The 59,617-nt window shown below is 41.9% G+C and overlaps 1 protein-coding gene across 1 annotated transcript; it reads right to left on the reverse strand.

Annotated features, from left to right (window-relative positions):
• Positions 1-15,818: 15,818 nt before the first annotated feature.
• On the reverse strand, positions 15,819-33,790 carry COLEC10 (collectin subfamily member 10). The gene is made up of 6 exons (XM_054385452.1): positions 33,646-33,790; positions 22,200-22,271; positions 21,091-21,162; positions 18,995-19,048; positions 17,608-17,703; positions 15,819-16,210 (listed from the first exon to the last, which is right to left on the reverse strand). The coding sequence occupies exons 1-6, from the start codon at positions 33,788-33,790 to the stop codon at positions 15,819-15,821; spliced, it is 831 nt and encodes a 276-aa protein (XP_054241427.1).
• Between the last annotated feature and the right edge of the window lie 25,827 nt (positions 33,791-59,617).

Genomic DNA, 59,617 nt, shown 5'->3' on the forward strand with positions numbered 1-59,617 from the left:
CGCTTTGTTCCGGGCGAGGCTGTGCCCAGTGCTGGGGTGGGCTGGAGGGTGCTGCGCTTTGGCCTCCCGAGTCCCTGGAGGAGCCGCGCCGCGTCCCGCCGATAGCTTTCGGCTTCCCCGGGGCGCGGTGAGTATTTGCGCTGGAGCGCAGCGCTTCTCGTTCACAAGTCCTGAGTCAGAGCCAGCACAGATTCAGGGCGTTGTTTCCTAATGCCAGTTTGCAAAAGGTTGTTAATTATTTTCTGGTTAGAGATATTCGATGGTTCAAAATGACGAAGTTGCACCATTTTTTTTTTTTTTTTAAACCTGAGGAACCTACCAGGTTGCCCATTCAAAATACTAAAAATATTATATTTTTTTTTCCTTTTCATTCAAGTTTATTAAACCATGCAGAGTTACTTAAAAGTAATAGAAAAAGTTTGATGTGAAAGTTTTGGGTAGGTGAAGATCTAAAAGGATATGCATTCATGAGACCACTTAAAATGCATTTTCACAGAATCACAGAATGTTAGGGCTTGGAAGAGATCATCAGGTTCAACCCCATTGTCAAATCAGGATCACCTAGGGCAGGCCACACAGGAACATGTCGATTTCTGGAGACTCCACAACCTCTCTGGGCAGCCTGTTCCAGTGCTCCATCACCCTCACTGTAAAGAAGTTTCTCCTCATGTTCTCATACGTCTTAGTACAAATATTTCACCCAAATGAGGGATCTGGCATCACCCAGCTTTTTATTTGTTTTTATTTCTCCTTATATGGCTTAGGATGGAGTGTCTTGTCAGTGAGGTGACAAAACACTCACCTAGTGTTAACCCAGGCAGTGTTTCATGGTGGTTAGCCTCAATGTATGCATCTGTGATGTTAGATTACATTTTAAGAAGGTTTCATGCAAGTGTCTGCAGCTGCTCCAGATGCTGAACCAGCTAAGGTGTTACTGTTGTATTCTTTTTTTTTTTTTTTTTTTTGAGATGCATGATGTTTCTCAGTTGTGCGTTCATGCACAGGAAATGCCTTAGCCTGAGATGCCTGTCTTCCTCACCTCAATCCAAACTCTTATGTGGGGAGCAGTTGGCTCCTTTAAACATAACTTATCCATGCTTCCAGCATACCTAGTACATAAATAGGGTTGGGACACTTCTAAAATGCAGTAATAGCCACTTAGCTCTGAAATCATGGCTTATGAAGGATGAAGAAATAATTTGTATTATTTTTTGTGCTCTCTCCCCATCCCAACAACCTTTATAGCTCGATGCTTCTTGCACTCTTAAGAAGTGGGAGTTACGGGATTGCATCTCCATTAGGCTAAGGAAGACACTGAGCCTGGCCTTCCTCTTTTCTGAGTACTATACCCCATTGGTTATCAGGTAAGATAATATTCCTCCTTTAGACCATTTATAAAAGCGAATTTTGTGATCCATCTGTTTATCTTCAGGGAAGTGCTCCAGGCCTTGGAGGCATGTGTCTACAGGTCCTTGTCTGAATGTGTTTTGGATTGAGACTTGTGCCTGTTTAGGTGTAGGTGGTTTGTTCTTGGGGTTGCATTCTGGAGACCATATGTCCAATTAATTTCACAGTCTGGCCCTAAATCTGTTGAGACTGCACTGTAAAGGGAGAAATCTGAGTGGGTGGAAAACTGGGTTGATCAGTTTATGATTTGGAACCAGAAATGTGATTATCCATATCTTATACAGAGGAAGTACAAATAACACTTGCTCGTAACATTTCCAGTTTTATTATTCAGCCACAGAATTAATTTCTGTGAACTCCAGCGGTAGTGAATTTTACTGATGATTACGTAACATGTGCAGTCATTTTTTTCTTGCCTGTAAATACCATTCATTCTAACCTGCATATTCATTTTTAGCACAGATTTCCTTGAATTTGAATAGTTTTTCACTACAAAGTCCAAATGTCACTGTTTGATGTAGATACACACCATAGATTTGTGGCTGTACTTTTTTTCCTAAATCCTAATCATTTAAATGCAAGTAGCTGTTTAAATTGATGTTATTGTGTTTGAGCAGGGTATGCTACAATGACATATATACTGATTCATGCACTGTTTGGGTCTTTAAAAATCTGAGTTCTTTAAGAGTTTAGTAATGGGATTGCCTATTTAGGTTTCCATGGCAAAAAATCATGTTTGTGTCAGACTGCTTTTAATAGCATTTTTATGTAATTAATTGCATCTTGGCGTGTTACATCTTGGCTGCTTTGAGTGTACCAGTCAACAGGAAGCAGAATTACATTGATTCATTGTACCTAGGAAGGTCTGTCTGTACAACCAAAAGGTCTAAAAACTTCTCTTAAATAACTGTTACATAAAGTCCAGACTCTTTCCCCTTTGTGTTCTCATGCTTATGGTAGCCTAACATTAAAGTTGATATTGTCACAGAAGTATAAAACCATTTGTCATTTTTAGATGATAAAAAATATTGGTGATTTAAGTTCCAAATTTAGTGATGTATGTTGTGCATATCTTTAATTCATATATAGAAATCAAAGTGTCTGGTTAGAATCATAGAATCAGTCGGGGTTGGAAGGGACCACAAGGATCATCTAGTTGCAACACCCCTGCCGTGGGCAGGGGCACCTCACACTAGATCAGGCTGGTCAGAGCCTCATCCAGCCTGGCCTTAAACACCTCCAGGGATGGGGCCTCAACCACCTCCCTGGACAACCCATTCCAGGCTCTCACCACTCTCATGGTGAAGAACTTCTTCCTTATGTCCAGCCTGAATCTACCTACTTCCAGCTTTACTCCATTCCCCCTAGTCCTGTCACTACCTGATATCCTAAAAAGTCCCTCCCCAGCTTGCTGGGGATACTGGAATCATAGAATCAACCAGGTTGGAAAAGACCTCAGAGATCATCAATCCAACCTATCACCCAGCACCTCATGACTAACTAAACCATGGCTTCAAGTGCCACGTCCAATCTTTTTTGAACACCTCCAGGGATGGTGACTCCACCACCTCCCTGGGCAGCACATTCCAATGGCAGATCACTCTTTCTGTGAAGAACTTTCTCCTCACCTCCAGCCTAAACTTCCCCTGGTGCAGCTTGAGACTTGTTCTGGTGCTGGTTGCCTGGGAGAAGAGATCAACCCCCACCAGTCTACAACCTCCTTTCAGGTAGCTGTAGAGAGCAATAAGGTCTCCCCTGAGCCTCCTCTTCTCCAGGCTGAACACCCCCAGCTCCCTCAGCCTCTCCTCACAGGGCTGTGCTCAAGACCTCTCCCCAGCCTCATTGCCCTTCTCTAGACACGCTCAAGCGTCTCAATATCCTTCTTAAATTGAGGAGCCCAGAACTGGACACAGTACTCAAGGTGTGGCCTAACCAGAGCTGAGTACAGGGGCAGAATGACTTCCCTGCTCCTGCTGGCCACACTATTTCCAATACAGGCCAGGATGCCGTTGGCCTTCTTGGCCACCTGGGCACACCTCTGGCTCATGTTCAGCTGCTGTCAACCAGTACCCCCACATCCCTCTCTACCTGGCTGCTCTCCAGCTACTCCGACCCCAGCCTGTAGCACTGCATGGGGTTGTTGTAGCCAAAGTGCAGTATCCAGCACTTGGACTTGTTAAATACCATCATGTTGAACTCTGCCCATCTGTCCAGCCTGGCAAGGTCCCTCTGCAGAGCCCTTGTGGATGGCCACAATAAGGTCACTTCAGAGCCTTTTCCTCTCTAGACTGAACAGCCCCAACTCGCTCAGTCTGTCCTCATAGGAGAGGAGCTCCAGCCCTCTGATCATCCTCATGGCCCTTCTCTGGACACCTTCCAGCATTGTCCATATGCCTCTTGTAATAGAGGCTCCAGAACTGTACGCAGCACTCCAGGTGGGGTCTCACCAGAGCAAAGTAGAGGGAAAGAATCATCTCCCTCGACCTGCTGGCCACACTTCTCCTGATGCAGCCCAGGATCTGGTTGGCTCTCTGGGCTGCAAGTGCACACTGACAGCTCATGTTTAGCTTCTCATCCACCAGCACCCCCAAGTCCCTCTCCTCAGGGCTGCTTTCCAGCCAGTCACTGCCCAGCCTGGATTTGTGCTTGGGATTGCCTCGACCCAGATGCAGGACCCTGCACTTGGTCTTGTTGAACCTCATGAGGTTGGCTTGTGCCCACCTCTCCAGCCTGTCAAGGTCCCTCTGGGTGGATCCCTTTCCTCCAGTGTGTCAGCCACACCACACAGCTTGGTGTCATCAGCAAACTTGCTGAGGGTGCACTCAATGCCACTGTCCATGTCACCAAGCAAGACTGGTCCCAGGACTGATCCCTGAGGGACTCCGCTTGTCCCTGGCCTCCACTGGGACATGGAGCCATTGACAGCCACTCTTTGGGTGTGGCCATCAAGCCAGTTCTCTATCCATCTAGTGGTCCACCCATCAAACCCATGTTCTGGTGCTCTAATTCTCTCCCTCCCCCAAGTGGCCAACCATTAGAAAAAGACATTACATTTTTAAAATCTCTGGCTGAATATTAACCATCACATTTAAGCTTTAGGGATTAGAAAAGATAAATTAATATTTTGAAAAAACCCCGCAGACATACATCATGCCAAATGTGAAATGAGCAAGGTTCAGACTACCTTTTGTGAGGTATGGCATGACACTTCTGCAAGAGCTGTGTATTTTGAAGGATACTGGAGTAATAGGTGAAAGTAGTGTCAATATGGGAATTCAAGGTTCTTGACACCTTATCTGAGTGTGTTATCAGAATCAACTCTGGTGCTGGAAGCAGATGTAACTCTGCTAGTCTCATGTTGATGTGTGCATGAGGGTCATCTGCCAGTATGGCCAAAGGTGTGGAAAGTTTAAATCCAATAAATGACAGCCTCGTGGCTCAGTTTACATGCAGGCAGATTTGCATAAACAGATCTCTCTGAGCTAGAGTGGAACTGATCAAGGGTTTTCTGATAGTATAAGGACCTGCTTCTTTCTTCCAGTCACTTTTTGATCTTTAGGACGCCCTCTGTGTTTCTTTTAGATTTGAAAAGCTAGGTTTTCTTCCTAAGAAAGAATGCAGACCCTCTTAATCTTATAGTTGTATATCAAAAATATAGAGCTCACATTTAATTGTATAAAATGCAGACTATTTTGTTTATGGATGAATTCATTTAATTTGCTCCTGGAAATTTCGCACAGGATACTGTTCTCATATTGGTGCAAAGTCAGGAGTCATTCCCCTTTAGCCAGTGAAATTAAACTGGTTTGCATGAGATGAATGATAAGGAATGATAAGGAAACCCTTTAGTGTCATTTGTATAGTGTGTTTGCTCAGTGGTAACAGAACTTCAGTGTGATGGTTGGACAAGTGCATATTATGAATTAGTGTGCAAATACTACCACATAGTTGAGGTATCGTGGGAGGCAGCGTGACAGGTCCTAAGAGTGCCAACATTTAATTTGTTTGACTTGGTGGCACTGATTTCCATAGTGCTGTAGTATGATATGCTGTCAAAGGGCCAATTCTCCTTTCATTTACACTGAGAAATTCCTCTTAGATGTTTGAGGGTGCAGAAAGCGTAAAAATGTGAAATCTCATCGCAGCAGAGAGGAGGATCCTGAACTCCTATGGAGCGGGAAGCTGGGGTGGGTGGATAAAGAGGGGCACGAGAGAGCAGAGCAAAGTTTCCGAGCAGGAAAATGTTTCAAGATATCAATGTGATACTGTTGGCACAGGTGAGCCAGCAATAAAAAATGGGTTTCATGGATTGTCCCCAGCAGGGTATGGGAAAGTTTAGGAGGTGCAAACTGGAGCATAACGTTCTGGTAGATGAGGGATGACTAAATGGCACTGGTTGTTTAAAACAGAACTGCCCAGGGAAAGCAGTAGACAACTTCACAGCAACAGTGCTTCAAAGTTTTCTCTCCTCTGTCCTCATCCTGCTCCATAATGTAAAAGAGGAACAGTTCAGCTGGTGGCAGAGGAACCTGAATTCAGCAGCATGTGCTAAGTACTGCTGATGCAGGATGCAGCACAGTGCTGTTCCATTAATACTGCCAGTACCTTGGGGCTCTTCTCTCTTTGTCATCAGTCACAGATTGATGTACTAATCTTTAATCATAACATGTTGGCCTCCAATCTTACCTGTCATTACTCAGGAGTATGTATCTATTATTTTGATGAAGTATTAGCGCTGACATGGAGTCACTTTTCTTGCTCAGTTGCAGTTTGTTTGCTTTTTGGGGACTGCTTGTTTTATTGAGCAAATTCTTGGCTAAAAGTCCAATAGGAGGCAAAGGATAATTAAGCAAAAGACAATGGTGGCTTCAGTTTGTGATGAATGAATTCAGGAAGCAAGAAGACATATGAAAAAGCTCTGTAATGTTTTGAAATGGCTTTAAAAGGCTGCTACAAAAGGAATGAACCTATAGATTTGAAAGCTCTCTGAGTTTATTCAGTTGCAATAAAAAGGATTTATCATGGTGTTAGAATGTATACACATAATTAGGCCTTATCTGATGACCCTTAGTAGGATGGTAAAGAGCTATTTGAATGTTTAAGGTTACAGATAAAAGGATGTTATTATGATTTTTCTTTTAGATTAGAAATGCTGATGCAACCTCCAGAAGCCTTCACATGATCTGAGCCATGTGTGAGGTGTCCCTGCTGGGGTTTAGAACTAGATCCTTGAGGTCCCTTCCAACCCTAAGAATTCTATGCTTCTATGATTCTGCACCTCTAGACGGTGTGTGCTGCTGTGCTCATGTTAAGAGAAAAATCAATCGTGGTGACCTGTTTTGCTGAAAGAATATTGATTCAATTATGAAATTCAAATTGTTCATAAAGAGGTGTTTGAATGTTTTTGTGTATAGGTGATTTTAAGGAAATTAGTAGCTGAAGTGCATTTTCGTGACCGAAGCTTGCCGTGGTTTACATCCTGGTCTCAACAGAGATTAATGGGTCACAACATATCAGCATTTGTCTCATTTTGTTACTTAGAGTAAACACAAATACATGTTCTGTAACCTTGAACTTTAGATTATAATTTGCATGTTAACTCTTCTGGGGAAGTGGCTGGAGGAATCTCAGTTGCAAAGGCAATGAGCTGACAGGTATTTATAATCAGGGAATTACTGTGCATCTGTTTCTTCTATCTCAACTGCTCAGTTCCTGCTGAACCCAGCCTCAGGTTCTTTCACAATGCTTTGCTTAAGCATTCGATCAAGTAGGTTTTGATTCATAAGAAAGCAAACAGGTTTGAGATTTTTTTTCCTTTCTTTCATAAATCCTAAACCAGTAAAACTGCATTCCTGTTAGCTTGGCATCCTTCAGGAAGAAGTATATATTACACACAGTACCTGTGCAATTTTGAGATAGAAAACAATCTGTGGTTCTACCAGCATCCTTTAACTTATGAATCATTAAGGAAGGTGAAGTGGTTTGTGCTGTCCTCACACTGAGATGTGCTCTGCTAAGATGTGTTTAGACTATGAAAAATAAGTTAAAGACCAACTGTATCACTTTCCCTTTGTGATTTTCAATATGACAACCACAGAATTTACTGGCAAAGATAATGTTCATTAATATTTTTATTCACTCACAGCTGCTAATAGTTTCTTGTGTTCATTAGTGTCTGACATTGTGCTTTGTTTCCTGACATCTTCCCACTTCATGTACATGTTCCTTGTATATAGTGAATGTTTTCTTCCTCCACAGTAAATAACTCCTCACAGTGGACTTGCACATTGTTCTCAGAGATGCTGGATAAGGGACAACAAATTAGCTACCAAGAAAATGTTGTAATTTATTTGCAAGGCAGTAATTAAAAAATAAAGCAATTATACTCAAAACAGCAGCCTCCACACACCTTTAAACAAAATCACTTTTCTACTACTGAATCTGATTCTGAATGGGATCCTATGTTCACATATTTTTCTGAGTCTTTACAGTCTGTCACAATGCATTTCAAATACTTGCCTTGCCACTTCTGCCTACCAGTGATTTTGTGGAGCTATTTAAGTAGTTAAAATTTAAATCCACAGGTATTTGGAGGAAGGATGACTGCCTGGTCAGAAAACACAGCTCATTAATTTTACATAATAGCAAGAGAATAAATAGGTCAGTGTTCTGTGCTTTATTTTACCAATAGGATAGTCTAATTGCTGTGTAGTTAGAGTTTACAGGGTACTTCAAAGATATAATTTGTTGTTCAGGACTAATGTTGCATCCTACATCTAGCTGTACTTGGAAAGAAATAATTAAACCTCACGTGAAGTCATTTTGGGTTTCTGGTGCACAGTGAAAGAAACAAGAGTGGGATTCAGCTAACCAACTGCCTCTGTATTTCTGGCCTACCTGGCTACAGCCCCCCCCCACAAACAAAAAAACCCCAGCCACATTTGAGGAACAGTTTGTTTCATACTACAGTAAGTGTCTGAAAATGGATCATATGAATCACATGTGTCTGCTTCTCAACTGCAGAGCAAATTTTTGATGTCTGGGCCTGATGTGGACATCTACCTTGCAGGTAACTAAAGTTAGGTGAGAGGATGAAACTACTTCAATGTTTTCTACAGTGATTTGGAAGTAAATGTAAAGGCTGCTTAAAATGGGTGAGATAAAAGCCTGAGCTGGTTGGTTGAAGGGACTGCTGACTCAATGTAACTTCCAGAGGCTGTGCATGCCATGTGCACACATACTCAGTTCCAAACATGTTTCACATAGTGAATGAAAAATGTTATGCTCTTTTCTTTGCTCTCAAAGTCTGTGTTTTCCTTCCTGTCAAAGTCTAGCAGAGTAAGTTCCTAGAGCAAACCCATGCAGGCCTGAAGCTGTATCAGCCTGCCTTAACTTCCTTCCAGAGATTTCTGTCCTTCTCAGCCTCTCACAAGATCAGCAATACAAGTGGTATCTCTGAAACTGAGTCACAGTCTTATGTGGTCTGTGGTAAGATGCACACAGAGTAAATATAAGACCCTCCTTCTTTCCAGGATCTGTGGCAGACACAAAGCTCTCTCCAGCTTGCCACACACTACACTGATTGTCTTCTGCCAAGTGTGTTTCCAACCCCACAGAAGCATTTGTTCAGGTATCAGTGGAATCCACATCTATTCACATTTTGAGTGCTCGGTAATGAATGGTACACTTTGCCTCAGACATAAACAACATATTTCCTTCCAAGGATATCTTAGCATATCTCAGACTGTCTCTTCTTTGTAAAATTTTTATTTTGCTAAACTTATAAGCAAAAATGAAGAAAACATCTTTCTCAGGGTAGGATTGCTTTGTGTTCCTCCAAGGCTTTCTGCAGCTCCTTGCCCCAGAATTGGTCTTCCAGATGGACCAATGCAGGACTGTGCTTCTGCAGTAGTCTTTAAAAGCTTTTCCAAATCTCTTCACTATTTCCCATTTTTTGCTGACCATACAAGCAGCTGGCCCTAATTTCCAGCTTTTCTAGTAAGCCTCACCTCTGTTGGAATGGAAACTAGCTAATACTCTTCTCCATGCACAGGGAAAATTAACCTGTCTGCCATGACCCAAAAGAGATGAATATAGGGACTGATGACAGCATATGCAGTGTGACATCTCTGACAGATCCTTGTATGCTGGGAGAAACCATGGTCTGAAACCTCAGAAGTTAATGAGTTAATAGCAATTAGAACAACTAGAGAGGTGCCTATCTTTATTCCATAACTTTCCCTCCTCTGCTTCTCAAACTCTCATGGCTACTTCGATCAAACTCTCATGGCTACTGTGATAGTTTTGATGTAGAGTTCTTCTGATATTATATTATATTATATTATATTATATTATATTATATTATATTATATTATATTATATTATATTATATTATATTATATTATATTATATTATATTATATTATATTATATTATATTATATTATATTATATTATATTTGTTGTTATTTTCTCATTTTCTCTTTTGTGAGAGTTGTTTAGTGGCACCAGCATGCACAATCACTACCACCTGTCACACACTGTCCTGTCCAAGAAGAAGAAAGTGCAGTGCAATCATATAAATTCCTTGCTTTAACTATAATGGGTTCACTGGTATGTGCCTACACGGGAAAATGTTTGTATCTGAGAATGCAGGAATGGAAAAATCAGTGCCTTTTACATGCTTTTACTTGCCCTTGGTTTTGCAGAAAATGTATTTCTGCTTCTTAGGTCCTCTTTCTGTTGCAAGGGCCTCTCTCTTGCATATTTCTCTGGGATTCCTGACCTATGTATTTGAGATTTCTTTTGGGATCTACTGACAACCTTTTCAATTTCCTCTGACAAGCTTTAAAGCAGTTTCAAGACCTAGAAACTGGCTCACAGTGCAAAATAAATTCCTCAGTTCACATGCTAAGCAGCCGCCAACTCTGTATTCACATTTTTCTGCACAGTTTCACTTAATTTTCCACTAACTGACTGATATCATTGTTACTCCTTCCACCCTCCACATGGTAGGATGCCACTGATATAAAGACTTCTATTGTATAGGGTTGGAAAAATTAGCATCTCTTGCTAGACAATTTACTGCTGAGAGGTTAACAAGATAGCAAAGACTTGAAACATCTGGTAAGGGGGAAGGGAAATGCACAGGGAATTAATGACTGAAATCTGTTTCCAAAAAGATACGTTGCTAACTACACAAAATTCTCCATGTCCAGGAGATGTATGCAACAGTAAGACCACAGTAATAGTTGGCATCTGGCTACTTGAAATAAGTTATACCTGTTTTGTAAAGCACATGAGCAAAGACAAATGCTACAAAACATGAGATATATATGTGAGAAATTGCATTGTGTGGGAAGGCCATGCGTCTGCAGATGCAGCCATGCATCATACCAACAAGGAGCTACAGCCCTTTTACTGCCCCAACATCTGCAGACCTGCACTTGAGTGGGCACAGGACTTCCTTGAGATTTAAGCCTACATATAGCACTGAGGATGTTAAGGGTCTTAGGGACACAGGACTCAGAAACGCATGTGATCCAGCCACAGAGAGCTTTGTGTAATTAGCAACTATGCTTTGGTAGGCTGCCACTGCTGTCTGCAAAACAGAGTGATGCAAGTTCCTGGTCCTACCCAGCTAATGAAAATTAAATGAAACTTTTCCACCTTGTGTTGAAATATCCTCATAGAGAAACATTTCCAGGCCAGGAGCAGGTTGAGCCCCAGGGCTGCAGTCAGATGCACTGCAATGCAGCAGGTAGGTAGAGAATTCTTCTACCATTTGCTGTTCTCCCTTACCACACAAACATAAAAGCAACTTGGATTAAACTATTGCTTTAATCTTTCTCATTCTTTCTCACACATGACTCAAAGAAAAGAGAGGCAAAAAAGAAGCAACAGTTCATGTCCTTTGTACCTCTGCAAACATATTCAAAGCAGACAATCCAGAGCAATGCTTTCCAAACAATCACAAATCCCTCTATGACACATTTACAGCTTTTGTCATCACACACAGTGTCAGATTGCATCTCTTAATAACCACTTGAGCCAGTTGAACTCCAGATGAAATGTACTATTTAAGACTGTATGTGAAACTAAATAGAGATGCCTGTATCTTCTTCTGGCTGTGGTCAAGAATGTGGCACTCCATTGCTCTAGGTGATAATGCTGTGAGTTTTTTCATTTCAGGAGACTGAACAGATTAAAGGCAACAAAGTGTTTCTTGTGAGATTGAAAAGTTTGAAGACTTTTTTTTTTAATGGGATATATTGATTCCATGGTAATTTTTTATTAGAATTAGTTTTAAAAGCATTTTATTTACCATGCATATCTGTATCTTATGTCCATTCCGGACCTGGAGAGAGCAGGAGTTAATGCTTGCACTGAGTGAGATGGCAGTCTTCAGAATACAAGAGACCTTCAAACATGCCTGACAAGCCTGATTGTGTTCTCTGATTAAATGACTGGATTTATTGATGAAGGCAGAGCAGTAGATGTCACTTCCCTCAGCTTTAGCAAATGTTTTCAACACTGTCTCAAACAACACTTGCATCTAAGTTAGGATTTCACAGTCTGGATGGATAGACAATGACATGGGTAAAACTAAGTTGGATGATTTGGCTCAGAGGAGAATGGTTAACGAGTTGTACTCTACCCAATGGACAGAGTGCTACAGGAGTCTATATACTGAGAATTTCTAGTTTAAAATCTTTATCAATTACCTGGAGGAAGATGAAGTTTACTTTCATCAGGTTTGCAGATGACACCAAACTGGAGGGAACAGTGAATATGCTGGCCAGAAGAGCTCCCATACAGAAGGACTGAGGCTGGCTGAAGTTCTTCTTGGGCCAACAAGAACTTTATGAGGTTTAGCAAGGCCATATGCAAAGTTTCCTTCATCTGGGAATGCCAAGTCCTTGCAGTGATACAAGCTGGAGCTGACTGGTTTTACTGAGAAGGCTCTGGAGAGACCTGGCAAACAGCGTGCTGCCTGTGTGGCAGGACTGGCAGCAAAGGCAGCCAACAGCATCCTGACTGTTCTAGAGGGAGCAGTTAGGAGCTTGAGGGGAAGGGATTATCCTTCCAGTCAGCATCTGTGGGATGACATCTAGACACTGTGTCCTCTTCAATCCCCCAGTACAGGAAGGGCATTGAAAAATTTGAACCACATTCAGCTATGGGCCTCAAGATGCTTGGAGCCAGAGCCATGCAAAGAAGAGCCAAGGGAGCCCCATCTGTTCAGCCTGGAGAAGCAGACCTCAAAGCAACCTGCCAGGAGCTGTGGGAATGCCTTCAAGAAAACAAAGCCAGCCTCTTCACAGTGATGATAGGTGGGTAGATGAGAAACAGTAAAGTGGGGGAAAAAAAAAAACTTCAGACTGAGAATAATGAAAAGAAAAATGTAATGTCAGGACTAGGTAAATTGGTTTAGCTGCTGAGCTCTAACAGAACATCATTCCTGAATAGTCACACACCATTTCCTCTGCTCCTGTCTCCATCCATTTCATGTAGAAACCTCAGGTACTTTACCTACCACTGTGAATTTCCATTGGCTAGCAGTGAAATCTGTGATATAGCTCAAATTCTTATTTAGAAGACAAATATTGTTTTCTGCAAAGCACAGTTAGATTACTGGAGTTAGTGCAAGCTCGAGCTTGTGTCTGCATGGCATGGAGCATGAAATCCTACCTGCTGGATTTCCTGTGTGGGATGGCCTTTGTTATTCAGCTTTTTTTTCTTTTTTCTGCTCAAGAAACTATGAAGGTGGTGTGGTAGGAGAGGAGGAAGATGGAAGAACTGGGCAGTTCCAACCTTTCCTTTGCAGAAACCCAGCACAAGTTCCTCAATGCTTCCCTCAACCATGCAGCCAGTGATTGCAGTACTCATTCTTTCCATCCATGGGGCATGCTCCAGCATTACTTGTAACTCAGGGTCTCCGAAAAAACATCAGAGCTTCAGTTTAGACATGATTTTATACATGAAGAAGTGTGTCTGGTCCAACCTCAGGCAAAGCTTGATCCTGCAGCGAAGTGTTGCTCCTCTTACTTTCTCCCAACTCTGAGTTTGCTCCTGAAGAACAGAAAAATGGCCTGCTCATGATGATTGTAGCATTGAGGACACTTTTGTATTTTGTCGACCAGTGGTCCTAGTGTGGCCAGAGGGTTTCAGAATTTGGGCTTCCAGTCTGGCAAGGATGTTTTGATGACGTTTTGGGTCAGAAGTAAAGATGAGTTGTGAAGAGGGTATTGATGCAATTATGCCTACCCACAGGGATGTTTACTGTGCCACTTCTGCATGACTAGTAAGAGCTGACCTGCTGTGGGTGAGACTGGCAGCCCTGGCCTTGAGCTTCTAAAAGGCATTACTTTTTCCCAAGAAACTTTGCCTTGAATTAGCTGTTAATTCTTTTTTATTGCCCATTAATGATTCTAAACACAAAATGTTTATCTTAATGAGTTTATTACTATAGATCCTAAAAAGCATAATTCTGCTTCATTTGGGGGAATATCAATGCCCAGGAAGGGAACAATTCAAGATGAGTTATGTTGTGCTTAGTGAACTTGTTAGCCAAATATTGTCATAGCATAATAGAGGAGCAATGAAAAAAAACAAACCATGGTCCCTTTCCTTCATTCTTAGATGAAGGTTGGAGGGTATGTATTTACACAGATAATTTACTGCTGGTAGCAACGTGTGGTTTTCTGGAGGAACAAATGGCAGAGAAACTGGATTACAAGGGTGGTTCTGAGTCACAGAGACTCCTGTGATGCTCCTGCATTTGTTGGTCAGAGATGAGCTTGGAGTCAAACTAGCAAGCTGGTACATGGCTTGGAAATCCTGTTGAGGGTGAGGTTGAGGAAATATGACTGCTGTGTGGTTGCCATTGAAGTGCTGAACACTGCAGCAGAAGGAAGACTTTAAGCTGACCCTCTGCAACAATAGCTGATTGCCTGTCCCTCTCTTCATATATCAAGAGGACAAGACTATATGCAGCTGGTGACCAGCAGGGTACATTACTGCACTATGCCTAGTATCTAGCATTCTCCTTAGCCTCCAGGTATTGTTCTTTCATGTTTTGTGTCAAGTGGGAAAGAAACTCCATAGACCATCATTGCAGAGGCCATCTTTCCTCGCATCTGCTGGGAGAAAAGGTGAGCCACAACTGAAAACAGGCACGCTTCTGAGGGCAAAGTTATTGTTGTGTCTTCAGAAAAGATCTCCTTCGGTACTGTCAAATGTATGAAAACGTGATCCATTGTGGGCATACTGACATGGACAAAATGAGCAGCCAGACACTGACCACAAAGCCTTCACCCTTACTGCTCATCGGTTGTGAAGGGTGCTGCTAAGTTGCTCAGCCACAGCTGAACCTGGGTTCTTGGGGTTTAATAAAGACTGTTCTGTCTCTGCTTCCTGTGTTGCAAGGGCACAGGTGATTTTAGCATTAGACATGAAACATCCCTGGCTGCTGAGTTAGGGAGTTAACAACTGGCTGCAGGAATGTCTTAAACCAGCAATGTACTTTGGCACATCTGATACTACCTGTGCCTGTTTACAGCCTTCAGTAATGGTGTTGCTAACTTTGCATTGTTCTCTTTGTACTAGACTTCTCTATGTCTTTCACAGATTTTGGGGCACATCAGAGGCTAGAACTGCTCCCTCTGTTCTCAGGTTACCTACAAGGTGTGCAGGCTTGCCTGCAGAATTGTCATTTCTAAGTTAATTCATCACACCTCACACCAGCCTGATGGACAATATGGTTGGAAGCAGACAAACAAGCCCTCCCCCACATATCAGGCAATAGAATTGCATAGCCAAATTAAGGAGAGTGTAACAACTTGTACTCTAAGTTGGAAATTGGCCCTGCTTTGCATGGAAGATTCAACCAGATAACCTCCTGAGATCCATTCCAACTTAAATTACTCTATGATTTTAACTAAAGGACTTTTTCAAGAGAAACTGCAAATCTGTTCTTCCAGCTCTGAAGTCACCAGGGAAATTACTGAGATTTCCTGTGCAGGCCAAAGATGAGTAAAAGATCACATGCTTTCCATCTGTGGACTTTGTGAAGCATATCAGTAGTTAATATGCCATCAAGTTTACTATCTCTGGAATTAGTGAAATCACATTCACCTTGCATGCTTTATATTTGTCACTAAATTACATATGGAAATGTCCACCTGTAATTGCACACAGAAATGAAATAAAAATTCCCAACTGGCTGGATACCCCCTGCAGACTTCTGCTGGCTTTATGGTCACAGCCATCTTAACATTAGTTGCTCTTGCTTAACCCAGTGAGGTGAAGGCAGTATTGAGCCCTATCCCTGGTTGTCTGCTCTCCCTTTGGTGCATGAATGAAGAGGGATTATTGTATGCACAGCAGGTGCCAGGTACATTGTGCAGCACTTTCATTTCCTCCTCTTTAGGAATTCACAGACAAAGTAGATGGTGACTTGGCACTCGGAGTCATTCCACTCTCCTGTGCTGAGCATTTCCACACAGTCCTCGTGGCCAGCTGGGTCGTGAGGCTCCCCTTCCTTCCAGTGACTGTAGTTCTGCAGTGGGCTGTTGTCTGCATACACAAACTGTCCTTCTTTTTCCATGTCATTCAGCCCAATAAAGGCTCGGAAGAGGCCACTGTTGGAGATGTAGTCAGCAATCAGGGTGTTGGTTGCCTCATCTTTAGGCATGGCCAGTGTTCCTCCTCTGTCCCTGCAGTGAAGCAAGGCTTCTCTGTAATTCTTCTCCTCTTTCACAATGTAATAGAATTTCTCATCTGTCTCTCTGATACCTGCTATAACTTTAAATTGAAAATTAAAAAAAAAAAAAAAAGGCTTAGTGGCATGTCAACAGATATTGAAGTTGCTTCTGTTTCAGTATCACAATTACATGAATTTTACATCAGAATTCATAAAAGGGAGAGCAGATTCCTACCACTGAATTCATAGTGAATGATGAAGTTGTGATTGGAGACTGATGCTACTAAGGGGCTTGTTCAGTCCTGATTGGCATGTGTCTCTTGTGGTATACTTTCCTTCATGAATATCTGGTACTAATCAAATTAAAGCATGCTACATGGTCAAATAGCAATGTCTAACTCTGGGCCATCCCCAATGCTCTGCATATTGTGGAGTACAGATTGTGAAAGAGTGCCCTGGGATAAAAACACAGGGGTATAGATGAATTTACAGGCTTTCTGTAGAAAGGAAAATCCATGTGGCTGCTAAAATAAGGTATTTTAAATACAACCTTCAAAGCTGCTGTAGCCCCTAAGTGACTTACTGGGAAGAAAACTTTGGCTGCTCAGCAGCTTCAAAAGGCAAACTTCTCCTAGTGAATTCTGGTGAATTAAGCAGTGCCAAGGAGTATGCCTGGGCAGCTGGAAGTTGATTCTCTCTTCTGGTGGATTGCTTGGAATGGTCCTGACCAGAGCTTTGGCCTGGGGCAACTAACACTCTCCCAAACAATTCAGGAGTTACCCCAGGCACAGCTTTGGAGTTCGTAGAGGTATTCAGGTTCATAGGATTTGTAATGATAGATGAGTGTTGTTCTGTGCTGGCTGCCCACAGTGCCAGAGAACAATCTCACACATGTTTAATTTATTGATACAGACCTAGTCCTAGAAGCAGTGGTGGAGCCTTCTCAAAATCTCTGCTTTGCCAGGAAATGTGCTCCTATCCTTTTGGTGGGACAGTTTGCCCTGTCTGTCTGACAGCCTGCAGACATGACTCCTTGCAACCCATGTCTTTGAGTGCTGGTCCCCTGTTACAGGACAATGATGCTTGAGCTGAGGGGTGCACTAGGAGTAACATGTCTGCAGCCTTCCTGTTCAGCAAGGAGATCAAGAGGTTCCTATTGCTTTTCCTGCCTTTCTGGAGCAGATTGGCACAACCTTTTTGCTTTCATTGCCTGAGTGGCTGCTGAGCCTGAGCAGATTGGCAGTGCAGAAGTAGCCAGGACACCATGCCATGTGCTTTCCATGATTCTCTTTTGCTGTTGATAATTTCTGTATTGTTTTTTATTCTAGTTATCTGCTGTTCATATCCTTACAGGTCTAAGACTGTCTCTTTTCTGTATGTTTTTGGAATGGCACCCTCTCCCTGGGTCATCTGTGAATACTGCCAGAGAAGCAATGGTAGGAGAAGAGCAGTGTTACAGGAGCCAAAGAGATCCCATCAAATCCATAAGGATCCTTACCATTCTTTACGAATTTGATGGACGCGTTGAGTCGAGCAACGTTGATATTCAGTTGTCCAACAACCCTGCGGTATCTTCCACAGTCACAGACTGTCCCTAATGCAATACAAAGGATGGAGGGTTTGTCTGTTTAGAAGCATGGGAGTGGGTGGAGGGTCATCTGTAGCCCATTTCCAAACCTTCTGAAGACTTGGCCTCCATTTGTGGAGAGGCAGTCTCACCATGCCAGCTGGCCATACTTCTGCTGATCAAAGCACATTCCCTTGCCAACTGACTTAAGAATCTCTGCTTTTAAAAATGCAGACAGAAGAGATTGCCATCTTCTTTCCACCCATATAAGTATGGGATTTGCACATCCTCAGCCCCTCTCATCAATTCCATCTGGCTGTAGAGATGTGGCTTGTCATGGTGGTTACTACAGCGTTTTATTTGAATGCTAAAGGTCTACCTTTGTGTCTATAAACAGCACAGGTTCCTCAGCCTTTTAGTAGAAACAACAACATCCATGAAATGGGGAACTGCTGCTTTCTCAGTGGAGGAGCTGCAGTGCATGCACAGCGAGCATGCACAGAGGGTGGGACTGGCAAAACTTGTGAATGGCTGCATGCAGTTGGAGTGCAGCAGTAGTAGTCAATACCAGCTGAAATAACGGCTAACTGTCAAGCACTGAAGTCTCAGTCATGCTTTTGTTAGCAAACTGAAATTTGGCTTTGTATAGGTTTTGGTTATTCCTCTGTTATTCTCAGGAAGAAAATAAATTGCCAATGCTTTCCCATTAAGAACCAAACCGGCACTATCTACAAAATCTCTTAGAAATGAACACAAGTGTACATTCAAAGTGGGAAAATATTTAAGTTTAGCAGAACTGAAAAGAACTTTCTAGGCCATCAGATCCAAATTCTCCTCCTGTAAGCAAATGCATTGTGTTCATTTACCAACAGATTATGCTTTGTCTAAAACCACTCTTTTTTGTGTGGGTTTTTTTGTTTTGTTTTGGTGATTTTTTGTTTTGTTTTTTGCCTTTTTTATTTACATACTCCTATTAGGAAGCTCTTCAAGGATATCATTCCTTTAGTATTCAGTTTCCAGTATAAATGTATTGCTGGCCTGTCTATGTGTTAGTTTTCATTCTATCAAACATTGCCCATTAATTTAGATAACTCTTCTCCATACTTTGCATATGTTTTTATTTTCATAGGAGACAGTCATGTCCCTGCCCAAGCTTTCATTTTACTAAACAAAACCTTTTTAGTCTCTTCCTATTTGTTTCATCTATTCTCAGATACTTTTGTGGGCCTCAAAATTTTGTGAAACTCCAGACAAACCCACCCTGAAGTCAAAGACCCAGCAGATGTGACCATTTGACAGAGAGGGACTCATAGCATACCTGCTTTCCCCTTTTTTCCAGAAACCCCCGATAAACCTTTGGCTCCTTTGTCACCTGAATAAAGAGGAAAACATATTCTCAGATCTCAGATTCTCAGACAGTGCCCATGTAAGAGAAGTGTATATGACAAACCTCTTTAATAATACATTAATGGTGTGTGTTGGATAGGAAGCCCTGATGTAGCATACTGTACCGAGTCAAACAAACCATGATTAATTCTGGTATGGAAATCAGGAGAGCCCTTTAATAACTAACTCACTGATAAGATAGGCATCTTGTGTGCTGCTGGTTCCTGGTACCACTTACTTTAAATATACACTGCAAAATGATCCTGAGAGGCTGAAAACACTCAAGAAATCTCCAAAAGGCAAGACCTGAGTTCCCTCATTGCCTTGCAGAACAGAGCCCTTCCCTATGTTCAGTAGGTGCATGATGGGATGAGGCACCCAAAGAGGCTGCTGTGCACTAAAGTCACTGAATTCAGGTGCAGCAGATGACAAGCAAGCAGCAGTGAGCACCTGCACAAAATGAGGTCAGTGAGGATCAGTGTTTTCTTTCAGATGTAGTTCATGAAAATGTGATTTCATCCAACTGCTTTTCTCCTCTTCAGTAAACCATGAAAATGATAGAAATAATTCTCCAAATGCTGTGCAACTCTGTAAGTGGAGATGACTACCTTTTGGAAAAATCTCAGCTGTAATTCAGATCAGGAACAGCTGGACTTTATTTGAATTTCAGGTCAGCTCTTCTTCTGTGAAGTAAAGCCTTCATAAGTCAAAAATACTAATACTTGCTCTGCCTTGTTGATGGCTGTGATTTGTTGTGCCTTTTCCTTTATGCGGTTGAGGTTTTCAAGAAGTTGAGTTGTTTGTCAGTTTAATTAGCATTGCTTGACACTGCCCAGTTGCAAGCTGCCTTTGCAGGGTTGCTTTGTTGAGAACTTGAATGTTTAATAGTATATTTAAACAGTGATTTAGTGACCTTTGTATCTGCAAATAAAGAAGCTGAGAAAAACTAGAAGGGGAGAATAAATTGTGCATTGAGAGTGAGAGAGAGCTTACTCTGAGCTCTGAGTAAAGCTCAGAGCATTGCTTTACTTACAGATAAAGATAAGAAATGTGTGGGATTCTTAAATTCTAGCCTCCTTTGGTGACTGAAGACATCTTAGAAAATAACTGTCATCTTAGAAGATAACTGCTTCTGTTTTCAGTTGTCTAGATACTTCTGAAAATTCATCCCTCAGGCCAAATTCTTTTGTTGTTTTGTTGATACTGAGGCTGGCTAGAGGCCATCAAAGGTTTATTAAAAACATTGGCTTTGTGAGAGATTGTTCCACCCACTCACCTGTACACCTGGGTTAATGCACTGGTTAGAGACCTCAGAGTTCCCCTGGGGATGATGGAGTCCCTGCTCAGCTTTCAAGGCAGGTTTCCTTGTGGCAGGTAGCTGAAGTAATATTCCTTCTTAAGTAGCTCTTTAGGAATACCAGAAAGGAATGCCACTTCTCAGATGAACAGAGCATAATTTAATGAAATGACTGTCCAGGTAGACTTGGAGCCTACTTTGATTTGCAAGTAGTTGTCCCTGGTTATGTAAGAGCTTTCTTAAAGCTCCTGAAATCTTTTCTTTACCAAGCTGTCCTGTGCATTGCTTGGTCATGTGTCCCATGGCAGCACAGGTGACAAGGTGTGGCATCCTTAGTAGCAGTAGAATATTGACTTAGGCCCTCAGTGTCCAAAGCAGAGGCACAAATTCGGCTTTCTCTTAGAGCATTCAGAGGATTTGCTTAACAAGGGCTGGATTTCTCCCTGCCTCTTTTACAGTCAAAGAGGATTGATATCTTAATTCATAAGGCAAATTATTTTAGCCAAGTAACTCAGATGTATTGCATGTGGGAAATAAACCAAGAACATCTCCTTTAGGTCTCCTTACCAATCTTTATGCGTGACTTTATTTGGAGAGCATTGGTCACAAACGTTATTTTATATTACTCCATACCTGGAACTCTCACAAAACACGTGTTTATCTTCAGGGGAAAAAAAAAAAAAAAACCACACCAAAACCAAAACAAACAAAATTCCCAGACCAGAGCTTACCCTTTCCACCAATTGGACCAATTTTCCCAAGCATTCCCTGGTCACCAACATCCCCCACAGGTCCTTCATTTCCTAAGAGAAGAAATGAAGAGGAAAAGAGTATAGATGGTTTCTGAAATTTCTTTCCTAAGGCACTGTTTAGGTCTCCACTGCCACTGTTTTTTCTGTGTGGCCAGCTCACATGTGCCAAAGTTGAAACCAGTGGAGCCCTGAGGACAGTGCAGATCTCTGCTACTGGAGAACACAACAGTAGGACATTGAAAGGCACCTTAGTAGAACTGCCTGTTCAAAAGCCCAGAAACTGCTTGTGAGTATTCAAATATTGATTTTAGTACACAGCCAAGCCAGGCTGACATCAGGGTGTTTCGTGTTTTGTGGGGTTTTTTTCTGGTTTGTTTTGTTTTTTTTTTTTCCTCCCCAGACAAAAGCTTTTCCTTCTTCCTTGAGGTAAAGTCCTCCAGACTTTGCTGGAGTCCTTCTCAAAGCAGGACTGCATATAGGGAGATAGTAGTTTTGCTGTATCTGTTTTCCCAGTCCTCAGAGTACCAAAATAATGATGCCTTTTAAACAGATTCATAGTTAGAGTATGCAAACAAGTCTGACATCATCACATCTGGTGCCTCCAAATCTCTGCCCAGCTCACACTGGAGATTGAGGATATGCCTCTGTTTTCATTTTTGCAAAACGGGGGCAACTGAGACCAAATTTTGTTGAGCATCTGGATGTATTATGAGGAAATAGCCCTCAAAATTCAGTTTCAACTAAAGGAACATTTCAGTAAGATAACAGTAATCTTTCTGATTTTACGTATGATGGGTCTTTTGGTTTGTCCTCATGACAGCCCCTTGGGAGAGCAGCAGTGAAGGTACTGGTTTATTGCACAACTCTTTAAATGTATTGCCATATGTGGCTGTCTGTCTTATGTATCAGTAGGAATTCCTCCAAGCTCTCCAAGTATTGTTAGGTTAACTGATTAATGTTTGACAGGATTGTGAAATCCACTGGTGCAGCAGGAATGAAAGGCATTAATTGCTGATCATATGCACCAGTACAGTGGTGTATAGTGATAGTCATATACCAGTAATAGCCAACAAACAAGCCATAAATACCTTTTAGTCCTTTTGGTCCAAGCTTTCCTTGTTTTCCTACTTCTCCTCTATCTCCCTTTTCACCTTCATCCCCTTCCAAAAACAAACCCAAAATAAAGCATCATGTTACATTTTGCTCAGTGCAGTAAGTGGAACTATACACACTCAGAAAGGAAAGTTGACAGCTTTGTTTGTTTTCCCTACTAATTTATTTTAATTTCTTATTGAAGGCACAGTAGCCTTCAAGTAGGATAATTTTTCAGAGAGGAACTTACGAATCTAACCACCATTAGAAAAAGCTAAACCCTTTCCCTTTCAGAGACGTATTATACAACAGTAATTTTTCCTCCTACCTTTAAGCCTTAGTAGCTATAAAGCAGATAAGTGAGCTAATCTTTCTGTGTTGGGAAACATGCACACACGTGGAAGAACTGCCAGGGGAGGCAGTAGGAATTATTAGTTGTTCCTAGTGACTCAGTGTTCAAGGTGTGCAGATCCTTTTGGAGTGAGAGGAATTTAAATATGTTGCAATTGATCTTAGCACTTAGTATGGCAGAATTTGTGTCTGCAGGTTTTGACATTTATATGTCGATATAACAAACATGTTTTGCAATTACTCCAGTGCTTTCTCTTGAAAATATCATACACAGGGTATTTGTAGGAGGTAATATCATCGCATTTATTACAGTACTGCAGAGATTTCTCCAAATGAGATCAAGACCCTATTACAGAGGTTCCTATATAGTACAGTGGGAATACTCTTACTGTGGTAAGAGGAGCCTCTTACTGAGCAGCTTGCTGACTAAAGGAGTAAAACAGCAATTAGTAGGCAGCAATGTTACCTTCTTCCTTAGGTAGCATACAATTCCTCTTCCATTATGCAGGGAAATGGAAGTACAAGTGGAGTTGATTATCATCTTCTTAGTTTTGATCCAAACCCCAAGAACATCTTTCCTTTTTTTTTTCCCCTTAAATTCTAAAATTGTTTTAATGCAAATGCTGGGGAACGACAACCCCTGCAGTTCCCTGCACCAAATGACCAGCACTTGAATGCAGGCAGCCTTCCAAAGCCTCTCCCTATGTTCCCTGCCCTTGTCTGCAGTCAGCTTTGCTGTGCAGTGGGAAGCAGTGGAACAGTCTTTTGGCCAAGCCAGGATCTCACGTGTCAGTGGCAGCCGCTTGTGTCTGTGCCTGTAGCCCATGAGGGGGGAAGAGGCTACAGCTCAGCATGCAGAGACCCAAAGGAGTGAAGTCTGTTTGAATGTCAAGAAAACAGAAGTGAGCACAGAAGAGCATTACATGACTTGTCCCACTCATGATGGTGCCTCTGGCACCTGCAGAAGATGTTTATGGAACTGGGTGTGCTGAGGGTGACTGTGATCTAGGCAGCCACTTCCTGCAGCTCACAAGCTTGGGCTCCTGTTTAAGGGCTTGCCTGAGCTCCAGACCGCTTGTGAACAGCCACTAGTGATTCTTCCCTGCACAGATTAGTCTTGTGCCTTTTAAACCCATTTATAGTTTTGACCCCTATAGTAAATATCCTGTGGCAAAGTGGTCAATGATGTAATTCTGTGCTGAGGGAGAGAGTAGCTTCCCATGGTTGCTCCACGATCGATGGTTCTGTTGGGTCTTCTTTTCTGAAAAACACTACCCACTCATTCTTGGTTTACTTTCTTGTACTTCTGTATCCATAGGTAACATATTATGGGCTGTTTTGTGGGGTGATGATGGGTAAGAAATGGTGTGTATTAATTGCAGCATATAAAATGTAGCATTAGCTGTTTGGCTCCTCTCCATGTCAGTTATGTGGACTGGACTGAGTCAGTCCCTGTAGGCTGAAAAACACTTCATAGTGTGGGGACTCTCTTAGGGAGGGCAGACTCACCCTGTCAGTCAAGATGACCTTTGAGGGGTTGGTCAGTGGACTAAGCTGAGGAAGATAAATGGCTGAACTTCTGTCAGCATTAGAGGGAGGAAGTATTTGCTGGAGGGATAGGCTAGGAGGAAACATGACATGGTATGCTTGCAGCTCACCATGCTCTACAGGACAAAATAGGAAGGGAAAAGGTAGTCAGCAACAGAAATTTTAAACACTTGTTATTGAAAAATACTAGATTAAAAAATACTAGAAAAGTCAGCATATATTTGCCAAATCCAAGCTCCTTAAACATCCAGTTGATCCTTAAACATCAGGTCTGAGCCTGCAGCCGATGGAAAGATGCCAGGGAGACATAGAAGGCTTTTCATATCCAGCCTTCACCCATGCAATGAATTCCTTTTTGTAATGTATGCTGTAACTCTGGATCTGGTGTAGAAACTGCTGAGAGAGTTTCTGTGGCCTGTGTCATGGGGGAGAGCAAACCAGATTCCTGCAGACCTTCCAAAGCAGGTGACTGCCCATCACCCTGGCAGTCCTCACATGTCAGGCCAGCTAGTTACATTCTTCTGTTTTGGTTTGAAGATAGAAAGAGAGCCCAGGAAAGAAAGTCAAATATACCAGTGCAGAAGCTGTGATTACTTTCTGATGGTGTTTTCTTCTGCTCTCATTTTCAAAATTTTGAACCATTGAAGGCTGAAACATTTTTTTCTGAGAGACTTTGGGGGAAGATTTTCACAGAGGGCTACTGGAGCTGAAGTTAGGTTGGTCTATATGGGCCATCAGACTGAGAGACAGCAGATGAAGGGAGTAAAAAGTATGGGAAAGTTTGGTCTGAACATTTTGAGGGATTAGGAAGCATCTCAACTTTTAAGGCTGACGTCTCATGTAGTCCCAATTTTTGTGCAAGCCCTCCAAAACCCTAAGGGAGGGGGAAGTAAAATCTATCACCCATCTCATCTTGGCATAAAGCAGCCTACCTACTCAGTTGTGCAACCTAGGAAAATGGGAAGAATAATAATTTGCCTTTCTGTAAGGGAGGGAAATCCTGTTTTTCTCCTCATATTACAGCTCAGGATAGCTAGGCCATTACAAAGCAAGTGCAGAAGCAAACAATATTAATTTATGGAACCACCTCATCGTTAATACGCCCAGTTCTTGATCATACAGTGTTGTAAATTACTTGTGTCCTCCTTTAGCTGTTGGGTGCAGTGATCTGAAAGTTTGGGCAGGAACGTGAACTCCTGGATTCTGCTCCCCCCTTGTGGTCTCTCTTTGATTTGCAACCAGGTAGGAGGGCTAGTGAGAGGTTGGTTGGCTTTGTCTGGGGTTGTGCTGGCTTTCTCTCTAATTTGTAATAAGCATCTTTCCCCCTTTCCTCTGGGACTTAATGTGGACAGGCCATCCCACTGTGGCTAGAAAGCTGAATCCAAATCTCTCCAGTACTCTGGACTAGGTTTTTGGATTTTGTACTACTGTGCTTTGTGCAACGTGAGTTTTCTTACAGGAAAAATCCCATTCTGACCCTGGCATCAAATGCTTGTAATTTATACCTAGAGTTTAAACTCTCCTTTGTGCTGCTTATGATTGGGGCAACGTTACACTGAATTTTAACCTAATCAGTTGATTGTCACCTTAAGACTATGGTTGCAAATATTTCAGATAAAGCACTGCACTGGCTTTTCAAGCACAGGTGAAGTACTCGGAGCCAGTAGCTGAAACAAGACCTTTCCTGATCCTCGTTAGTATTCCCTCAAGCTGATGAATTTCTTCTGTGTCATGGATTTAAAACACCAGACTATTAAACTGAACACATGAAACAATACATTATTAGACTCTTCCAGCTTGTCATTGCATGAGACAGAAGGACAGCAGAGGCCGTGAGCAGTAAATTACTTTTGCAGCCATTAAAAAATTTTACTGGTAATTGAAAGGGAACTCCAGTCCTCCCTTTCCCTACCAACAAACTCAGGAAAATGTTAGAGTTGTATAAAACAGCAGGAGTTTTAGGCAGTTGAAAGGGTGTCTGCCTCCTTAGCAGTTTCACTAAATAACACAATGTTGCGAGGTTACATGTGGAGTTTAATAATGCATTTGACACTCTCTCCCACAGCATCCTCCTGGAGAAATTGGCTGCTTCTGGCTTGGATGAGTAGACACTTCTTTGGGTTAAAACCTGGCTGGATGGTCAGGCCCAAAGACTGGTGGTGAATGGAGTTAAATCCAGTTGGCAGGCAGTCACAAGTGGTGTTGCCCAGGGCTCAGTATTGGGGCCACTTCTCTTTATTATCTTTATCAATAATCTGAACAAGGCAACTGAGTGCACCCTGAGGTGCAGATGACACTAAACTGGGAGGAAGTGCTGATTTGAGGGAGGAAGGCTCTACAGAAGCTGGATTGATAGGCCAATGCCAATTGCATGAGATTCAACAAGGCCAAGTGCTGGGTCCTGCACTTGGGTCACAACAACCCCAGGCAATGCTACAGGCTTGAGGAATAATGGCTGGAAAGGTGGCAGCAGAGAAAGACCTGGGAGTGTTGATTGGCAGGCAGCTGAACATGATCCAGCAGTGTGCTCAGATGGCCAAGAAGAGCAACAGCATCCTGGCCTGTATCAGAATCTTTGATTCTGTGATTTAACTAGTAAGAATTTGCTGACCTTCAAATCACTTAGAATTTCCTGCTGAGTCTTTAGTAGTCAATTGATCAGGTTTTTATTCACAAATAGAGGAGGTTTTCAGGTTAAATAGTGGATGCCCCACCACTATTAAAGCTCCACCACAAATAGTGGTGCTTTACCACCACCCCTGTGGAATTAGCACACCCTGCAACGCCGTGTTCCTTCTTATACCCATACACCAGGACATGCTCACCCTTCCGTATGACAGAAACACAACTTTTGCACAGTTGTCCTCCTGCATCAGATACTCTGAATCAAAAAAAAGAAGTCTACCACCAGCCAAAAAGTCCTTGAAACACTGTGAGGACATGACTGATGTGCTGTGAGGAGGGGAAGGATGGTTAACCATGATTAGTCTGGGCATGGCTTCACTGCTTGTCTTGGACGCATTTAGCATTTCTAGGCATAGGCAGCATCCCACCGCAGAGGCTTTGAATGGAATCTGCTCTGTGGTTTTACACTTCAATCACATGAGACAAAGTTCTGTTGAGTTCCATGTTTCATGCTCAACTGTCCCACCTGAGGTGGCATAAAGACCCTCTTAACATCCTGTGATATCCTCCACAGAGAGAGTATGAAGAATACAGGTGATGCATGCCTGCCCCGAGTGTTAAACTAAAGGGGTAAGAAGATGTGTATCATTCTGAAGCCTTGAGCCTGCAGGAGCAGCTCAATGCCTTGCCCTCTGAAGAGCCATGCAGAAAGCACAGAATTAGCTCTCAATGTATTCAGCCTGCAGCCTAGGGACACTGAGTGACCCTGACCGTGCAGTGAACCTTTGGAGCACTTGCACATGCACAATCTCTATGAGAGGTTTTGTCAGCAGAGGGAGTCGCAGACTCCTGGCAGTAAGCAAACACAGCCCAGTTTGTCTTTCCAGTGTGTGAGCACGTCACAGGCACGTCAATGGAAAGCCTCAAGATTTCCTCTAATTCCGCTGTCTTAGATCCTTAGCAAATTCCTCGTAGCAGTGGGAATTCTCACTTTCAAAGTGTATTTGGCCAGTGAGGACAGGATTTCTTGACATCATCTGCCTGTCTGACATGATGTCCTCTTCCCTGACCTTCCTCCTACCTTCAGCCCCGAGCCTGCATGCCTCACTCCCCTCTACCTGATGTTGAGCACTCTTCTGACCCTGTGTTGAAGGAATTCCACTCGCTGAAGGGAGGAATATCATTACGGCAAACGATAGCCATTTGTAGGAGTGAGCTGAATCAGCTCAGTGAAAAGCCTAACAAGTAAACAGCTGAGCCAGCACAAGGTGAAGATCAGAACTGGGGAAGAATAAGATTTTGGGTCTTCATTTTTTGTCAAAAAAACTGACAGATGAGTGCAGTGGTAGCGTGCAGCTGCACCTGTAGTCACTCTCCCAGGTGTCCTACAGGAACATTCAGGCTTCCACAGATTCCATATCCAGATTCAAGTTCTTAAACTTGTCTGTTTTCACCCAGCTCCAAATTAGACAAGAGGGGCCCTTTGCTGATGAAACAGAAAGAATCTTCAAGAATAAACTTGATTTTCTGCCTTCCATTTATGAGCATCTACTAACTTCAGTGGGAATACTCTCTTCTATTGCATTGCGTGAGCCAGACCCAAGCCTTCAGCAGGCTCAGTGAAGAGCTGCTGACCTGTATTATTTGAAAGTGTGAGCCTTTGTGCATATCTGGGGCACATATTATTTCTTTAATAACACAGACACAATTTAAATTATTCCTGATTCTCTTTTCACATGGTCTGCCCAATTGAATTTTCCCAGACTATATCCCTGCATTCTAATATGATCTTGGAGACCCATGAATTAAGTTGGCTTCAGTAAGGAATCAGACTGACACTGGTAAGAAATACAGACCCAATATCTTTTGAATTTATGTGTTTGAGTCCCTACATACAGGCTTTGTAGAAACTTAACCTACACTTAAAACGAGGAAGTAAAAAATACAGGAAAATTAGAGTTATACGTTGAAATTAAAGGGCTCCTCGGGTCAAACACGAGGCGCTAAGAGGGAGGTTTAGTTATAGGTTTGAACAGCCTATAGGATGTGGTAAGGCATTTTATATTTTTGGAAGGAAACGTGGATAACAGCATATCTGGTTTCTGAGTGAGTTTGAGATTTTCCAGGAGTGGAATTGCGTAAGCACAATTAAAGCTGAGAGGTGGACAGCTCCACTGGAGACCACAGTACATGCTATTTTGAGGTCCCAGCCAGTGTCATGGAGTTTGTAAGTATTGTTCATCAGAAATAAGAAGGAAACATTTTACATCTAAATTGCTATGGGAAACTCCCGGTGTTCTTCAGATTTCCTCTCATTCCAGTTTCTCAACCTGGATCTGATTCAAGACCTTTGAAGTTTCTGTGTCTGAATTTCAACGGAAATTATCTGGGACCTGGGACAGATAGCAAGATCTAGAGCCAATTTTCTGAAGCACTGAGTTCCCACAAATCCACATGAAATCAGCTTCCACAGAATCAGCTCCTACCCTGGTCTTTGTCTTTCACTGCTCATAACTTCTACTGGGAGTTTAGGAATCAGAGGTTTGGGTCATCTGCTTATGTACGCCCTCATGTTGCTGCTTATTGATTTACTCAGAGGAAATCAGATCCCATCTCATCTCTGCCAACAGCCTACTTAAAATTTCCTTTGCAGGTTAGACAAAACTGAACTTGCAATCTCCCAGTAAGAGTAAGCTAAAAGAAAGGACAGAGCCAGGACACTAGTTGAGGGCAAAGCCCAGGGGAGCAGAGCCTGGTGCCCCTGGCAGTGGCAGAGACCAACAATTTATTCTTTGCTCTCACTACATTAACTGGTGCCTCTCCACAGTCCCAAGTCTCCTTTCAGCAGCAGCAAAAGTCAGCCTGCTTCCAGGCTTGGATGCGTGGAAAGTAAGCAATAAGGGCCATGACTAATTTTGCTAGGCCAACCGCTTGGCTGTCCTGGTAAATTTGTTGTCTTGTTTATGCTTGATCTGATTCTCTGTGAAGCTGATGGGGTACAGTACTTGGCCTTTATTGTCCTAGTTACTAAGCTGTGGATCAGCATTACCTAATGGAAGTTTGCAGAGTTCCTGTGCCACAGCAGTCTAGATGAGACAAAGTTGTTCCTAAACGTCTCAAGTCAAACACCAGAAGTCACTAATAACATTTGGTAGTTTGTATTTTTTTTTTTTTGGTTGTGGGTGTTTTTTTCTTTGTTGTTCAAAGCATTTTTATTTTGTTTTTCTTTCTAGGTTTCCTAGGGTATTTCAATAATGGCCCTAGAAAATGTCTCACCACATTTTTCTTTTTTCTGGGTCCTTCACTTGGGTCACAACAACTCCATTCAGTGCTACAGGCCTGGGGAAGAGTGGCTGGAAAGTTGACCAGCAGAGAGAGTCCTGGGGTTGTTGATCAACAGCCAGCTGAATGTGAGCCAGCAGTGTGCTCAACTGCATCCTGGTCCCTATCAGGAATAATGTGACAAGCAGGATCAGGGAAGCAATTGTCCCCACTCTACTCAGAACTAGTGAGACCACACCTTTAGTACTGTGTTCAGTTTTGGGGCCCTCACTCCAAGCAAGACATTGAGGTGCTTGAGCAGGTCCAGAGGAGGGTGATGAAGCTGGAGAAGGGTCTGCAGAAGAGGTCTTTCTTAGAAGTGGCTGAGAGAACTCTGCTTGTTTAGTCTCTAGAAAAGGAGGCTGAGGGGAGACCTTACTGCTCTCTTACAGCTACTTGAAAGGCCATTGTAGCAAAAGTGAGTGTTGGTCTCTTCTTCCTACTAACAAGTGACAGAATGGGAGGCAATGGCCTCAAGATGCACCAAGGGAGGTTTTTAAAAGATGCGTAGATGTGGTGCTAAATGGCATGGTTTAGCAGCAGACATAGTAGAGTTGAAGGTGGTGATCTTAAAGGTCTTTCCAACCAAAATTATTTTATGATTCTACTTTTAACTGCTATGTAAGCCAGCTTTCTGTGTACTTCTAAAGCTTTTTCAGGAAAGCAGAAGAAGGCAGCCAGTTGCACTGGGGTTATGTTCATTAAAAATAATCCTCTCTTTTTTTGCAAAGAGACCTGAGTATTGTCTAGAAAAGGAAGCTGTGAGAGGAGTGCCAGCTCTTGCTTTTCTCCTATTATTTTTTTCCCTTTTCCTGGAGTGCTTGTTTAGAAAATTTCTTTGCATAATTCTTTACAGACTTCATCCTTTCTTTGCTTGCACTAGTGATGGAAAAACAGCAGACAGATGGAGGAGATTGCCAGGTGCCTGGTTTGCAACACACAGAGCCACCAGAGGTCAGAGTTAAACTCCTATTCATTTCTATTGTTGAGCAGTTTAATTCAGGCTGACTTCTATCATTGCAACAGCAAGTTCAAAAAGCTTACAAGACATTTACTGCAGTTCTGTTCCTGGGAGACTGCATCCTTCCAGAGTATTTTCTAGCTCTTGGTGTTATACACAAACGCCTGTGGTTTTGCCCTATGCTATTTGGGAGCTGATGGAACTGTCACAACCAGTTCAAAGACTTTCCTGATAAGCAGCCTGGAATTACCCTTTCTTTTCATCCCGTCACTCATATCATACTTCTCTTGCAACATCATCTCAGGTATGAGCACAACAAAGAGTAATATTTTTGAAAGGGAAGAATTTTCCTTGCACAGAGTAACTTGAACAAGTTACATGTGGCCTGTACAAGAAGTGGCCAATTTTCACAACACTAATGACCCTTTTGAACAGGTGATTTTCATAGTGAGCATGCAGGGAGCTCAGGTCCTTGCTCCTGTAGCAGTTGCAAATGCCTAGGTGATGAAGTGAGTAATGCAACTCCCACTAGTGCAAGATATACCTTTTAATTCCTTGCAGTTCTAGTTACTCTGGTCCATTAGAAGCTCCTACATTCACATGGAAGGAGGAAGTTGCTGCAAGAAGAATGTGGCCCCAGTGATAGAGCTCAGCACCTCTGTCTTGTGCACTGCTGTGTTCTACCATAGCCAAAAATGCTGAGGAGATGAAGATAAGGAGGCGAAATTTGTGCAGGGTTGGTCAAAATCCATTTTGGGATAGAATTGGACAAAGAGGAACAACAGATGTAGGACAGAAAATTTACAGCAACCAAAGTCAGAGGCTTGTCCATCGTTAGGGTTAAAGTTTGAGCACCAATGTGTTGCCTGTGGCTATGATGTGGTTAGGCTGGGTGTCCTGCTCTGAGTCTGTAGACATAAGATGGATAGAGGAAAACTGGCAACAGGATAGACTTTCTTATGCCATATTAGGTCAGCATGCTTCATCCTTGACTGCAAGGGATGCCTGAGGATTAGATTAGCAGGGTGGTTCACACACCCAGCCTGCTCAGGCTTTAATTGCCCAGCTGACCTGCATTCAAAACAACCAGTGCCACTGAGAGCTGTTGTAACTGTCCTGGATGAGCTCAGCTCTGGTGGGGAACTGAAATTAGTCTATAGGATCATATCACATATATGGCAAAATGTATTTGATGACCTTCAATGGATGTGAGCCAGTAATTTGGAGGTGATTTAATTGATACTCCTTTTACCAATCATGGATTGAGGGCATGGTAGTCTAATTTTCAAGTGGTAGTGAGGACCATGACAATGTACTCTTTGGCACCTCTTTTGTCGTGGTGTCAGCCAGGAGACAGCAGGATGAGTGCTGGTAATGACTAAATCCTGACTTTTGCAGTATCACCCTTGCAAAGAACCATAATATCTAACCTTTAAGTGCTCTGTATACAAGCAAGACCACAGAAACCAGCTGGAGTCCCAGCTGCCTTGTGCTGTCACCAGACCACCTCATAAGCCTTGTGACTTGTTAAACATAGTTCTGTCAAACTTTGCTCTCCAGCCTGCCATTATTCAGATGCTAACTAAACAAACTCCCACCAGCTCCCTTGGGGATCATTACATCTGTCTGCATTTATGCTGTGGCAGCAAAAGTTTAACCTTGGATTGTAATCATAAAGAAATTAACTTGCTGATTAAAATGATCCTTCAAGTAACATGCTTTTGAACAATCCATCATAAAAACAAATGAGCCTGTAGCAGTGCTTTTGACTCAATAATCTTTTTTTTTCTGCTTAAAAATTAAATCAGTTGCTTTTTTTTTTTCTCTCTCAGTCAGTAGCCTATAGAAAAATACAACAAATTGCTAAAAAGAAAGCAATAGTTCAAACTGCAATAGCCACAGTGTGGAATATATATTTTAGATCTGTCACTGCAAGATAGATTTGTATGTCATGGATCTAGTTTTTTGGTGAGATACCCTCCAGGCAATTCCATTGACGTTTTCTGTGTTATACAAAAGGTAAGTTAATGCAGAAAATTCAGTTTCAGATATTTGCAAAACGTTTTGAAGATAAAAGACTTGCACATGCCAGAGCTGATCTAGTTCTTGTTGAAATCCATAGCAAACATCCTGTTTAGTTCAGTAAGAGCTGCTGGATCAGGTCTGATGAAGGCAGCAAAGCAGTGTTTTTAAGTAAACATTTGGAAAAAATGACAGTTCAGTCATTTTAAGCATTGTGTGTCTCTCCCTACCTGCAGGTGCAAGGTGACCTGTTAGCAGGTCACAATAGGTGCTTACTTTTAGACCGAGTCACTCAGTTTGTGGCTGTTAGCTGTACTGGTTGTGTGATGAATAGAAGTAAAAGAAGATTCACATGGCTGGAGAAAGGTGCAAAAAGACAGCCCTAGCTTGTACAAGACCATGTGACACAGTTCCTGAAACTAAAGAAGAGCAAATTCAAATCTCCTTGCTCATCACTATCCCCATCACAATTCCACTTTTCTAGATGTTTGTACAGTTTGCAATAATTCACATCATATACCCCCAGCCCTTACCACAAGCCCTCCACATCTCTATTTTAAAAAGTCAGCCTTTACCAGTACTGGTCTCAGTATTAGCAACCTGATTTTTCTCACCTTTTGGTCCAGGTAAAATTGTGTGTGTCGAGCAGATATCTGTTGTAGGTCGATTGTCAACATCAAACCCAAAAGTCTGAACTTGGAAGATAAAAATCACTACTAGGGTCCCGTATTTTCTTAGCTGTTCTTTCTTGCTGCTCATCCTTGCAGAATCTCAGGAAATGCCTTTCGTTGTTACAGTCTTAACAAATGCAGCTGACTTAAAAATAAATGCTCCTCTAACTGAGGCAGTGCAAAGAGTGGGAGCCACATGCAAGAACAGCTAAATAGAGGGAAGAAAAGAGTTCAGCCATGGTGTAGTTCTGTCCTGCACATTATCCAGGATATTTACTTAACACTGACAGCTGTTTATTCCAATTCATCTCTTATCTGCGAGATGCTTAGCTGCTTTTGCCATGGAAAATTTCTTCAATATATGGGAATGTCTCCATTGTCATCCCCCCCCCCTTCTTTCCCCACTGACTCTTCACACACAGCTTTTAACTTACTCAAGAGACATTGAGTCTCTTGTATACAAGTGAGATCCTCATTGTATCCAAGTGAGATCTAATTAGTTATAGGATACTTGTGGCAAGTTGTGTGCTGGCAGAGTAATGCAGACTCCACAGAACATTTGGAGAGAGTTTTCCACAAAAGCTCTCCTTGGAGACTTAGTGACAATGCCAGTGACAATCTGCCAGTCTGCTGTGGGTGGAAGTCACTGGTGCTGTTTCACATCTTTTGGATGTCATATATGCATAGTACCCAAAGCAGCAAATGAAAAGTTGATGTTATCAAGGGGTGTTTGAGCCCAAACCCCAGAAATGTTTATGTTTAGTGATTACTCCACAATGATTACTTCAAAGCCCAGATTATGCCAGTAGGCACAGTACAGAGCAGACTTCAGGACTGAAGGTGCAGAGAGGATGAGCCTGAATGACTGCAGTATCTCCTCCAATGTCACCTTTCTCCAGCACTGGGAGAGGCCAAATATCAGGGCAGTGGTGTGGCACAGCTCCAACCAGAATGTCTTCTTTACGTTACGCAGGAAACTGCTGGTGGTTCAAATCTGCATGAAGTAGCACTCAGGTTTTCAGCTGGGTGCTGGGACTTGGAAACCAGGTATAAGATGTCTCTTGGATGAAGAAAGGTAATATGCAAAACTGCTATATATCCTCTTGGAAGGAGCTGTGACATACTCATCCATGTGCAATCCATTCCTAGGAAAAAACCCCCAGATTTCTCACAGGGAAAGCACAGTAACCAGAGAGAGCAGACCGTTCAAGTTAGCCTGGCAGGCAAAAAAGGGGAGATGAGTATCTGTAATCTTTCCAGGAATTGTGCTGAATTCTGGTACCTCACACAACAAAGGAAACAGCTACTCAAAAAGCTCAACTATACTTTGAACTGCCTAGTGAGTGAGACCATGGTTGTTTTCCATACTAGGCAAAAAAATGTGTTTCCTTTGATAATAACTTTTCAGATGCTTTCCTCATTATTTAAGAATATTAGTTCCTTAATCCTACAATGCGTCAGCCTTTTGGTAGACAGAATAAGTAAAAGTGAATACCTTTTCTTAAAGGCTGAAGGAGGGCTTTGATTTCAAACTTTCATCTGGGATGAAATGTTGGCCAAAGTCCGAAGAGGGGTCAAGACGTTTCTCTCCTTCTTTTGTTCTAGCCTGGTCACAAACTGTCCCACTTTTCAAAACACTTTTCTATTTTGTTAAAGTTTATGCAGTATTTCTCAGAAATAAATAGTGGTCTCTGTCCTAAAGATGTCATCTAACAAACATCCTCAAATGTGGTCTTGATAGCAGATATGCCACAGCTAGAGGGGGAGGAAAGAAAAAGCTGGATTATAGATGGATAGCTGTACCAGGAATAAACTTGTTCCTCTGGGATTTGCATTGGGCTCTGTGCCTATGACTTGTACACTGTAAATCTGTTTTATTTATCTTTTTCTTCTCATCACTTTCCATTTTGTGAGCAGTAGGTCAGTGTAAGAGCAAGAATAGAGAGCGTAGGAGTGGGAAGCTAGCTTTGGAGGAGGCATTTTGGGAAGGGTTGCCAAACTGATGGCAGTGATGCTATCTGTTCCACAGTACTGAGAAACTTACAGTGATGACTTTGTTATTTATCAGGGATAAGGAGGGGTAAATGTGAGAGAGGAAACCATTTGTTTAACCACTTCATTCACTGACCAGGACTAAGCAGGGAGCACTTTCCTGATGCTATTATTGATGTGATAATTTACAAATGTTCTAATTCCACATTAGAAAAGAAACTAAGACCCTGCTTCTTTTGTTTGTTTTTCTTCTTTTGCTCCATGACAGACACAAAAACCCTAAACACACAGTGAGAAATGAAGTTTAATATATCAAGAATCTGGTAATGAAGACACTTACTTAAAATGTAGGCGATCCAGATTCAAATTCTTTCTCTACCTAATTCAAACCAGTGTTTGCACTAGAGCCTTAAGGTTGTATTGCCTTATTACAAGGCTGTTTGCTAATCTTTCAGTATGTTGGGCCAAAAAAAAGAGTGTCCTGGAGCTAGGAAACCTGCCTTAACAGGCAATCCATCAAACCTGATACACTAGCACACACAGCTTGGGTTTTTGGCAAATCGGTATTTAGCAAACTGGTTTCATTGAAAACTCTTCAAGCAGCTTCATGGCTGATGGAGATTTAACGAGGTACAGTGCCTATTGTGCATTGAATCAGGCTTAGGAAAATGGCTGTAGGCAAGACAGAAAAACAAACTAGGTACTGTTGTCCAGATATAAAAGACATACAGTAAATATTTCCTAAGACATGAATGGTTTACAAGGAAACCCTGAGAATACACAAAAGAAAATCCTGAGAGATTCTGTTCCTTTGAGATAAGTAGTAATAAGGTAACCTTTGTGTAGTGCATTGCCTCCTTGGACTCCCAAGTGCTTCCTTGGTAATTTATGTTACCCTCACTTACTTATTCTTCAGACTTTAACAGTTAAATGTCAGTAGACTGTAAGGACTACAGGCCACATCCTGAAATAGTGTTCATCAAAATGTGCCCAGATATGCAGCCAATTTTAATAATTCGTAGAGTTCCAGATCCTGTGGTTGGACTCCAGTTTAATACTTCCTGCTTATAACCATGGGCTGATTCAGCCAAAGCTGCTGAGTGTCCACTGGCATCCTTTCTAACCCCAATTTAGTATTTAGGAGAACTGTCCTCTTTGCTACTTTACCATACTGAATCAATCTGGGGACACATCCAAAATAAAAGAAGAAAAAAGCTGCACAAGAATTGTCTGCTTTGGGAGCCTAGATGGTTTCAGTTCTCCAGGCATCAGAGGTCAGGAAGATTTGGAGTGTTTCATCCTGTTGTACTGGATACATCAATCATGGTGGCAAAGCAGTAGAGGAAAAGCAGTAATGTGTTTTGCCAAGTGCAGGGAGGAAAGTAAACCTAGAGCTGTTTTGTAAAACGTCATTTTGGGGTTTGACACCGTGCAGCGATTACTTGAGCCTCTAAGCACATTCTTCACCAGTTGTTGTTGCTCTGAGTTAGATATAAATAATGACTAGACCTTGATGTGCTCGTAAATAACTGACCAAACCCCCCCCCCCCCAACATGCCAAATTCTCCAAAATCTCCTTGTTTCTACATTCAGTAAACAGCTTGTAGGACTCTAATGATTTTAGGTAATTCTTGTTGGATATTTGAGCAGCTTAGTCAAGCCTCAGCAGTGTAGAAATGTGTGTTCTTCTGTCAAATATGATCTCCCTGCGTTCCTTCTAAGACAGTTTGACTCTTTGTTGAGTTAGGGTACCTTGAGGGACAGATTTGAGCATCTGACACAGAGATGGTGCTCTAGGAGAAGTTTAGGTCAGCTTTGGAGCTTTAAACCCTTTTTTAGCTTACTCTGCCTCTCCTTTCCTGTTCCTACGCCCTCAATTCCAAGCCCTTAAACACAAAAGCTGACCCAGATTCCAGATGGAATTTTCTGCTGCAAAGCAGGAGGGATTTGAAGACAGCTGGTATCCAGGGAGCAGAGTGGCTGGTCAGCACCAGAATCTCAGAAGCTTGAGCTGCAGACCACAGATTCAGAGAGCTGCTGGACACATTGTGAGGTGCAGTACTCAACCCTCTATCCTGTTTTTTGGCAGACCTCGGTTGTGTGTAACTCCCACTCTGCATTCCAACTTTGCATTTCTAGCTTTTGTACTTCACAAGAACAGTCCAGCCTGAATGTGTTACAAGTACTTTGATTGTGAGCACTTTCTCAGAGGATAATTCTCTGACAATTAGCCTTCAGCTTTCAGTTCTGCTGAAGACAGTTTTGATGTTACTCATACAGCATCAGCTTTCCTGAGATGCCTAAGACAGAGACCTATTGCTATTGTTTTCTATGCCATCTTTTGGAGAACTGTCCAAAAGAGTAAGGCATTCGCATATGTATTCAGAGATGTGATAGAAAGTGAAATACTCAGTGTGGTTTGTAATTGTGTTTATCTAAGTGCAGCCTCTTCCTGTGTCAGAACAGATTTTTGCAAACAAGAGGGCAATGATTCAGTTCCAGGGGAAGACTGACAAAATAAACCACGTCTTCTGCTGACCTGATGCAGTGCTGAACAGTGTCCTACCCTGGGAAAATATTTCCTGCTTCATTTTCATAAATATTTATGTAATTCCTTCTGGGAAACATGTCTTCTTCAGAAAACTGAACATGCTGCTCCCTGACAGAAATTTAACTGTTTGTTTACACATGAGAGATTATGGGCATGTACCCAGCCTCAGACTTTTACATTCTTATCTCAGGCATTTCTGCCTTTTAGAGTTCTCCTTCACTCTCCTCCTAGAGATTGCAGAGCTTAGTTCTGCCACTGGAATTTGAATATCCCTGATGGTCTTTGGAGAGTTGTTATTTAGGGCTACAGAAGTAGGGACCAAATGTAATGTTCTGCCTGGAATCACACTTCTCTCCTACTTAGTTATGTTCTTCCCCATTCCAGTTTGAGGTTCCTCTCTAAAAAAACATAATAATCATCTAAGTAATTAAACAGAGGATAGCACAGCTAATTAAATTATTTATTTTTAGAAACAACCTAAACACACTTCTATGAACCAAAATAGAACTGGTGTACAGTCTTCTCAGTTTGCTTTCTAAGTGTATAGTGGGGACTAGCAGCAAAGTTGTGTACAAGTTGCCCTAAGAGAATAGGTATACTCTCTGCCATGACAAGCTGGTAAAGGTTGATTCTTCTCTCTGGAACTTTTGATAGCAGAGCAAAAAAGTTACTGATCTTGCAGTACAGATTGGCAGAATCTTGCACAAAGCCTTTCATTTGTGCAAAAGTGAGCTTTTCTTACCAACACATTCACAAACCTCCCATGAAGTGGTGAGCTGTGTGTCATGCTCTGGAGAAATCTGTGTGATGGGTGGAAGACAGAGGAGACAGCGACACTAAGCTTGTGCCATGGATAAAGCATGTAAATGAGTAAGTGCACCTAGGTGATGTGCTGATTTTATATGAAACCTGTTTGTCATGCAGAGCAGTGATAAACCTTCAGAGCACAAGCTCTGTCAGTCCTACAGGATCTTAGTCTCCCAGCATTCAGCTGCTGTGACTTACATTACCTATTTGGCCTTCTTGTTGAACACACCTATTTATAGATTATCTAGATTTAGAATTATTTAGTTTCTCTTTTTTCCTTCTTTTTCAAACTCTGCTGCACACTTTCCAAACAGGTTTTAGCACTACCTTCAGCACTTTGCAAAAGAAACCCCAACAAACTAGGAGGCAGCTGCATGTCCTGGAAGATTTATGGTCTTATCCAGCAAAAAGGGAAGGCAAGGGTGCAAGGAGGATGAGGGAGAGGTCTTGGTCACTGCCTGAACCCTGCTACTACAGTTGTACCACACAGTGAACTCTATCTTACCTCCTGAGTCGTCTCCTTGGTGTTTGAGGATGCAGTGTTGTGTAATGTATGTGGTACCACTGATTTCATACCTGTGTGGGTGCCTTTCTGCCAGACTGTTTGCCAGTGAAGGAATGGAGCGTGATGGTGATAGTGTATTTTCTTCTTGACAGACTAAAAGCAAAGGAAAAAAAAAAAACAACCTTCACTCAGTCTATGCTCTAGAAAGCTGTTTATTTGGATTTCGTTTTAACCTACTAATGAGTTAGACTTTTCTGTTATTTCAAGTTTTGTGTAATAAAGAAATATAAAAATTGAAGATAGCAATAATCAGAATTGAGCAGGAACTAAGACCTCTGGAGCTTTTGAACTGTGGTTTGGAAACTGGCAGGCTGAATTCCAGTCCCTACTTCATATGCATGTCTCTGAATTGTGAATATTGGCTTAGTTATTGTCATTATGGCTGAGTTTTAGTTGAACATGTGAAGTATAGCACTAGCACAGACTGGATAAAAGGGCTGCTGTGAGTTTTGTCATTTGGGCTAATTCACAGCACTTGGAACTACTGCCAAGCCTTTCCTGGCAAGGAAAAAAAAAAAAATAGAGCTACAGGGCTTATTAAAAAAAAAATTCTGAATAGTAATTACTTTACCATTGATAGGAACTGTTTGGAACCACTAAGTTTTCAGCATTTTTCCCCTGAGACAAGATTCCTCTAAACTTCAAGTTTCGGTTTGTCTCATCCCCACACAGGAAGTGACACTTTCTTGAATGCTTTGCTATTTAGTCTACCTGCTCTCTGACTGCAGCAGTGTAGGCACAGATATAGAAGTAAGACTCAAATCAGCACAGTATTTCTCATCAGTTTCATGTTTTTATTTAACCTGCAGGCTTCCATGACAGCATTCAAAAGAATTTATGAATTAAGAATTAGCATTAAATCACTTCCAGTGACAACATCACACTATGTCCAACACTATCAGTAAAACATAACTTCATATTGTTATTTCTCCAAGAGAGATTTCCAACTTTATTAAGGAGTTCACAATCATTTTCAGTCAAAGGCACAGGAAATGGCAATAATATGCTAGTTGCTTACAGTTTGGTCAGAGCAGCATGTGCTGGAAGGAGACAGTAGATCTGGCAGGGTTTTGTGCTGTGGTAGAAAGATCTTACCCATTGGCCCATAACCAGTCAGAACCAGTTAAAAATAAACCTGAAGTTCTGATCAGGAGCTTTTTAGCCTAGAGAAGAGAAGACTAAGAGGGACTCTTATCAATGCTTATAAATACTTAAAGGGTGAGTGTCAGGAGGGTGGGACCAGTCTTTTCATAGAATAGTCCAGGCTGGAAGGGACCTCCAAGAGTCATCTAAGTCTGAACTCCCTGCAGTCAGCAGGGACATCCTCCACTAGATCAGCTCCTCCACCAGAGCAAGACAAGAGGACACAAACTGAACATAGGAAGTTCCACCCAAACATGAGGGGAAACTTCTTTACACTGAAGGTGGTAGAGCACTGGAACAGGCTGCCCAGAGAAGTGGTAGAGTCTCCATTGTTGAAGTCATTCAGAGCCTGCCTGAATGCCATCCTGTGAAACTTGCTGTAAGTGAACCTGCTCTGGTGGGGGGGTGTTGGCTGAATGATGTCCAGAGGTCCCTTCAAACTGCTGCCATTCTGTAATCATAAAACCCATCACTAAGAAATCTCCACTTGCTCTTCTCCTTTCTCTGCTACTTCTTTTGTGCAATAGATGTGCTGATCCCTTGGCAACAAAAGTAGCTTCACACAGTAGAGGAGAGTGGCTGATTTTGGAGGCGATTCCAGCTTCATGCTGTTGGTACAATCCAGTAGCTGTTGAATCTGTGCCAAGGTTCCAGCCATGCTGTAGCATCCACATTCCTGGTCTTGGATTCGTGCTTTTCTTGCCCACTGTCAGTGCATGCACAAGTGCTTGGCTGACCACCCTAACACCCATGCAGTAGGATAGCAAGGTGCCTGCTCACAGAGGTGGGAAGTCAATTTCACAAAGGTACAGAGGAGCACTAGAAGTGGATTTAAACTGGCATCCTGCTTGGTGCTGCCTATACCAATTACCCAGCTGGAAATGGCCTCATTTCAATGATAATTTAAAAACAAACAGAAACAACAAAAAACCCCAGACTTAATGGATCTGCAAGTGAAGGGCTGCCTGTTAGCACTATACAGAGCTTCACAGACAGCATGTGTTTTCCTTTAAGGAGGATCTGTGGCATGGCATGAGTCAGTAACTGCAAGTCTGTCCCTGTGCATGGGATGCCAGTGGACACCTCAGCGATCACTGCCAGATGTGCTGGCCATACCCACTGGCATGATGCTCCACGTGGACAGGGGCATCTTCAGTGAGTGTCTGCCCATGCTGTCATAGGGGAGGATGATAGGGCAGTTCAGCAATCATTTTGTGCCTCCTTTTCAAGGAGTAAAAGGGCAAGAGCTGGCTTTTATTGGCTAGAGCCCCTATACATCCTGGCAAACATGCTGACTTTTATACCTTCAAACCAGCAGTTAATAAACAATAACTAACAGGGACACCCAGTAATAGATCAAGGAAACAAAGGAATCAAGCAACCATAAGAAGAAAGCAGAGATGAGAAAATGAGAAGTTATGATTTGTCTGTTATTCTAATTACATGGGATTATAACCAGAATAGAAACATCTGCTTTTATTTTACTGCTTCTGGGATTCCTCAGCCCTTTCCTCCTAAGTAGAACATTTCAAGTGAGCAGAACAGGATCTGGCTGGAAGAAATCCCTAAAGCTGTATTCCTTCCTTAGATTTTTCTGTTTGTGCTGATTTAAAGAGCTAGCTGTTTTGATTTTCTTTGGATTAGCTGAGTTTAAGGGAACCCTCCAAAGGAATGTGCCTTTGGTTTTCTATGTGATGCAATGCATTAAAACTTCCATGCAGACAGTCATTAATTGTCCAAACCCAAAATGCCCCTAAACTCCTGTCTGCAATTACCCATACTGTGCTATATTTGGGAAACATTATGGTTTCTGTCATTAAGAAGGCCTCCTGGTAATGGCCCATCATGGATAAAAAAAATAGGCACAAAAATGATGCATATGAACAAAATATAAAGCAAAATTATGGGTTGCTATACTGAAATGGAACTACTGATGATGCATATGCCAGACACGAGTGACACAGAACAGAACTGTTAGTAAACAGAGGGAAAACTATAAATATGCTGAAGACGAGACATCAGACATTGTTTCAAGTGACAAACTTTGTACTAAAAGAAAGGAAAAAGATCACAAATCTAGACAGACAGCACTGGTAAAAGTTATATAGCCACATGATTCATTCCCCAAAGAAATCAATGTCAGAATGACATTTTTCTTCAGGCAGTACTGGCAACTGCTCGTAATTTGGGTAAACTTTCTCTACCCTATAAAAACAAACCATCAAACCAAAAGGTAACCACTGAAACAGCTACCACTCAACCAAAAAAAAAAAAAAGAAAAAATGGTATTTTAAATAGAGCACAACATAAAACTGCATGAGTCAATCTACCGTAAGCTTTTGGCAAATAGGATGTGTCACAGAGATCAGCTTCGGTGTTTCTAAAGAGCATAGGCTTATACAGCAGGCTTTTGAGAAACAGACACTGCTCCAAATAGTAATTCCCTACTTTCAATAAACCCTGACTGCCTGCAACTACTTATTTCTCCTGATACAGACAGCCAAAATAAGTGACTCATAAACAGAAGCCTATGGAGCTAGATTAATGATGGGGATTATGTATATAATTCAGAGCTTTTAGAACCAGAGGGAATCATTATGATGATCCTGGCTGGCCTCCTGCATAACACAAGCCTTGGAATTTCACTGAAGGATTCCTGCTCACAGCTGCTGGTGGTGATGGGAAGACCTATCAGCTCTATTTGGCTACTTGAAGTGAGGGAAAGCACAAGCACCCCACTCAGCAGGTTATGGAACCAGCCATTTGAATCTCCTGCCATGCATATGTAGTAAATTATATTTAATGTGCGCATCTGTGTAAAGAAACAATTTCATTTGAAGTATTTATAACTTTCTATCCATCTTAAGCCCAAATGCTAACTAGTTCTATGTTCTGTATCCTAAAAGCTGATTTATGACATGGTCTATCACAGTTAGAGAGCACCTTTCATCCTGGAGTCTTACCAGTGAGATTTTTCAGCACAGATCAACACGTTTCTTGGTTTGCTTTCCATTAGACAGCAGTCCTGAGGTCCACTGTTTTAGCATGTTGTCCTTGACAAACTCCACAGTTACTGCAGTTAGAGGCTTTAGTCTTGCCACTCTCTTTCATGTAGGGAGGTGGCTGAAATGTTGCCTGGCTGTCCTTAGTGACCTTGATTGTTCTAATTTGAAGCTCCTTGACATTTCTCTTGGGAAAAAAACAAGACCCTGAGTTCAGATATTTGCCACAAACCCTTAACATTTTCCATGAATAAGCTTTTAGATGAGACAACTACTTCGCTTGATAAAGCAGAGTCATCTCTCCATTATGCATGGGAAGACTGTTTGGTTTGCAGATCAACCAGTGCAGTGGTTACAGAGAGCTAAGATGATCCTGTGTGAGTCAGTTTAGAGTCAGCAAAGCTAAGGAGTTCAGGCAGAATACCACAATATTATTTAAGCAGTTGTGCTCCAGAGCAGTTCAGGTCCAGAAGGAGTTGTGCTTGTATTTTTCCTTTGCCTGTGGTATCTCTTAACTCTGGAGAGCAGAGAGTTTATTCTAAAGGATTACCAAAAAAACATTTTATTTTGTACCTGTAGGTGGGGGAAACAAATTCCACCATGAATGAGAATAAGCAAGCCAGTCCCACCTTGTTATACTGGAGAGGATTGTGATAAAGCGTTCAGAAAGGACACATGATGCAATTGGGAAAGAAATGGGAGCAATACAGAATATCCCAAGTTGTCTTTCTGTGGAAAGCAGGAAATAAAGAGAAAAAATTAAAGGCAAGCTACAGAACTGGAATGAGCTTCTTCAGAGGGTCTTTGTAAATGAATGGAAAAGCATGAGTTCAAGGAAGCAGTTTTGCAGATGAATGTTCAGAAAGGCAACAAAGAGTAAAAGATCTGTGATGAAGAAATAGAAAAATTCCCATTAACTTCCCTGATTTTGTACCAAATTCTTTGTGAATTGTACAGCATGGGAAATCAAATGTTTAAATATGAAGAGCCTAGCCCACCTCTTCCCCAGACTCACATCAATGGCATGACAAACTCACTATGGAAACCAGTATGTGTAGGAGAACATAAGAATGAACATGTGAAAAGGCCTTCCAATCCAAGTGATTGCTTTGGCCATAAAGAAGATTAAATATTGTAGACACTTTTTTATTATTATTATTATTTTGAGTCTTGCACCAGGCTGCTAAGCTGAGGCTTGGCAAACCTACTCCTTATTTTTGGTTTTGTCACTAACCTGCTGTTTAACACAAGCAGACCTAGACATTCAGTGTAAAGGAAATCTGTTTAAATGCAAGCTCAGAAAATTTAGAGGTTAGTTACTGAAATAAATTAACATATTTCTGGAAAAAAAGAGATTACATCAGTAGACACAGGAGTATTTATTTCCATATATTTCAGTATGCTTGGAAGCAAAGCTAGCTATTAAATATCTGTCACAGAATCAGGGAGTGGTAGGAGTTAGAAAGGACCTCTGAAGATTATCTAGCCCAACTCTCCTAGAGTATCCTTCCTACCCTTTTTCTGCATCAAAATTTGTTGAGTCAGGCTGCAAAATTAGCATGGATTATGGAACTTTCTTTCTAGAATGATGTAATTTAATATATTGTTAAGACAACTTGCCTTTGACCTATGAATTTACTTCAGTGTTTCTACTACCTACAGTTCAGACAAAGACTGACTTTTGCTGAGCAATAGTATTGAAATAGTCAAACCCTTTCCAGAAATTTAGTAGGATTTTAAATGGTTCTTGTGCCAATAATTTTTTCACTCTTAAATTTCACATAACCATTCCATTTCTCACATCAACATACAGCAGACCTTATTTTCAAAATCAGGTAGCTTCAAATCCAAAATCCATCAGTTCATCATAGATCATAGAATCACCAGAGTTGGAAGCGACCTCTAAAAGTTATCTAGTTTAAGCCCCCTGCCTCCCCTACTATCCCCCTCCTTATCTTCCCAAAGCAGCCCCTGCTCCCTCTACACCAGCCTCCACCCTGCCTAAGCAGCTCCTGCTCCACCACCACCATTTTTGTACCCATCCCAGAACCAGTGGCAAAACCCTCAACCAACCAAGATACCACACAGGGGAGCTCAGCCCCAGTAAGGAGACCCAGCCAGCCCCCCAAGGATGATATTGGAGCAGTCATTGATCCTATTCCTATGTAGCCGGGGGACCACCAGGCCCCCCGGCCTTTGTTCCCCATCACCAATCACCCAGTGTGCACCATGAGGACTCACCAGTGATGAGAGGAGAACTCCTCAGCCCAGATGGGCTCTGTTTAGGGCTCTGCCTTTCCTGGGGGGATTAAAAAGGGGAGTGAGTGGGGATGGCAAAGTGTCCACACCTGGGGTGGGAGGAGACTCCAACAGAGCCCAGGCGCTCTAGGATTTGAGGGGAAAAAGGGGGAAAAGGGCAGACTGTGAAACCAGTGTTCTTGAGAAAGAATGGATGTTAAAATAATATTCAGATATGAATTATTGACTTTTAGTGATTGCTAGATGCTTAATATGGCTAGTTTCAGGATGTTCCACTACTCTTGGATATTAGATAATTTATTGACAAACCCTGATTTTACTCCCTGATTTTGAACACTCCTGCCCTTTCCACGTTTGACAGACAGACCCTCCACTTCCCAATGCAGCTCACCCTCTGCTTTTGGATATTAAAACAAAACAAAACAAGAAAAAGTTCCTATGTTTCAGGGTGATTTTTCCATTTTATTTTGAGTTAACTGCTGATAGGGGAGATTGAAACACTTGGTTTTCAGAATCTCAGACTAGAATTTGTATCTTCCTTATGAGGAGAGACTGAGGGAGCTGGGGCCCTTTAGTTTGGAGAAGAGGAGACTAAGGGATGACCTAATTCATGTTTATAAATATGTAAAGGGTGAGTGCAAAGAGGATGGGGCCAGGCTCTGCTCAGTGATGCCCAATGACAGCACAAGGAGCAATGGGTGGAAGGTGAGGCATAGGAAGTTGCATGAAAACATGAGGAGAAATTTTTTCACTATGAGGGTGACAGAACACTAGGACAGGCTTCCCAGGGGAGTTGTGGAATCTCCCTCTCTGGAGATATCCAAAACCTGCCTGGATGAGTTCCTGTGTGATGTGGTATGGGTGATCCTGCTCTGGCAGGGAGGTTGATCTAGATGATCAGTTGAGGTCCCTTCCACCCTCTAACATTCTGTGATTTTTTTGTGCTGCCTTTTTACTTGTAATGTGGAGCAGTTACCCACATTCATCCATCACTTCCCTTGGCTCTAGCTGGTTTTCAATTAAGTGTTGTTTCTCCAAGGTTAAGACATTCAGGCTGAAAAGCAGGCAAAGCTTTCTCACAGGAGATTGTGTAGCACTGGTACTTGCCAAACTGGGGGAATCTCCATCCTTGGGTACAAGTTACTCTCAGGGAGATTCCAATTGGAATCCAGAAGAACATTTTTCACCATGAGAACAGTTAGACATTGGAATCATCTCCCACGAGAAGTAGTGGATTCCCCTACAGTGGTTAGTTTTAAGACTCAGCTTGACATAATGCTGAGCCATCTAATTTAAACTACAGTATCATCTAGAGAGGTTGGACCAGATGACCTTGAGGTCCCTTCCAACCTGGCATTCTGTGATTCTTGGAGGTTGTTAAGACCTGGTGAGCCTACACCATGGCTGACCTGAGCAGGTGTTGGGCATAATCCTGCTTCAAGCACTTAGTCAGACAGAGACCTCCATGTTTCTCTTCCACCTGGTGTTTCTCTGATTCTCTGCAACCCCAACCAGGCAGGTGGTTACCAAGTAGGCTTTTATGACAGATTGTCTCTTTCCTATGAATTTTTCTTTCTGTGAATGTTTTCAGTCCTCTTTTTTTTTTTGTTTCTACAAAGAATCTTTTTTGATGTGTTGTGTATCGTGGTGTCAGTGAAGGTGAGCAGATGCAGCTGAACTGTTAAGACAGATCCCTTCCTCAAGATGCAGCTGAATTGTTAAGACAGAGCCCTTCCCAAATGGCTCTTGTTCATTCTTACACACAGACTAAATATGACAAAAGTTTTCTGCATCAGTGGTGCTTTGCAGGTCTCAGTGTGTTGACCCCTTCTCAGTAAGAGCTTTTTGATGCAAGTGCCCAAAGGCATGTGTGGCAGTTTAGGCTGGGTGCCCCCTGCCACTGCTGCATGAGATACACCTCTGGTGTCCTGGGTGCCCACCCACAGGGGTGGACACAGGAAACGACGTATTTCTACCCATAAATCCTGCACCCTATAAGGCCATCTGCAAAGTCATTCTCTTCCTCTTTCTTCCCTCTCTGCTCCCACAGGAGATGTCCTCTCTTATCGGGTAATGCCGGGGGAGTATCCTCAAGGCCTCTTAGGCCTGTCTAGGCCTAATGCCAGGAGGAGAATGGAGGGGGGGGCAGTCTCAGACCTGGCCAGCCTGAGACTTGCCTAGCAGTGGGAGGGGGAAGAAAGAGCCCTGGGGGGTTTGGGTTTACCCTCAGGTGGGAAGAAGGGAAGGATTGGGAAGCCTCTGGGAATTCTGTGAGGGGTTCTGTACGCTTTGGGATACTCTTTGTCACTATGCTTTGTGGTTTGTAGTTCTCTGTAGCTTCACCAATTGCTTTTTCCATTTAAACTTTCCATCACTCTCCAATCCGTTTGTGTGAGTCTCATTCTTTTGTCCCTTTCGGGGCAAGAGACGATCTGTCTGGCCCCAAACCAGCACAGCATGTGAGTTCTTGTTGTTTGTAATTATGAACCACTAGTTAAAAGTGACTTGAGTTTTGAGAAGCTATTACTGCGAAATATTTCTTTTTCTGAGGCACTGTGGAACTTGACAACATCTTCAGACTGAATGTGCCTAAGCACCACTTTGATAAATTTGAACATTAAAGAAACAGCTTAGTACCCCGTAGGGAAAAATGTTAGGAGTGTTTCTGTTCACCAGAGTATCCTCACTGGTTGGTTTGTTGTTTCAGCCTAATGACTGTACCCCTGTGTTATTTTGGGGGTACATCTTGAGACTGTGTGCAGAACACACACTAAGCACTCAGGCACTTTTGCCTTGTGCTTCAAAGCAACTCTTACAAATGGCATCTTTAGTTTCCTGAGCAGGTTTGGTACAAGATAAATGCAGGTAGCTTCCTTACTCGGAGAAATATATGCCATGGCAAGAGAGGTGGTACTGCTTCCAGTTCATGTGGTAGGTACTACATGTAAAATCCCTGCATGGATTGTACTACGCAAGCATTTAAAGTGACGTTGGCTCTGAAGTGAAATTCCTTTAGGAAGTGCAGGTGGAAAGCCAGCAACATCTTTATTCTACCTAACTGAGGGAAATAAAGCCTTTCAATAGGCAGTGAAGAATCACAGCTGGCTGATTTCACAGTCAAGGATTGGTTGACCTGCTCACCCTTGAACAATCCTACTTTGTCAGCTTTATTATCTGTTTTGCTCTTACTATCAGTTTTCCCTTAGCAATAAAGAAGATGAGCTGAAAATACTGGTTGGTTATTAAGGTGTCTCCTTCTGTCTTGAAGAGCTCCTATAAAAATTTCTCAGGTGACTTTCACTTCCCTGAATACCTGTAGCAGACTGACCAGTAGAGTCTGAAAAAAACAGAACAAGTTTAGATAAATTTCTTTTCTATTTGATACTCTTCAAACTCAGAACAAAAAGCAAGAGTCAATCCTGATACAGTTAAAACACAACACCATAGTGGAGCTACTTCTCTTATTTGCAGTGTATTCTTTTATTTTACTTTTTTTTTCTTTTCTTTTTTTATTATCATCCTTTTGTAGGTTTATTCAAAATGATTTGCCAATAACTACTACAACTTTGTTTAGCAGTACTTACATGTAAATTCAAGAGGGAAGGAGATGATGAAAAGTTGGTACCACTTGCTCATCGAACCACCTTTTCCTTTCATTTTCACAGACATGCTTTTGACCTACAGTTCGCTAATTCTGTTGAGTATGACAGTTTCTTTCAACATTTGATGTGGGGTTTTGGTAACTGCAGTAGAGAATTCAATTAAGAGGCTCAAACTCCACAAATATGTTCAAAATGTCTATGGATCTTTCTTCATTGGCTTCTGTTCACTTTTATATAAGTTTCTCTTGATCTCTGCTTCTTGCAGTCTCTGTAGTTATGATGTTAATATTCAGGAAATATATATTCACTAGCAGTTCTATATTCCATCCCTTAGTTTCATCTTGAAGTAATACTGTGCAACTGTTATAGTTAAATTTTTGTAGTATGCCTTATCCAATTTTTGTAGGTACAGTAGACAAAAAATCAGTATTTTATTATATCCATTAGGTATATAATTAGGATTGAAAGTATTCTCTTAGTAGGTAGGAGTTTCAGCTCTTCCTTTAACATCCTATATATACAGTAAAATTTGTGCTGGTAAGTAGCTCTATGCATCAGAAGGCAGCAGCTTCAGTCCTCATTTTAAGGCTGCTTCTACCTGTGTCACAGAATCATGCAGATGTGTTTCTGTTAGATTCCTCCAGGGAAATACTTTTGATGAAAGAGATAGTACAGAGAGAAGGAACAATTTCTACTGCTGAAATGCTGGATTGAGTTCTAGCCTCAGCAGAATAAAAATTACTTATCTACAGAAACATCACTCATTTTTTTTCTCTGTCACACATTAGTCTTATTTCAATATAATATAAACTCTTATATCAAGGTATATATTATTATACATCAATGTGATTATATATTAATTTTTCAGATAGGTAGTATGAGCAAGTAGAAGGAAGATGCATTACCAAACCTATTGTTTTCTGAGAGCAGGAGACCTACAGTTCAATAAATCTGTTGGGTATGATAGTTTCTTTGAATATTTGATGTGGGGTTTTGGTAACTGCAGTAGGTAATTTAATTAAGATGAATAAACTATATAAATATGTTCAAAATCCTCTTTCTTCATAGACTGAGCTTCTTATAGTTAAATTGAACAAGAGCTGAGGGTACAAAGCACACCTGAAGTTCATGACACAGCTGAGATGGCACTATTTTCTGTATTAGGATTGTGATTGTCAGCCTTTCTTCTACAGGCTCTTGTGTGAATGTTAGTCATGTGGATGGTGTTTGTTTATTTAGTTTGTTTTATGATCACTTTAAGCAACTATTAATTACTCTGATCCCTGTGCTGGCTTATTAAAAATGTAAACAAAGCTCTGGAACTCAATTCCTCAGGTGCTTAAAACCAAGCATTTGATACTCTTTTCAGAATCAAGTCCCTAGTCCTTTTCCTTGTGTTTTGCTCTGCTATAGCAATTTTTGACACTTAAACTCACCTTTCCTCTCAGTGAATTTGTGTACTTCTGCCATACAAATATGTTTTTTATTACAATGATAAATCCCTGAAAGGAGAGGCTGTAATGGAAACACTGACTGCTTCTTAAATGACTATGAAACTGGAAGTCTAGGCAACACTGAAAGAAAGCAAGAGGATATTTTAAAATTAGGTTGACCATTCCTACCTTTATAGGGACTGGAGGAAATTAAACGATTCACCTTCAACCTGGAGGAAAAGTCAGCAATGCTAACAGTATTGCACTGAGCACAGGTCTGGTCTGAGACTTTAGGTATGTTCAGTTTTCCAAGATCTTACAATCTGCCTAGTATTAAGCAGTCAGAGGAATCCTGGAAGGAAAAACAAAGTGCCAAAAGAAGGGCTGTGGTGATTCAGAAGTTGACATTCTTCACCCTGAGCCACTCATGCCCTGCTGGGGTGCTCTCCTGCAAGTAAATCCCAGCACTGAGGCTCTGAGTCCTGACCACTCCATGATGTAAGATGTTGGATGACACTTGTCACAAGAATAGCAGCATCTGTCCTGCCTTTTGGCTGTATTGCAAACTGGGTAATTACCTTAAACTTCTGGTTGCTTTAACTGCCTCTGGTTCTTTCTTCTGTACTTTCTTCCAGTTGGACTGTGTCATGTTGCTGGCACTTGTTAAAATAGCTGCTGTGTTTCTATGGGTGACTGGCTTTGCTTGATGCCCAAGGGAACCTGGCTAGATCTCAGTGATTTCTGATTTGCTGCTTCTGTATTGTGCCTGTTTAGCTTGTGATACCACTGAAACAAAAGCTGACCTGCCTTTTCTGTTTGGAAAGTGCCTACCTAACCTGCTGGGGTTCATATCCAAATAAGAATGCTGTTATCCTGAGGGCAGTGGAAATTTATGCTATGCCAGTAAGTTAAAATGAACTTTATCCAGCATCACAGGCACCAAAAAGCACAAAGTACAATAGGCAGAAGACACCACATAGAAGACATAGTTGGCTTGAGTCAGTTACTACATTTTATTTCTAGTGCATATTTTAACACAACTAGCAAATTTTCAGCCACATGTATGCACATCTGGAGCACTTAGCTCATGCTCACAAAGAATGAGCAATTACTCTACTCCTTTGCAGGTTATTTTTGAAATAAGGAAGCCTCTTTCTTTCGGTTATGGAATAATAAGCATTGCAATGGATGTTAAGGACCAAAGCTTCCTAGGTAACAAAAGCACAGATAAACTTCATTCTCCTAAACTTTCATTTAGTTTTTATCTAGATTGCCATAATAATAACTGATTTTATTTCAGTGGAAACTACTCTATTTACTTAAGTGCAAATTTGAGACAGGTTCTGAGGCTCAGCAACCACACTCCAAATGTCTGCTTTCAGTAGATTTTTATGGTGGCTTATAATGGAAAAGCTGGTAGAACTTTAGCCATTGCCTTGCTATCAAATGCTGCTATCATTCCCAATTAATGTGCCTCGTGCTATCTACCAGCTCAGCTGCTTGCCTTGAATTCATTCTAAGAAATGCTGGTTCCTGGTAATTTTATTAATTTTTATGTCTGAGAGTGGGTGTTTGGAGTTTCTTCTTCTATTCAAAGCATATAGCAGAAAACAGTCTTTTGCCTGTTTGTTAGAAACTTGATCTTGGTAGGCACTGTGTGTTTTTTGACTTGGTTCTGTTGATTTCAAAGAGCTGAGAGTACGCAGTGAGTCACAAAGCACGTTGGCACCTGGCAAAATCATGTCCTAATTGATCTGTGTGGCGCTTGGTGGTTTCAGCTGGCAGAGTCATGCAGACTGTTGTCTTTTATTGTATTACACATTCCAGCCTAAGTGGGTTTGCAAGCCTTGAAGCTTGCTTTGAGCTCCAGATTCAAATGTTTCTAAAGTATTAACATAATAATCCTTCAAGGTATCATATTTTCTAACTTTTGTTATGAAAACATTCTAACTGTATGTTTAATAACGTTTTGGTGAAGGAAAACGAAGCAGTGTTCATTAAAATTGCAAGTTCAAGCACTCTGTGAGCCTTAATGGACCTTTTGATACAGGTGCTGTGAGTTAGGGATCTCTTTCAAAGCCCCAAACACAATACACTGGTGTAAAACCTAAAAGAAATGCAGCTGATATTGCCCTAATCAGCAATTATTTCATTCAGTTCTGTTTAGTAAGGGGCCAGCTTGCCTTTAGCTTTTGCCAAAACTAAAAGTCAACAGACTGTTTAAGCAGTCAACAAGCATATCCTCTCACTTTATTTTTTAAATTGTCATTATTTTTGAACATTTACAGCATTATCTGTGTCCTTTTAATACCTTAAACTGAATGAAGTTTATGCTGTCCTTTGGCAACTATAGGGCAGCTGTCTAGTTGCTCATTTTGTGCAATGATTACAAAGGATGCAGATGAAACTAGATCTTAATGCAAGAACGTTAAGAAAAGCTTTAAGAATGTCTTAAGAAATGTCAAATTTCCCATTTCAGGGTATATGTTCTATGGATATGAGGTTTATGTGCATTGCAGAGCTGATTTCAGTTATCCTTTTATAGTTAACTTTAAACACAGGTCTATATTACACCCTGCATTGTGCATGATGGTGCCTTTAACGTGAGCTATGGATCAGCCAGAGTAGTTAATCTGAGCTTCAGCTAGCACAACTCTTGGGTTAGTAACAGGACACAAGCTGCCTCCTCTTCTTTGCTACTGGCCTTTTACTGTCTGCCCAAAACTTCTCCCTTGCACCAAAAGGGCCTGGAAATCCCTCTCAATTCACATAGGAGCATTGCAGACCCACAGTTCAGCAGTTTGAAGACCAAGGACAAGTCCCTCAGCCCCAAAGGGCTTTCTACCATGCACAGGTGACCCCAGTCCAACCTAAGCACTTCAGGTGCTACTTCACAGTGTGGCCATCTCCATTAGCAAGAGACTAAATCAAGCTTAGATAACACTAAAATCATAGAATCATAGAATGGTCTGGGTTGGAAGGGACCTCCGAAGCTCATCTAGTTCAACCCCTTCTGCAGTCAGCAGGGACATCCTCAGCTAGATCAGGTTGCCCAGAGCCCTGTTGAGCTTCACTTTAAATATCTCCAGGGATGGGGTCCCAACCACCTTCCTGGTCAAGCTGTTCCAGTGCTCCACCACCCTCACAGTAAAGAATCTATTCCTAACATCCAATCTAAATCTGCTCTTCTCTAGTTTGAAGCCATTGCCCCTTGTCCTATCCCCACAGGCCTTCATTCTCTTATATTCTTCAAACTGTTACTGAAAAGTCAGTGAGACTTACATCCTTCCAAGCTTTTCAGCACCTATAAAAACCAGACCACAGGTCATTTTACGCATTCTTTTGTGCTGGATGAAAAAGTTCAGTGTTTTTCAGGAGAAATGAACACAGGAAAATACATGTGCCAGAGCCTCATCTACAGGTTGCATATTAAACAGTTTCTAAATGAAAAGGTGGTTTACTGTGCTACAAAATAAAGTCCTCTTCCTGCAGACCTACAGCCCACCGGAACCAGGAGACAGGATGGAGTGTGCCTTTTCCAGTATTCCCCACCCACTGACCCAGAGCATGAAACCCACAGAGTTCTTGGAACTGCAAACAGTGTTTGAATTCAGACTAAAACTGGAAAACAGAAACTGGCCTTTTTTTTCCTTCTTTTTTTTCTTTCTTTTTTCTTTTTTCTTTTTTTTTTTTTGAGTCACATCAGTCAATGCTATTTACAAAACTGGTTTATGGAGACCACAGGTGGACACTCTGACTCATTACACATGAATACCAAATATAGCCAAGACAATCTTGGAAAATCCCATAAAGAAAGAGGGAATAGCCGTCTGGCTTTTATATTTATAACCGCTGGGTTTGGGATGCCAGTAATGCAAATTATATATTGTTTTCACAAAAAAGCAGGTGAGGGACAGTAAGGGACTGAATGATTGCCAGGCTGCATGTGGCTGGCAGGAGAAAAGGGCTCTCAGCCAGACAGGGAGGAAGGTTTGTCATGCTGCCGTAGGTTGCTGCTCGCATTTGTGGCAGGCTGTGGTGAGGTTAGCAATGCATTCCACAATTGTCAGGAGTTAAGCAAATGTTATGTCCTCTAGCCAGGGTGCAAAGCACACCTGCCCAGGGTGCTGGCAGACAGTTTGGTACAGCCTCAGATCTACTTCAGTGCTACATGGAGAATTTGAGTAGTGCTTGATGGCCTCATATCCTGCCACGTATTTTAGTTTCTGGTCTTGAAAACCAGGGAGGTCCAAGGTCTCTCATACATACAGGAAAGCAGATTTCTCTTTGTGGTATTGAGAAGGCAGGTTCTCTTCATGTTTGTCATCACTGAATTCTGTTTTGATGGATGTTTTGGTGCCAAGGCTGAAGGAGAGCTATTGCTGGACTCCCTGCAACCTCCGGCTTAACTCTGACATGTAACAGGGTGAAGCTAAACCAAGGCATAGCAATTCTAACCTGAAAGCTTACTTTTTGTATAAGATTAGAAACAACAGCTTCCAGTAAGAAGAACTGAGGAATGAGTTAGTGATTTTAATCTACATCCTTTCCTGAGAGACCAGGAAAGTGAATAAACTAGATGTCAAAATGCAAATTTTTTACTTACAGATCACCCAAACCTATGTTGTGGCTTTATGACATTTCTCATTGCCAAGATCCCATACCCAAATTCTGTCTAGGCAGTGCAGATCAGTTCCTGTCTTTGAAACAGTCCCAAGACTAGAAAGAACTTCCCTGACACTACTGTCTTGTGGGAAGCAACAAGGTCTGGAGGGATGTGGACACAATTCAATGAGAAACTACTGACGTAAAGTGAAATTGAGTGGTCATAACTGTTCTGGTCAAAGCTGTATAGCAGAACTGGTGTCACTTTTTTGTGAAGGCAGTTTCTGTCAAGTGGTTCATTGGAGGAGTGCATATAATGGGGATTTGCTTATGGACTTTCTTCCTACTAAATTCATTTGACTCAGTTTGCTGATCCTTTAGCAAAATAGACACAGCTTCACAAAAGTCATTCTTCTGGTACCCTGAATGACTAAAGTTCAGGAGCCGGAGCAGGAAATAACCCATCAGCCTATCTGCTTGGCTCACTGCAGTCAGTCTCTGATGAACTCTCCATTTGTTCTGTGTGTCTATGCAATGCTCCTTCCAGCCTGCTAGTAAAGTACTCCTAGTAGCAGTTTCTGTTTCTTCATTGCTTTCAAAGGTATTGAATCTTCAGTGTATTATACTCCTTTCCTTCCATTCACCTTTCATACTATCTACTGCAACAGACATAAAGACAAGTAAAATAATGCTTGAAGTGTTCAGAATAATGTTGTTGTTGTCTGTGGAATTTAGCTCATCACCAGCGCAGAAGACACAAACAGCACAGCACAAATGGAAAAGTTTATTGCAAAACCAGAGGCATGGCAAAGTAGTCTCCCTCCCCCCAGAAGAATAAGTGTCTGTTTCAATGTTATGTCCAGCAGTTTCTGCCAGCTCACTGTCTGCAAATCTTGGTCCTGTGTTGATCATTATAGTCATGTGAAATTATTTAGCAGGTTTGTTGTTGCCAAGATCATATGAAATTAGTTAACTAAAACTTAAAAGTGAATTTGCCAGCTCATCTCATTGAAACACTCTTTTGGCTTAAAAGAACCTGCTGAGTTGTAAGAATGAGGAGGATTGGGCATTTTCCCAGTAATAAAATGGCAATAACAGGGAAGAATGCTTGGCTATGTTGTAAGGTAAGTGAACAACAAATCCATGAACTTTCTATGTTTATATTGTTAGAAACTTCATGCTGACTTCTCTGTGGCTAGCTTTAAACTACCCAGTGCAGGAAAATCACAGGTAGTCTGCAGCTGTCTCATAAGTATTGTCTAAATACCCCTAACAAACATAAAGGGAAATACAAATCTTCTTCTGGGGGGAGGTGGAAACTTTTTTTGTGGGGTAAAGGACAATTATATGAACCTAACTTTAGTGCTTTGCAATGGCTCTTCACTTCAATGCAGACCCATTCAGTGGACGCTTTGGTCTCTGTTACACAGAAGCAGCACTACTGGAAGATTCATTCTCTTTCATGAGGTAAAAGGGTCAAAAGACAAAAAAAGTTTGAGTGTTTTAATACTGAACACCTGAAAGCTTCAGAAGTAGAGCTCCCTCACAGCTGAGGTACCAGCTGTAGGTCTCCTCATGGCTGTCTCTCTGGGCTCATGGATCTCAAATTCAGGCTGCAGAGTGTCAGTTTCAAGGAGAAGAGAGAGCAATCTCCTTACTCAAAAGTGTCCTATGACTTGATGGTTAGGCTCTCTCCTGTGAAAAAAGAGCCATGGATTGGGGCTTTATCATCCTATGAGGTCCAGAAGGCAGCCTCCTACTTCAGCAAGTACCATAACCTCCATGTTTGTATGTAGCTTGCCTCTTCCAACTGTCATAGAATCACAGAATGCATCAAGTTGGAAGAGATCCACAAAGGTCATCTTGTCCAAACCCCCTGCAGTGAGCAGGGACATCTTTCACTAGATAGGTTGCTCAGGGCCCCATCAAGTCTGAACCTGAATGACTCCAAGTGGGGGGCCTCCACCATCTCAGTGGGCGACCTGTTCTAGTATTTCACTACCCTGATTGTGAAGAACTGTCTTTAAATGAAGCTGGCTGCAGGTCTTGGTACACTCCTGTTGTGAGCCCACCCAATGAATCAATCAATTTGTGGCTTTTGTATGAACCTTGGACCACCCTAGGCAGGAGAACAGCTTCTGAATGCTGAGCTCAGCCAAGGTAGTGGTTCTTGTGAGGTGCCCATCCAGCCACAGGTGCACATATGGATTCAATGTAGCTTTCCTTCATCACTTTGAAGTCAAAAATCATGTATTTAATTGAATTTTAGGACTCTTTTTCATTGCAGAGGAGGTTAGCCACCGAATGTGTGAATTGTATTCATTTGCCTTGTTTAGATATTAAAACACAAAAATATTTACAGAACTTCTGAGGCCCAGGGTTCATCTAAATGAGAAAGAATGTTCTATATTTCAATAAGCAAGGGATGAGGCCTTTTAAGAAAGAATCAAGCCTGCTCTTGTCTTAAAGGCAATTGCTCTTTGACTGGTCTGGCTGCTCTGCATGCTTCAAAGGAGACCACACCGTGTCAGCTAAATGATTGAAAAAATAGATTTTATCCAGACAGTGTAAAATTGGACTCTGCAAAGTGTTTTAAACAAAGCTGAGACACCACAAAATTTCAGTTCAGTACGAGTTGTTCTTTGTGCTGCTTCCACTAAGGAAAAAAGCACAAAGAATTTCCTTTGCTGAACACAAAAATTCTTCTCACTTTTGCTGCAGGAGATTTGGGGTTAGTTCAAAGGCTTTTACTTTATAAACCATAAGTATTTCTTGCTAGACACTGTGTATGTGAGCCTGTCTATACCTTTGTGATTTAAAAATAAATATATTACAATTTTAACCTTTTAAAATTTCCTGCAACAGCATTCTACTTTAATTCTTTTAACACCATCCCCAACCAAGGCCAACCAAAAGTCTTTCTTGGCCCAGTAAGAATCTGAATAAAACGCTCCTTTGCCTAATTTCATTAAATCTAGGAGAAGGAAGGTTTGGATCCATCTTTGTTGGTTTTTTTTTTTCCCCAATAGTAAAAGAAAGTATTATTTGGTGACTCAGTGCTTCCTTACATTTGCCAAGGTCATACAGAGAAAATGTTGCAGCAACAAACCTTTGAGTCCTGGTCCCACAATACAACCACATTATCACTGGGAGGGGAAAGAGAGAAAACCCCAAAAGTTCATTTAACAGAAGAGCCTTGGGGCATCTGAGGATCTGCCAATATCTATTGGCCAGTATCCATTATGATAAATGATGTAGACAAGAGACAACACGTATCACACTACCACAGAATATCAGAGGTTGGAAGGGACCTCAGGAGATCATTGGGTCCAACCCCTCTGTAGCACACCTTCTGGTTGCCTGCTCTTCTAAGCAAAGCTTTAGCCACAAAAATTAGTGGGGAAAGGGAAAGGGTGAATATCTGTAGGAGAACCTGCCTCTTCAAAGCAGAATATTTTAGGTCATGCTCTTTAAAATTTCGAGGGAGTTTGAGAATTGAACAACAGAAACCATTTCCTCTGACTTTGGAGATTTGTTTTTCCTTTTGGAGAAAACCAGCTGCAAGGAAGTTCATGGCTGCCCTCCCACAGTGCACACATTAGAGCAGTTGTTGCTGCAAATATCCTCATGGCATTCCTGCTGTGAATAATCTCCTCGATCAGTTCTCCAAGTCCACAGCAGGGTGTCACTGTCTGAATGAACGGCATGGCGATCAAAGGCTTCCAGGCTGCACACTAACCACCTTCCAGGTGGGCACTGAAGCATATGCACTGAACTAGCATATGACTGAGCAAAGCTGTGCCTCTGTGGTCCTGCCAGTGATGTCCAGTGGGCTGGATCTCCATTGTCATCTCCAAAGCCAGAACATGCTCAGCTGTGAGAGGAATGCAGTCAGATGGGAACCATTGCCATGCTGCGTCTGTATGAGGCAGCAGCTCTTGGTGAGGCAGGACTGA

This window comes from Indicator indicator, chromosome 12 (genome assembly GCF_027791375.1).
Source record: "Indicator indicator isolate 239-I01 chromosome 12, UM_Iind_1.1, whole genome shotgun sequence".
Taxonomy (NCBI): domain Eukaryota; kingdom Metazoa; phylum Chordata; class Aves; order Piciformes; family Indicatoridae; genus Indicator; species Indicator indicator.

Excerpts from the sequence above, each read along its gene's own strand:
- COLEC10 (XM_054385452.1), bottom strand. The coding sequence starts at position 33,790 with ATGAGCAGCAAGAAAGAACAGCTAAGAAAATACGGGACCCTAGTAGTG. Across the intron at positions 19,049-21,090 it reads TGGTCCAATTGGTGGAAAGG|GTGACAAAGGAGCCAAAGGT; the intron begins GTAAGCTCTGGT and ends CTCTTTATTCAG. Across the intron at positions 16,211-17,607 it reads CATCAAATTCGTAAAGAATG|TTATAGCAGGTATCAGAGAG; the intron begins GTAAGGATCCTT and ends TTCAATTTAAAG.